The sequence below is a fragment of the Dipodomys merriami genome, unplaced genomic scaffold (genome assembly GCF_024711535.1).
Source record: "Dipodomys merriami isolate MVZ:Mamm:240054 unplaced genomic scaffold, mDipMer1.0.p SCAF_56, whole genome shotgun sequence".
Lineage (NCBI taxonomy): Eukaryota > Metazoa > Chordata > Mammalia > Rodentia > Heteromyidae > Dipodomys > Dipodomys merriami.
The window spans coordinates 7,561,036-7,633,124 of record NW_027206135.1 but is presented as its reverse complement, the minus strand read 5'-3'; the positions used below and the strand labels follow the sequence as shown (position 1 = coordinate 7,633,124).

The 72,089-nt window shown below is 37.5% G+C and overlaps 1 protein-coding gene and 1 long non-coding RNA gene across 3 annotated transcripts; one reads left to right on the top strand and one right to left on the bottom strand.

Moving 5' to 3' along the window:
- Nucleotides 1-34,324: 34,324 nt before the first annotated feature.
- Nucleotides 34,325-45,512, bottom strand: LOC138812127 (uncharacterized). The gene is made up of 3 exons (XR_011367553.1): nt 45,421-45,512; nt 35,328-35,395; nt 34,325-34,727 (listed from the first exon to the last, which is right to left on the bottom strand). It is a non-coding gene; the product is annotated as an uncharacterized lncRNA (long non-coding RNA).
- Nucleotides 45,513-58,120: 12,608 nt separating this feature from the next.
- On the top strand, nt 58,121-66,937 carry Apcs (amyloid P component, serum). Of its 2 annotated transcripts, none has more exons than XM_070000310.1 (2): nt 58,121-58,300; nt 66,157-66,937. In XM_070000310.1, the coding sequence occupies exons 1-2, from the start codon at nt 58,288-58,290 to the stop codon at nt 66,771-66,773; spliced, it is 630 nt and encodes a 209-aa protein (XP_069856411.1). In that variant the 5' UTR covers nt 58,121-58,287; the 3' UTR covers nt 66,774-66,937. The 2 variants fall into 2 exon arrangements, with proteins under 2 accessions (XP_069856411.1, XP_069856410.1); XM_070000309.1 differs by lacking the exon at nt 58,121-58,300 and adding an exon at nt 65,872-66,014.
- The last annotated feature ends 5,152 nt before the right edge of the window (nt 66,938-72,089 follow it).

The following is a 72,089-nucleotide window of genomic DNA, read 5'->3' as shown; positions in this document are numbered from 1 at the left end:
TTCTAATTAAATTCCATTGTGATGAAAGAACTATAATAATCATTTTTACCTTCTTAGGCTTGTTTTAAATTCTGGGAAATAGCATCTTGGTAAATGCCTCATGAACACACTTGGAAAAAATGTGAACTCAGCCATTGTAAAAAGAGATATCTTGTACATGACAATAAGATCAAGTTAGTTTGAATTGTAACTCATTTTTATTATTCGGTGTTTTCTTTTCCTTCTATATCTCTTTCATATTTTCTTCTGCTTCTATTTTTGTATACTTTATGACTATTTGTTATATCAATTTTTTTTTTTTTGTCAGTCGTGGGGCTTGAACTCTGGGCCTGAGCGCTGTCCCTCAGCTCTTCAGCTCAAGGCGAGCACTCTACCACTTGAGCTACAGCGCCACTTCCGGTTTTCTGGTGGTTTATTGGAGATAGGAGTCTCACAGTCTTTCCTGCCCGGGCTGGCTTTGAACCGCGATCCTCAGATCTCAGCCTCCTGCGTAGCTAGGATTACAGGCGTGAGCCACCAGCGCCCGGCTGTTATATCAATTTTTGAGAGAGAATTGAAATATCCAATCTATCACAATATAATTGTGGATTTCTCTTATACTCTTCTCTGTTTTGTCACTTTGTTTCCTTTACTTGAAAACCTAGTTTTAAATGCATAGATAATAGAAATGTGTTTTGAGTCTTTTATCACTTTGGTTTGTTTCAACTTAACACAATTTCTTTATATCTTTAAAAGAGTTTTAATAATCCAAAACAATCTTGAAAAAGAACAAAGTTAGAAAAATGATATTTCCCAGTTTCAAAAACTTTCTGGAAAACCATGGTAATAAATACTGTACTGCAGGCATAAATAGACATGTAGATCAAGGAAACAGAAATGGGAGTAGAGACAAACCCTTACACCTTGCAGACACTGATTTCTAACCACAGTGTCTTACCAGCCCAAGGAAGAAAGATTAGTCTGATTAGTCCTGGGACAACTGGATATCCACAGGCAAAAGAGTCACCTTGAGCCCCTCCCTTATGCCATAAACAAAAATTAAATCAAAATGGATCAAGATTTAAATATAGTAATGAAAGCAACAGAACTCTTAAAGAAAACCTATGGGTAACTCTCCGTGACCTTTGGATAGGCAATAATTTCCTAGAAATCACAGCTAATGCATAAGCAACCAAATAAATGAATGAATAAATAAATGACTTCCTGACAAAAAAGTTCATGCTTCGTGACACTATCAAGAAAGTGAAAGACACATACTCAGTGAGAAAAATATTGAAAATTGAAATATTTACGAATATATATGAGAAATATATCCACATCATGTCTAGAATTCAAAATACAGGGAGGTCTCTTAGAACTCAACAATAGATGGACAAATAATTAAATATAGAATGGAGTAAGGAAGGAAAAAACTGGGAGAAAATGTGTGACACTGTTCAAAAAGTAATGTATTCCATAACTGAGTTATGTAACAGTAACCCCTCTGTCCATCATCTTTACAATAAATTTTTTAAATCAAATATAATCATTCTAACTGGGGTGAGGCAGAATCTCAATGTTGTTTTAATTTGCATTTCTTTTATTGTTAGAGAAGTTGAGTATTTCTTCATGTGTCTATTGGTCATTTTGTTTCCTCTTCAGTGAAGTTTCTTTAAGTCTTTAGCCCACTTATTGATTGGGCAGTTGTTTCTTTGAGAATTTGTGGTTGGGTGATTTAATTTTTTGAGTTCCAAGTATATTTTAGACATGAGATCCCTGTCTGTTGTATGGCTAGTGAAGATCTTCTCCCAATCCATAGGCTTTCTATTGATCTTGCTAGCTACATCCTTTACCATGCAGAAGCTCTGCAGTTTCATGTAATCCCATTTGTCCATCCTTTCTTTAATTTGTTGTGTTTCTTGGAGCCTTAGAGTTTCTCCTATTTCTTCCTGTAATGTTTTCAGGGTTTCTGCTTTGACTTCGAGGTCTATGATCCATTTGGAGTTGATTCTGGTGCAAGATAATATATAAGGATCTAGCTTTAGTTTTCTACAGGTGTTTAACCAATTTTGTCAGCACCATTTACTAAGAGGCAAGGTCATACTAAAGCTACCAGCACAACTATGTTTATCACAGCATTATTCACCATAGCTAAGATATGGAACCAACCCAGATGCCCCTTAGTAGATGAATGGATCAAGAAAATGTGATACACACACACACACACACACACACACACACACACACACACACACACACACACACACACACACACACACACACAAACACACTGGAATTCTATGCCTCCATCAGAAAGAAAAACACTGCACCATTTGTTAGGAAATGGAAAGACTTGGAAAAATTATATTAAGTAAAGTAAGCCAGACCCAAGGAAACATAGTATTATTAGTAAAAATAGTATTATTATTAAATATAGTATAACATGATGGGGAGAAAACAGATAATACAGTATTCTAATAAAGGAGCTAAAATAATAGAATGGAAGAAAGACAGCCTCTTCAGTAAATGGTGCTGGCAAAATTGGTTAACCATCTGTAGAAAACTAATGCTAGATCCTTATATATCAACCTGCACCAGAATCAACTCCAAATGGATTGAAGACCTCAGAGTCAAAGCAGACACTCTGAAAACATTACAGGATGGAATAGAAGAAACCCTAGGTCTCCTTGGCACAGGCCCAAATTTTCTTAATAGAGATCCAGAAACGCAACAAATCAAAGAAAGGTTGGACAAATGGGATTGCATGAAATTGCAGAGCTTCTGCATGACAATGGACATAGCTAGCAAGATCAATAGAGAGCCCACGGATTGGGAGAAGATCTTCACTAGCCATACAACAGATAAGAGTCACATATCTAAAATATACTTGGAACTCAAAAAATTAAATCACCCAAGAAATTCTCAAAGAAACAACTGCCCAATAAATAAGTGGGCTAAAGACTTAAAGAGAAACTTCTCTGAAGAGGAAATAAAAATGGCCAAGAGACATATGAAGAAATGCTCAACCTCTTTAGCCATAAAGAAATGCAAATCAGAACAACATTGAGATTCCACTTCACCTCAGTTACAATGGCTATAATCAAGAACTCTAATAACAACAGATGCTGGAGAGAATGTGGTCAAAAGGGAACCCTACTGCATTGTTGGTGGGAGTGTAAACTTGTTCAAACACTTTGGGAAGCAGTATGGAGTTTCCTCAAAAGACTCCACATAGAGTTCCCCTATGACCCAGCAATCCCACTTTTGGGCATTTACCCAAATGATCACAAACAAGACCATACTAAAGCTACCAACCCAACTATGCTTATTGCAGCATTATGTACCATAGCTAAAATATGGAACCAACCCAGAAGCCCATCAGTAGATGAATGGATCAAGAAAATGTAGCCGGCTCTGGTGGCTCATGCCTGTAATCCTAATTACTCAGGAGACTGAGATCTGAGGGTCACGGTTCAAAGCTAGCCCAGGCAGATAAGTCTGTGATCTCCAATGAATCACTAGTAAACCGGAAGTGGCTCTGTGGCTCAAGAGGTAGCATGTTAGCCTTGAGCTGAAGAGCACAGGGACAATATCCAGGCCCAGAGTTCAAGCACCATGACCAACAAAAAAAAAAGTGGTACACACACACACACACACACACACACACACACACACACAATGGAATTCTATGCCTCCATCAGAAAGAATGACATCGCCCCATTTGTTAGGAAGTGGAAAGACTTGGAAAAAATTATATTAAGTGAAGTAAGCCAGGCCCAAAAAAACATAGGTCCCATGGTTTCCCTTATTTGCAATATCTAGTATATGTATGAGTCAAGCAGGAAAGGTCAGATAATGTGATGCTAGGAAAATGAACCCTTAGATATGTATTTTAATGTTTTTTTCTTTCATGCATTTGTTTCTAACTCATTTATAAGATTATCTCTTTGTTGCTTTGTATGTCCCTCCCCCACAGTATAACTCCTGCTTTCACTATATTTGATGTCGGTATAACTTGTGGAAGAGATGGGGAAAAACAAGTCGTTTAAGGATACAGGTGGACCTGTTGCAACAATGAGAAGTACAAAATGTCGTGTCCAAAACGAACTTTACAACGTTGGTGGGGCAGGGGAGGATTGGGGGGGGGAGGGGAGGCTGGGAAGGGATGTGAAGGGTAAACAAAGGAGGAGGCTGCAATGCTTGATAAGAAATGTATGCATTATCCTGCCCATGTAATTGTAACCCCTCTGTATAGTATGTTCACAAAATAAAATAAAATGAAAAAAATTATATTAAGTGAAGTAAGCTAGTCCCCAAGAAACAGGTCCCATGGCTTCCCTTATTTCAATAACTAGTATCTAGGACAAGCAGAAAAGGTCAAAAGCTATGTACATATGACCAGATAAGATGATAAGTGAAATGAACCCCAAGATAGGGATACAAGTGTTTTTTTCTTGCTTGCTATTGTTTCTAACGTATTCATAATGTAAAATGTGATCTTTTTGTTTCTCCCCCATGGTATAACCCCTGTTTTCACTGTATTTGATGTCAATGCCCTGCATCTTGTATATACACTTCTCTAATTTGGGGAGGGAAAGGGGGGGAAAATGCTTAAATAGGGATACAGGTTGACATATCGTAACAATGAGTTGTACAAGACACTATGTTGAAAAATGAATTTTACAATTTATGGGGGGAGGGGGATGGGGGGTTGGGGAGTAGTTGTAGAGGTGGGAGGGAAGGGATGGTAGGGGATAAACAAAGGAGGTGGTAATAATGCTTGATAGGAAATGTACTCATTACCTTGCTCATGTACTCTCTACAATATTTTTACAATAAAAACATATTTAAAAACAATGTTCTAAAATAATAGACTGTTATAAAATAATAACGTATAAATTTTTCAAGTATTTTTTTCACATTAAAATACTTTGGTCTTACTGCTGAAAAATAGTTTGCTATGTACCCTTGGATTTACTCCTGTATTCCCCATTCTATTATACTGATTTATATGTATTCTAAAATTCCATAACCTTACTCTCTAGATGAACATAGATTTATGGTCAGCCCTGATATCCTCTTGTTTTCTTTTAAATATTTTGGTTGTTCCAGGTATTTTGCATTTCAATGTATAGTCTAAATTAGCCTCATAATTTCTTTTTTTCAGGCCAACTGAATTTTAGGTTGAGATTGTATAATTTATATACTAAGTTAGGAAAAAGGCACATCTTTGCAATATTTAGTTTCTATCCATATGTATAATATATGTCTCTATTCATGTTTCCTTTCATTTCTTTCACCAATATTTTATAGTTTTCTGTGTAGAAAATTTCTGTATATTTGTAAAAGTTATCACTATCTCATTGTAATTATGTGAAATGAGATAGTAAATTGTTTTAATTATGGATAGTCACTCATATTTAGAATATAACTGCTTTGAGTTGTATTGCTCTTGTACACTGGAATCTTACTAAAGTTATTTACTAATTTCAGAACATTTTCTATCCACTTTTTAGGCTTTCTACATATACAGTAAGATATTATAAAATTATAGGCTACTTACACTTATTACTCTATAATCTACTATTTGAGGCTTTTTGAGACAGGGTCTCAGAGTGTCCTCACACTCAAGATGATTCTGCATCTGCCTCCTGCATGCTGGGATTACCAGTGAATACCACCATGTTTACCTTTGCTTTTACAATCATTTAATTTCTACCTCTTGCCTCGTGGCACTGGTTAAAAACAGCAGGACAGTGTTGAATATAGGTGACAAAGGAGCTATCTTTGTCGTACTCATGAGAACAGAAAAGACATTGTCTTTCACTATTAATTATAATGATACTGACAATTAAGAAAATTCCTTTCTATTGGTAGGTGGCCAAGTGTTTTTCATGAAAAAGAGCTGATTTTTCTCTGAAACAGTTTTGAGCTAATCAAATGTTAAGCCAACCTTTTATTACTTAGAAAGCCTTTCTTATTTATGGCATATGTTTCATATTATATATTGTTGGACTTTACGATCATCATTTCCTAAGAAACTTGGCATCAATGTTTCTGAGGGATATTTTTCCTTGGGCTTTCTTCTTTATGTCATGTATGAAGACTGATTGGAAAGAAAAATGCTCTCAATTTTCTTTCTAATTTGATAGTTTGTAACAGTGTAGCACAAATTTTCCATAAGTCATTGATACAGGATTTAGATTGTCTATTTGTTTTTAGTTAAATTTCATCATTTGTAATTTTAAAGAATGTATCCACTCCATAAAAGTGGTTACAATTATTGGCAGTTTTTTCATAATGTTCTTAATCTTTTTATGTGTACAAGATATAAATAGTAAAGTTCCCATTTGCTTCTTTCTGATCCATCTAGCTAGAAGATTAATAGTCTAGTTTCCCACCTAGTTAGAAATTTATTGATTCAAATAAAAACTTTTGATTTAGTCATACATGGTGGAACATGCTTGTAATCCTAGCTCTTTAGAGTCTGAAGCAGGAGACCCATGAGTTGGAAGCCAATCCAAGCTACATAGAAACTTCTAGGCAAGACCAGTTTTTGTTTGCTTCCTATTCAGTGACTTCAGCTCTAATATTTATTATTTATTCTATTCTACTTGGGTTTAATTCTTTTTTTACCTCTTTTCTTTATTTACCTCTTTTATTTATTGTGAAAATACTGTACAGAGGGGTTACAATTACATAGGCAAGATAATGAGTACATTTCTTATCAAGCATTGTAGCCTCTTCTTTGTTTCCCCTTCCCATCCCTTCCCACCCTCCCCCATCCCTCCACCCAATCCTCCCTGCCCTGCCCCCCTCACCTCGCACCAAAGTTGTAAAGTTCTTTTCGACATATCTACTTGTACATCTCATTGTTGCAATGAGTCCACCTGTATCCCTATTTAAACGATTTGTTTTTCCCCTTCCCCTCCACAAATTATACCGACATCAAATACAGTGAAAGCAGGGGTTATACTGTGGGGGAGGGACATACAAAGCAACAAAGAAATAATCTTATAAATGTGTTAGAAACAATCGCAGGAAGGAAAAAACACATTTAAATACATATCTTAGGGTTCATTTCCCTAACATCACCTTATCTGACCTTTTCTGCTTGACTCAGCCATATACTAGATATTGCAAATAAGGGAAACCATGGGACCTGTTTCTTTGGGCCTGGCTTACTTCACTTAATATAATTTTTTTCAAGCCTTTCCACTTCCTAACAAATAGGGCAATGTCATTCTTTCTGATGGAGGCATAGAATTCCATTGTGTATATATATCACATTTTCTTGATACATTCATCTACTGAGGGGCATCTAGGTTGGTTCCATATCTTAGCTATAGTAAATAATGTTGCAATAAATATAGTTGAGCTGGTAGCTTTAGTGTGGTCTTGTTTGTAAACATTTGGGTAAATGCCCAAAAGTGGGATTGCTGGGTCATAGGGCAGCTCTATGTGGAGTCTTTTGAGGAACCTCCATACTGCTTTCCAAAGTGGTTGAAGAAGTTTACACTCCCACCAACAATGTAGTAAGGTTCCCTTCTGTCCACATCCCCTCCAGCATCTGTTGTTATTAGAGTTCTTGATTTTTGCTGTTCTAACTGGAGTGAGGTGGTATCTCAATGTTGTGTTGATTTACATTTCTTTTATGTCTAGGGAGGTTGAGCATTTCTTCATGTGTCTATTGGCCATCCTTCTTTCCTCTTCAGAGAAGTTTCTCTTTAAGTCTTTAGCCCACTTATTTATTGGGCAGTTGTTTCTTTGAAGATTTGTTGTTGTGGGATTTAATTTTTTGAATTCAAGGTATGTTTTAGATATGAGACCCTTGTCTGTTGTATGGCTAGTGAAATCTTCTCCCAATGGGTGGGCTTTCTATTGATCTTGCTAGCTATGTCCTTTGCCATGCAGAAGCTCTGCAATTTCATGCAATCCCATTTGTCCAACCTTTCTTTGATTTGTTGTGTTTCTTGTCTCTATTAAGAAAATTTCAGCCTGTGCCAAGGAGACCTAGGGTTTCTCCTATTCCATCCTGTAATGTTTTCAGAGTGTTTGCTTTGACTCTGAGGTCTTTGATCCATTTGGAGTTGATTCTGGTGCAGGGTGATATATAAGGATCCAGCTTTAGTTTTCTACAAGTAGTTAACCAATTTTGCCAGCACCATTTACTGAAGAGGCTGTCTTTCTTCCATTCTATTGTTTTAGCTCCCTTATCGAAGATTGGATGGCTATAGGTCTGTGGGTTCATTTCTGGGTTTTCAATTCTATTCCATTGGTCCTGAGGTCTGTTCTTGTGCCAGTACCAAGCTGTTTTGATTACTATGGCTTTATAGTAGAGTTTGAAATTTGGTATTGAAATTCCTCCAGCAGTGTTCTTCCTTGAGGATCGTTTTTGCTATTCGGGGTCTTTTATTGTTCCATATGAATTTTTGGATTGTCTCTTCTATTTCCTTGAAGAATGAGGTTGGAATTGTGATAGGTATCACATTGAATTTGTAGATAGCCTTGGGAAGTATTGCCATTTTCACGATGTTAATCTTGCCAATCCAGGAGCAAGGGAGTTTTTGCCACTTTCTAAGTTCTATTTCGATTTCCTTTTTCAAGTTTTTAAAGTTTTCATCATAGAGATCCTTCATTTCTTTGATTAAGTTAATTCCTATGTGTTTTATTTTTTGTGGGCTATTATGAATGGAGTTGCTTTCCTAATTTCAGCCACACTTTTCTCATTGTTGGCATACAGAAAAGCCATTGATTTTTGAGGGTTAATTTTATCCTCTACTACTTTGCCAAAGTTTTGAATCAGCTTGAGTAATTTGGGAGTGGAGTCTATGGGATTCTTTAAATACCAGATCATGTCATCTTTAAAGAGGGAGAGTTTTACTTCTTTTTCCCTATTTGAATCCCCTTTATGTTTGCATCTTGTCTTATTGCTGTAGCTAGGCATTCTAATACTAGATTGAAGAGAAGTGGAGAGAGTGGACATCCTTGTCTTGTTCCTGAGTTAAGAGGAAATGGCTTTAGTTTTTCACCATTAAGTATAATGCTGGCTGTAGGTTTGTCATATACAGCCTTTATTGTATTGAGGAATGTTCCATGGATTCCTAGTTTTTCCAGAACCTTCATCATAAAGGGATGTTGGATCTTGTCGAATGCTTTTTCTGCATCTATTGAGATAACCATGTGGTTCTTATCCTTGTTCCTGTTGATGTGATGAATTATATTAATTGATTTGCATATATTGAACCAGCTTTGCATCCCTGAAATGAATCCTGTTTGATCGTGGTGTATGATTTTTGGATTAATTGTTGAAGTCAATTGGCCAAAATTTTGTTGAGAAGTTTTGCAACAATGTTCATCAAAGAAATGAGTCTATAGTTCTCTTTCTTTGATGAGTCTTTGCCGGGTTTTGGGATGAGGGTTATGATGGCTTCATAGAATGTGTTCAGTAGTCAACTTTCTCTTTCAATTTCATTGAAGAGTTGGATGAGTATTGGTGTGAGCTCTACTTTGACGGCCTTGTAGAATTCCGCTGTAAAACCATCTGGTCCTGGACTTTTCTGGGAGGTCTCTTATTGCTATTTCTATTTCTATGCTTGATATGGGCCTGCTAAGCTAGTTTAACTCATCTTGGTTTAGTTTTGGCATGTCTTTGCTATTTGCTAGGAAAAGGTCCATTTCTGCCAAGTTCTCAAACTTTTTTTCACCTCTTAAAGGAGAAACAGACAATTGAATATGAAGGCCTTTCCTTGCTGATAACATTGAAAGCTACAAAATTTATAGAAAAGAAGCATTTGGACTCCATCACACGTTTTTATATTTTGCATTTTATTTTCATGCAGTTCAAAATATACTCCAATAATGTCTATGGTTTCTCCTTTGGCTTTTCGGAATATTTACAAGTGCTCTTTAATTTGTAAATATTTATGTATTTTCCATATGTTTTTGCTATTGCTTTTTAATTTCATTTCATTCACAGTATTTGAATCATTTTAATCCTTTTAAATTATTGATACTTGTTTTGAAATCCAGAACAGTGGTCTCCCTTGGGGAATGCCTCAAGAATATTAGGAAAGAATGTGTGTCTTGCTGTTGTTAGTAAGTGCTCTTTAGTTGCAATTATATAAGCTGACTGAAATGTCCTATGATTGATTTTCATATCTTTTCTGCCTCCTGGTTACATAGATTAGAGAGAACCATTGAAATCGCCAACTGTAATTATGGATTTGTCTGTTCTCCTTTCAGTTTTGTCAGCTTTGGTGCTGTATGTTTGGAAGATCTGTTATTAGGTGTGTAGAGATTTAGAATTTTGTGTCTTCCTAGATTGTCCCCTACCATTGTGAAATACCTCTTTAAGTCTAATGATATTCCTTTAGTGAAATCTTTTTTTTTTGGGGGGGGGGTCATATCGTGGGGCCTGAACTCTGGGTCTGGGCACTGTCCCTCAGTTCTTCAGCTCAAGACTAATGCTCTACCACTTGAGCCACAGGGCCACTTCCTGTTTTTCTTTTGCTTATGTGGTGCTGAGGAATCCAACCCAGGGCCTCATGCATGCAAGGCAAGCGCTCTACCACTGAGCCACCTTCCCAGCCCTCCTTTAGTGATATCTTAAGAGCTGATATTAACATAGTCACTATAATATTCTTATACCCAGTGCTTACACAGTATAAAATGTTGTATCTTTTTTAAATGTATCTTTTTCTTTACATTTAAAATTCTCCGGGTAAGAAGGCATGTAATTTTCTTGCTTTTGTTCTGACAATCTCTCCATTTTAACTGGAGTGTTCAGGGCAATTAGATTTAATGTAATTATTAATAGAGTTGGGTTTAATCTATCATTTTACTACTTGTTCTATTTGATTTGCCTCTTCCTTGTTCCATTTTTCCCTTCTCCTGTCTTATTTGGGCTCAGTGAGTATGTTTTATGGGTCTATCTTATCCACAATAATGGCTTATTAGCAAAACTTCTTTGTTCTACTCTTAAGTGGTTGGTCATGGATTTATATTATTCATCTTTTTCTTGTCAGCATGCACCTTCAGAAATCATTACACCATTTCACACACAAGGTAAGATGACTACAATGTATTACCAATTTTCTTCTTCAATTTTTGGTGCTATCCTTATATTTTATCTCTATATGGTTTACAATCTACTATGGGTCTTTTTTTGAGTGGCAGATTCTTTATCATTTAAGCTTTGTCCCCCATCCCTTTAAGCTTTAGTTCTAGGGTCTCATATTTAAACCCAGTACAGTCTGGACTACTATAATACTGTTTACTCTTCTCACATAGCTGGGATGACAGATATGTACCTCCATGCCAAAGCTTTGTTGATTGAGATGGGATTTCACAAAGTTTTTCCCCCAGACTGGCTTAGGAACACTATCCTCCCAATCTCTGCCTCCCAAATAGCTAGATCTAAAATGATATTTATAATTTTATAAAATGTTAAAAATGGTATTGGAATTATTTACATAAATGCTATCACTCTAACTTGCCTTCTCCCCAAAGTTATTTTTACATTCCTGGCCTGTTTCATCTTTTTCTGCAAGTTTCTGTATCTCAGTTTATCTTTTGTTTTTGTTTTTGTTTTTTTTTTATCTTCTTGGTATAATTTTTATTGCTGTATTGCTCCATGGCCTTTTCTTCTGCAGTTCTTAGCCTTCTATTCATCTTATTCTTGAGTCCAGAGGAAGATGGTGGAGGAGAAGCTGGGAGCTAAACAAGCTCTCACATAGAAACCAGTTTTAGTGTTCCAGTGAAAAGTCTAAGGCTAGAGAGTCACAACAAGTGTGCCATCATAGTACAGAGAGTTTGGCCAGAGAGGAAAAATTCAGGCAGCTTGGTTAAGGGGACAGATTTGAACAGTCACTGGTGTCCACAGCAGCAGCAGTGGCTGCTGCCATGGCTACCATATCCATAGAGAGAGCTTGGGACAAAAGCAACAGAGGTGGTGTGTGAGCAGATTCTACTCACAGCCAGGAAGAACTGACAAGGAGCAGAAATCTTCATCCTGCTGACTGTGCCCTGGAACCCAAGGGCAAGGCATGAGTACCCCACAAGACATCCTGACTCCTTCTCATGGAGCAGCAGTGGGAAGGTAACCCCTCCCCCACCACTGGAGAAGAACTCCATCTTTGATACTGACAAAGACTGGGCCAGAACAGGTAGCATATAACTCAGGCCTTGGAAGAAGACAATAAGAGCCATTGAACTCCACCCAAGGGAAAGTTGCCCTTTCTGTGCAAAAGAAGCTCCAGCCATCGAGGTGTGACTTTCTCCACTGAGTAAACAGAGCCAGAGGCTGCCCCACCCCATTGAAGCACTGGCAGCAGTCCTAGCTGCAGGAGGGTAAAAAGAAAAACAATTAGAATCTCAATACACTTTAATCCTGAGAATGGCTCCATGTTGGGCTGTGTGAGTGTCTCAGGAGCTAACCCCTCAGGGAAAAGTTACTGACTGCTGACAGGCCTTAACCCTACCCACAACCTAGCCCCATCACAGCAACTCCAAGCTAGAAGAAACAGCCATCTCCCTCTTTTGTGATACTCAAAGCAATCTTCCTCCCGCTGAACTAGCCTGGGGAGAGGGTTATAAAGTCCCTGGTTAGGCACAGCTTCATTCTGCTTGCTCAAACAAGATGATTTAAGAAACCAGTCAAGCCACAGGAAAACCAAACACCACAAGCAAACCAGAGACTCCACCAAGAGACTGGTTATGGACATAGGGAAACACAAGATCTCCCCCCAAAAAAATCAAAGAACTCTTTTTTCTACCTAATTTTTTAATTTTTTAAAAATTGTTTTCTATTTTTTCATCATTTTTATTTTAGGGTTTATTTAATTCTCATTTTACTCTTTTACCTTTTGGTACTTTTTGTTGTTTTGGTATACTTTATTGCTGTTCTGTTTATCCCCCGATATATACCCATCTTCAATTATTAGAACTTATCCTTCATTGTCTGCGTACTTTATTCAGATATTGATTACTCAATAATATTATTATTTCTTTATACTTATATAATTTTAAGTGTTTCATTTTTAAATTTATTTTTTCATTTTTCTGTATTTCTTCTCCTTTCCTTCTATCCTTTTCCTCTCTCTGCATTTAGGTCCTGGTTATATTTCCTCTTTCCCTTTCCTTCCCCACATTCCTCTAATCTTATTTTTTCCTCACAATTCTCCCTAAACCTATTAATTTCTGGTCTGCTGACTCCTTCTTTGATTTTCTTAGTCCATTGTCCCTAGTTGTTTGTTCCTGAACTAGATTGTATCTGTTGAACTAGAGTGGATCTATACTCATTTTGACTGTGACAATCTATGCAACTACATGGCTTTGGTTGGTGCGTGCCTTAAAATAGTATTCTAACACAGAATTGGTTTTGGTTTCATACACAAGTGGGCAGTACAAGCCAGAGAAACACAAGAAAAATGGCAAGTCCAGGAATCTGAACTCCCACACCTGATAATCAGAAAACAGAGCAGTTACTGAATAATCCAGAGGAGAGTTCCCAAAATGCTTTACAAACACTACAGTTAAACACACTGAATGAAAACATTGAAAGCTCACAAAGGACTCTGTGAGTGTGATAGGGAAATGCATGAGCATGATGAGGCTAACCAAAGATTAATACAGGACTTTAATGAGCATGAGAAGGCTAATCAAAGATTAATTGAGGAATTGTGTGAACAGGATGAGAATAAATAAAGATTAATAGAGGCATTCATGGACTCCACAAACAGAAAACTGGAGGAATCCACGGGGGCAACAAAGGAAATGCTGAATAAAGCCCAATGGAAGGAAAGAGAGTCCAATGAAACTATAACCACTCAACTAAGGGATTTCAGAATGAACACTGAAAACCAAATTAAGGAGCTAAAGAAGTCTATGCAAGATCTAAAACAAACCTCCTCCAACAAAGAATATGAAGCAATCAAATCTGATCAATGAGAAGGAAAGGAAATATAAAAACAAAGTAGAGGGGCTGGGAAGGTGGTTCAGTGATAGAGCATTTGCCTTGCATGCCTGAGGCCCTGGGTTTGATTCCTCAGCACCACATAAGCAAAAAGAAAAAAGCTAGAAGTGGCGCTGTGGCTCAAGTGGTAGAGCACTAGCCTTGAGCTGAAGAGCTGAGGGACAGTGCCCAGGCCCAGAGTTCAGGCCTCACGACTGGACCAAAAAAAAAAAAAAAAAAACCAACAAAGTAGAAAACCTTGACAGTAGGATAGACCATGCAGAAGATCAAGTCTCTGGGACTGAAGACAGCCTAGACATTATAGAGAAAGAACAAATCCAAGAAATATGATAGATCTATTCAGCATTTAGAAGACACCATCAGAAGGCCTAATTTAAGGCTAATGGGTGTAGAGAAGGGCCTAGAGACAGAAGTTAAAGGTCTAGGAAATTTGTTTAATGGGATCTTAGCAGAGAACTTCTCAAACATGCAAAAAGATAGGCTCATTCAGATACAAGAAGCCTTTAGAACCCCAAATAGACCAGACCAGAACAGGACATCCGACCATCACATTTTAATCCACACAGGATTAATTGAGACCAAAGAAAGGATCCTTAAAGCTGTCAGGAAAAAGAGATCAATCACCTATAAAGGGAAACAAATCAGAATATCTTCAGATTTCTCAGCACAGACCATGAAAGCATGAAGAGCCTGGAATGATATATGCCATACCCTAAATACAAACAACTATCAACCAAGAATACTGTACCCAGCTAAACTCTCCTTTATAAAGGAGGGACAAATAAAAACCTTCCATAGCAAAGAAAAATTGAAGAAATATATCTCCACCAAACCAGCCCTACAAAAAATACTTAAAGATGTCCTACACATGGAAAACCATCAAGAGCACAATAAGACCCTAAGAATCATAGGAAGAACCTAGTTGTCACAACCCATAAGAAGTTGGATAACATGGCAGGAACTACCAAACACCTCTCAGTCCTAACTCTCAATGTTAATGGACTTAACTCTCCAATTAAGTGGCATAGATTGTCCAGTTGGATCAAAACGCAAGGTTCATCTATCTTCTGCCTTCAAGAGACACACCTTGCCCACAAAAACAAACGTATTCTGAAAGTGAAAGGCTGGAATAAAATCTACCAAGCAAATGGATCCCATAAGCAGGTGGGAGTTGCAATCCTAATACCAGGTAAAATAGACTTCAAATTAACATTATCCAGAAGAGACACAGAAGGTTGTTACACACTAATTTAGGGATCTCTCCTTCAAAAGGATATTACAATTCTAAATATCTATCCACCAAATAATGGAGCACCAAATTTATCCAAGAAACACTTCTTTTCCACAAAATTACACATAGATCTAAGGATATTAATTGTTGGGGACTTTAACACACCACTATCCCCACTGGATAGGTCAATCCAACAAAAATTTAACAGAGAAAACTCAGCTCTAAACAACTATATAGATCAACTAGACTTAACAGATATCTACCGAATATTTCACCCAGCAGCATCAGAATACATGTTCTCCTCAACAGTACACAAAACCTTCTCCAAAATAGACCACATTTAGGTCACAAAGAAAATTTGTCCAAATTCAGAAACATTGATATGCCTTGCATTCTATCAGATCATAAGGGAATAAAATTAGAATTTGACGCCAAAAGCCACCAAAGAAAATCATGTCACACATGGAAGCTGAACAACACACTGTTGAACTACCAGTGGGTCATGGAAGAGATTAGAAATGAAATTCAAATGTTTGTGAAATTTAGCAAAAAATGAACACACAAATTACCAGCCTCTCTGGTAATACAGCAAAGGCAGTATTCAGAGGCAAGTTTATAGCTCTGAGTTCCTACATCAACAAATTGGATAGATCTGAAACCAACAATTTAATGAGACATCTGAATCTCCTTGAAAAAGAGCAGCAAGCTAAACCCCTATCCAGTAGATAAAAACAAATAATTAAAATTTAGTCAGAATTAAATGAATTAGAGTCCAAAAAAATAGAAAGAATAAACAAAACAAAGAGTTGGTTCTTCAAAAAAATTAATAAAATTGACAGACCCTTAGCAAATCTTATCAGAAAGAGAAAACACATCCAAATAAACAAACTCAGAGATGAGAAGGTAAATATCACCATAATAACAACAAAGATTCAGAACATTATAAGGAAATACTTCTCAAACTTTTATGCTAATAAGTTTGAGAATCTGGAAGAAATGACGATTTTCTAGCAAACATCAACATGCTGAAACTAAACATAGATGATTTAAACCAACTTAATAGACCCGTATCAAGTATCGAAATAGAAACAGCAATAAGAGACCTCCCACCCAAGAAAAGCTCAGGACCAGATGGACTTACCGCTGAATTCTACAAGGCCTTCAAAGCAGAACTCACACCAGTACTACTCCAACTCTTCGATGAAATTGAAAATGAAAGTTCACTACCAAATTCTTTCTATAATATCAAAACCTTCATCCCCAAATCGGGCAGGGACTCATCAAAGAAAGAGAACTGTAGACTCATTTCTTTGATGAACATCAATGCAAAATTTCTCAATAAAATTTTGGCCAATCAACTTCAACAATTCATCCAAAAAAATCATACACTATGATCAAACAGGATTCATTTCAAGGATACAAAGCTGGTTCAATATTTACAAATCAATTAATATAATTCATCACATCAACAAGAGCAAGGATAAGAATGACATGATCATGTAAATAGATAAAGAAAAAGCATTTGACAAGATCCAAAACTCCTTTATGATGAAAACTCTGGAAAAACTAGGAATCCATGGAACATTCCTCAATATAATAAGGACTATGTATGACAAACCTACAGCCAGCATTATACTTAATGGAGAAAAGTTAAAGCCATTTCCTCTAAATTCAGGAATGAGATAAGGATGTCCACTCTCTCCACTTCTCTTCAATTTAGTATTAGAATGCCTAGCTACAGCAAAAAGACAAGATGCAAACATAAAGGAGATCAAAAAAGGTTAAGACAAAGTAAGACTCTCCCTCTTTGTAGATGACATGATCTTGTATTTGAAGAATACCATGAACTCTACTCCCAAGTTACTCCAGCTGATATGAAAGTAGCAGGGTATAAAATTCACCCTCAAAAATCAATGGTTTGGCCGGGCACTAGTGGCTCATGCCTGTAATCTTAGCTACTCAGGAGACTGAGATCTGAGGATCGCAGTTCAAAGCCAGCCTGGGCAGACTCTTATATCCAATAAACCACTAGAAAACTGGAAGTGGCACTGTGTATCAAGCGGTAGAGTGCTCACCTTGAGCTGGGGAGCACAAGGACAGTGCCCAAGCCCAAAGTTCAAGCCCCACAACCAACAACAAAAAAATGTCTTTCCTGTCTGCCAATAAGGAGAAGAGTGCGGCTCAAATCAGGAAAGCAACTCCCTTCTAATAGCCCCACAAAAAATAAAATACCTAGGAGTTAACTTAACTAAAGAAGGGAAGGACCTCTATGATGAAAACCTTAAAAACCTATAAAAGGAAATTAAAGCAGAACTAAAGAAGTGGTAAAACCTCCCATGTTCCTGGATTCGGAGGATTAACATCATGAAAATTGCAATACTGCCAAAGACTATCTACAAATTCAATGTGATATCCATCAATATTCCAACCTCATTCTTCAATGAAATAGAAACACTCCAAAAATTCATATGGAACAATAAAAAACCCTAAATAGAAAAAACAATCCTTAGCAGAAAGAACAGTGCTGGAGGAATATCAATACTAAATTTCAAACTCTACTACAAAGCCATATTAATCAAAACAGCTTGGTACTGGCACAAGAATAGACCTGAAGACCAGTGGAATAGACCTGAAGACCAAGAAATTAACCCACAGACTTTTAGCTACCTAATCTTCAATAAAGGAGCTAAAAAATATAATGGAAGAAAAACACACTCTTCAGTAAATGTTGCTGACAAAAAAAAAGAATCTTACTATTGCTTTTAACATATTTATAAGGTACCATGTGATTTTTTTTGTTGCTTTGTATGTTCCTCCCCCATGGTATAACCTCTGTTTTTACTGTATTTGATGTTGGTATAATTTGGGGAGGGGAAAGGAAAAAACAAATTGTTTAAACAGGGATACAGGTTGACCCATTGCAAAAATGAGATGTACAAGACGCTATGTTGAAAAACGAACTTTACAATTTAGGCAGGGGGTGAGGGTGTGGAAGAGACAACAATGTTTGATAAGAAATGTACTCAACCTCACTCATGTAACTATAGCCCCTCCTCTATAGCATTTTCTCAATTAAAAAAACTTATTTAATTTAAAAAAATTGGTCAAACACCTGTAGAAAACTAAAGCTAGATTCTTATATATCACCTTGCACCAGAATCAACTCCAAATGTATCAAAGACCTCGGAGTCAAAGAAGACACTCTAAAAATATTACAGGAAGGAATAAGAGAAACCTAGGGCTCCTTGGAACAGAACAAAATTTTCTTCATAAAGACCCAGAAACACAACAAATCAAAGAAAGGTTGGACAAATGCATGAAGCTACAGAGCTTCTGCATGGCAAACAACCTAGCTAGCAAGATCAATAGAAAGCCCACCGATTGGGAGAAGATCTTCACTAGCCATACAACAGACAAAGGCCTCATATCTAAAATATACCTGGAACTCAAAAAACTAAATCCCCTAACAACAAAGCCTCAAAGAAACAATTGCCCAATCAATAAGTGGGCTAAAGACTTAAAGAGAAACTTCTCTGAAGAGGAAATAAGAATGGCCAATAGACACATGAGGAAATGCTCAACTTCTCTAGCCAAAAAAGAAATGCAAATCAAAACAACATTGATATTCTACCTCACCCCAGTTAGAACAGCTAAAATCAAGAAATCTAATAACAACAGATGCTGGAAGGGATGTGGACAGAAGGAAACCCTACCACATTGTTGGTGGGAGAGTAAACTTGTTCAACTACTTTGGAAGGCAGTATGGAGGTTCCTCAAAAGACTCCACATAGAGCTCCCCTATGACTCAGCAATCCCACTTTTGGGCATTTACCCAAATGATCACAAATAAAGCCATACAATAGCTACCAGACCAACTATGTTAATCGCAGCATTATTTACCATAGCTAAGATATGGAACCAACCCAGATGCTCCTCAGTAGATGAATGGATCAAGAAAATGTGATATACATGAATTCTGTGCCTCCATCAGAAAAAATGACATCGCCCCATTTGTCAGGAAACGGAAAGACTTGGGGGAAAAAATCATATCAAGTGAAGTAAGTCAGACCCAAAGAACCACAGGTCCCATGGTTTCCCTTATTTGCAATAATTAGTATATGTCTAGGAGAAGCAGAAAAGGTCAAAAGCTATGTACATATGACCATATAAGTTGATGCTAAGCAAAAGGAACCCCAAGATAGGAACACAGTGGTTTTATCTTTCTTGCTGTTGTTTTTAATGTATTTATAATGTGATTTTTTTTTGTTTCTTGTGTATGTTCTTCCCCCATGATATAATCCATTTTGACTATATTTGATTCTGGTGCCCTGCATCTTGTATACATATTTTTCTAATTTGGGGAGGGGAAGGGAAATCACAAAATGCTGAAATAAGAATGCAGGTTGACCCATTGTCGCCATGAGATGTACACGACACTATGTTGAAAACGAACTTTATAACTTCGAGGGTCAGAGAAGAGAGCCGTTCAGGAGGTGAGGAGGGAAGGGATGGTAGGGGAAAAACAGAGGGGATAACAATGCTCTATAGGAAATGTATTCATTACATTACTCATGTAACTGTAACCCCTCTGTACAATATATATTTTCAATAAAAAAATATATATTTAATTATTGTTATTCTTGTGAGATTTTCTGCTCAGGCTGGCTTCAATTCACAATCCTCTGGATCTCAGCCTCCTGAGTATATAAGATTACAGATATGAGCTACCAGTGCCAGCCACCCAGGGAAATTTTCACTGCAAATATTTTTTATCTTTTATTCTAGGAAACACATTTGGTTATATCTTTCATTCATTTCCTAGTTGTAGCTGTGTATTATTTTAAATTTTGAACTTATGTTAATATTTTCAATTTTTTATTGTCAAAGTGATGTAATTTTTTATTGTCAAAGTAAGGTAATAAATACATTTCTTGTCTAACTTGTTACTCCTTCCCTCATTTTTCTCCTACTTTCCCTCCCCATCTCCTGCAATTGTTTTTAACATCCTCTCCTGCTAACTCCATCATCTCTTTAATTTCTGTTGTCTTTTGGCTGATCTTTCTTCTACTTAAAGATGGAATTTTTCTGCTTCTTGACATCTGGATGGTTTTTAGCCAAAGCAGGGTCTTTTAAATATGTGTGAAGAGTTTTAAATTTTTATTATGCGTCTTTTAAAGAGTATTGAATTTCATCCTGCTATATATTGGGTTAGTTTTGTAGCAGTTTGACATGAGTAAGGTTTATTTCTGAGTTGTATATGCCACATTTCATTAGTATTTAGGGTTGGTGTAGCCCTTCTCTGAAAGTATTGAGATGTCAGTTAAGAGCTCTAGGTGTTCAGCTAACTTCCTCTGCTCTAGTTGATCAGGTATCATTCTCTCCCAGGTGTCCTGTTGTATCTAGTCTCATGAAAACATAGTTGAGTATTCTGTTGAAAACTGAAGGGATGTTTTGGCATACTTTTGGAGTTCTTATGCTATGAATCTTCCTCTTGTCCCATACTCTTCCTCATAATTCCAATTACATTGCCAAATCTAAACTTTAATTTTCTTCCATTTAGCTTAGGAAAATTTTATGTTCTGCTTAACTCCTTTGCCTGTGCCATGTTTTGTAAAGCCACGTTGAGGCCAAAAATCAAACGTGCAATTCAAATTTTGTATTTTGAATTTTTTCCCTAAGAATCATAGTTTCCAAATGATTATTGTCTAAAATTTGAAAACAGGTGATTCACTTATTTTCTCTTTAAAAGATCTATTTTGAAAGGATTAATTGAAGCAATGTTATTCCCTCCTAACTGCAAACAGCATATATAATTAATCTTATACCTTTCTTTGTATTCAATCAATTTATTGCTCTTCATTTCAATTTTCTTTTCATTACTTGCTCTGAGAAAAAAATGGAGTTTGGCCCTGACAGCTGGTAAAATGTTAAACATTTACAGTTCTGAGCACTGCAGATACTCCGTAAGAGGGAGAGACTTCCCTCTCTATTTCCAAAGTTATCTCCTTGTTAGTCTTCTTTAGCATGGATTGGCTTTGCCAACAGCAAATTCCTGTAAATGGGTAGCTCCACCAGCCTCCACTGCCTGCCCAGCCTAGCAATCAGCAGCACAGGCTTTCCTCTCTTCTTCTTATAGTACCCACAGAAGATGCTGTCCTCTAAATAGCATTTTCTAGCATGCTAGAAGGAAGATTTCTGGGAAAAAAAATTTAAAAATGTGGATAGAATTTGGATAGCAAGTTCTCTTAGAACAACCAATTGCTACGTCTCTGCCATTCTGTGTACTTATGGTGTACCTCCTCTAATAAGGTGTAGAGAGCCACCAAACAAAAAGAATTGCTCTTCCTTGGTGCTTCTTAGGTTTTAATATCCATGTTTCTTAAGTTTCATTGAATGCACACATATAGCTTCTGGATCACACTTCTTGTGAAGCTCACTGTGCAAACAACAACTAGAATAGCAGCATCTCACTCCCAGAATTCTGGAGAGTGACATAAATACCAGAAGGAAGAGTATCCTATACAAGAGTATCCTATCATCACTCTATAGGCAAGGATTGGAGGAACACAAATATCTTCATTTTATAAAGGGAAAGAGACCATTTCTTGCCCTTCCCTTTTAATAGAATCTATTGAGCCAGGATGGAAAAAGATCCTAACATTTATCCTTTCATATGTAAATAAATTTTTCCAAGAGGAAAATAAATGCAATGTTTGTGGCTTTTACAACTTAGGAATGTCTTCATGGCCCCAGGATTCTCCCTTGTGAAATATAAACACATGAGACTGAGGAAGAAATGACTGTCAAAGACCTGCCACAATCCTCTTGGAATTGGGTCTTGACTGGCACAGAATTTGAATTTGCTCTCTCATTTATGCATTTATTACTAAAGTATCTAAAGTACTTGTTTCCAGCTTTCAGTTCTCTCAATATGTGAATGAGTGATAATTTCTGAAATATTACGACAAGTAAGATTTTTATTATCTATATTGTGACAAAAGCAGCAGAAATATTGCAGCCCTAAAGCAAGACTGCAACTGTACTATTGGCCTTGCCAGGTAAAAATTATTGGTTATCCTTAAAATTAGTATAGAAGAAAAGTCATTGTCCAAGCAATAGGAATTATATATCAAGTACCAAGTACTAACTTCATTTGCTTCAGTGCAAACTCTGTATCTCCAAGAGCAACAATAGTTACCATCCCGAGCCAATTAAGTTTACATTATCTCACAGCCTTCTTCTCACTTACATAACTTTTTCAAAGACCAAAGTATAGGCATGAAAGAAGTTGTGATGAATATAAACCTCTCTCCTCTTTCATGTTTTTTAAAATAATGCAATGAATATCTGCAGTTTTAGTGGTAAAGCAATATTGTGCCCTACCACATCAGCCATGTACCCAAAACCTTTCCTACATTAGCTATTTGTCAAGAAGGGCCTCATAGTTTTGCCCAAGGATATCCTTAGACAACTATGCTTTACTTCTCCTCCTGCATAGTTGGATGACAGGCCTGAACCACCATGCTTGGTTTATTAAAATGGAACCTTGCTTTTTTTTTTCAAACTGAGCTAGCCTTGAACTGCAGTTTTGCTGATATTCAATCTCCTCCATAGCTGGGATTTCAAGGGTGAGCCACTAGGCAACCAGTGTGTCTTCTTGTTTAAAATCTTGAGTAGCTTCACTCAATACTCCTTACCAAAATAACCCTTCTCCTGTGGCTAAGAATGAGATATTCTGAACATTCTGCCAATTACTCTGTAACTAATTACACATTCAGGAACTGGGGAAATAACCCTAGGAACTAAATTACAGAACAGTATGTCAGACCTGAGAACATTTACCTGTTGTAAGTCAACACAGTAGAATTACTCAAAAGGATTTTCAGGCCTGTAATAATTCATAAGCTTGGAGGCCCTAGATTGGAAGGAAGGTCAACTCTCCTTGAGGAAGTACCTAGAATCATTGATCAAAACATGCGTTGGTAGGAGAAGGTCAAAGAGAATGAGTTTTTCCATCCAAACAACATGTTCTAGAGAGGTTTTCTGACCCAAACCTACTTGTAGATACAACTACATCAAAGTTAATGAATCCAGAGCCTTTATCATTTACCCTGTTTGGGATATAATTAGAAAATTCTAGGGGGAGGGGGAGAGGAAAAGAAAACAATAAAGAGTGACTAATATTGAAGTATATTATGTCTAAGTATATGGATAGTATAAGGAAATTCACTGAAAGCCATTGAGTAATAGATGGGTGGGTAGAGAGAAAGAGAAAGATAAATAGAGGGGTTTAATCTGATTAAAGTATGAAAGGAAAATACATACTATACATACTATGGATAAAACACTTAAAATGAATGACAGGAATGTAAAATAGGTCCTGATTTGGATGTAGGCTCTAATGGATAGACAAATGGAGAGGGTGAAGGAATGTGAAAATGGGGGAACCAATTTATATACATGTATGAAGATGAAAGTCATTAAAAATTATTTATAAAAGTGAGGAGGATTGATAAGAAAGAGTAAAAGAAGTACATTAGCACTTTAAAAAGGAAGTTTGCTTAGTCATCATAATTTGGTCCCTTATAGGAATTAATAAATCACATGTGTATTTGAATAAAGTAATATAAAATGTAGAATTAAGGATGGACAAATTTGTTACTTAGGATGACTTCACTTTAGTCCTATTTCCCTCTCTAATGAGCTCCATGACCTTAGGGAAATCATTGAAACTATGCACTTGTCATGCATTTCTAGGACAATGTATGAGTACTTACTTCAGTTTACAGGAGTAAGTCATGAAAGTGAAGGACATTTGTGAGTTACAAAGAGCAACAGAAATATTAGGGACAATATTGCATGAAACACCGTGAATAAAGTGCTTCTTACCACACTGAGTACCACCTCCCAAACTCCCAAATATTAACACTCTCTCCACAGAAGCTCTTGTGTATCACATAAATATCTGTACACACACCTCAGCATCAGCAGCAAACCTGACATCGTTTATTGACACCCATCAAATATGTCTTCTGTAAAGTTTGCTTTGTGTCCAACTACCTATATGCCTTTAGCTTAGTTTTACCTCCTGCCCATTTCATTCCTCTTTCTTCTCCCAAGAATATTTGTACCATTAATACAATGTTTTACTCTAGTAATTGTTGGGAATGCTGATGCTTTTGTTCTCCTCTGATCAATAATAGCTTGCAATCAGGGAAATGGAAAAAAAAGTCAAATAAAATTTTCTACCTAGACAAGCTACAAAGTCAACACTGAAGACCATTCTACAAAAGTTTTTAAACCCATAATAGCCTTTTTATATTTTTTTCTTAAAGATAGATTTTGAAATATCTTAACTCTTGGTTTTATATGTCAAGCTTTGAAGCAATCATTTTTAAGTTTGTCAGAGTTATTGTCTTGTTTGTAGCTAAAACATATTAATCCAGCTTATTTCCAAAAGAAGGGCTTTTCCTAGTGTACTTGTAAGTGACTAATTATCATAAATATATGATAAATAAGCAACCAAGTTTATGGAGCAAGTAATAAATGCTAGTAGGCAATTTGTAATAGGGAAAATAATTTCAAGTATGCAACCAAGATGTTCACCTCTACTGTTATTTTCTTTTTCTGTTAGTTGACTTTCATTGAGGGAAGTCTATAAAAAAAAGAGAGGAAATATTGTAGGTTGTAGCTATCAAAAATTAATAGCTTTGGGGCTAGGAAGTTGGCTCAGTGGTAGAATGCTTGTCTCGCATGCATGAGACCCTGGGTTCCATTCCTCAGCACCACATAAGCAAAAATTTTTTAAAGCCGGAAGTGGTGCTGTGGCTCAAGAGGTAGGGTGCTAGCCATGGTGAAGAGCTGAGGGACAGCGCCCAGGCCCTACGACCGACAAAAAAAAAAAAAAGAAATAGCCTAAAAAATCATTTGAAAAAACCTTATTCTGAATTGGTGTTCGCACATTCACTCATCCAAAGATACATTATGTGCCTACTTTTGCCCAGCTAATACTCAGTGTGGTAATGGGCAAACAGAGCTAAATAAAGTACCTGGCTTCCTTCCTAGCACTTTTGGCATTACCAGGTTTATGTGCCTCTGCTCGGGTCCCTCCATTCCCTTGATTACCCTTCTGCATCTTCCCCAACATCAATTAACCCAATACTGCACAGAGGTTAAATATAACCTCTCTATAAATTCTCTTTTGACTTTCTTAGTAGATTTCACTAGTGTTCTCTCTGTTTTTGCCTCTCTCTCCCTCTCTCAACTTTTGAACAATAATCCTGGACATGTTCCTATAGCAATTTTTGTACATCTTGTTATCTTTGTCTGCCTTCTCCTTTGAACTGTGAATAACAAGAAACAGAGTCTCTGCATTAGTTATTATTGTAACTCTAGAGCTAGTTAATTGCTTGACACATGGGGCTTGAGAAATGTACCTAGACTGAATAAGCAAATGATGTTATAGGTATTTTCCTGATGAATAAAAGGGGTGATCAAAAAGGTACTAAATGAATATAGGTATTTGTAATGTGCAAGTGAAGAAAAACATAGGAGCATAGATAGAATGAGATAGTGGGGGAATGACAATGATAATAATGATATTTTTAATATGAAGATAGAGAAAATTTTCCCAAGTTGGCTAGCAATACAGGTATTGTGAATAGATTACAGGAGGCAGCAATCAAATGACTCACCATTTCTGACTCATCCCACTGAGAATCTGCAGCTGACTCACCAGATTGAGGGGGTTGGTGAGCACTTAGGCCTGCCTACTCACAAGTCACATGGCTGCACTTCAGTGGCCTCTCCTGTACATCTACAGCCACATAAAGTGTGTAACAACTGACACTAGAGGGGTATTCACTCATCCCTGAGGTGGTGTCGGAGGGAATGGTGCTTAAACATGGGGGATGAAGAGATGAGAACTGCTTAGTAAAGATCATCTTTACCCTCTGATCCCTCACCTTTCCAATGGACAACCATCTACACATCCATGTTTCCCACATTAGTGAGAAAACAATAGGGTCCATAGGCCAAAACAGGGTCAGTTCATGCTTTTCTAAAAGTCTAAGGATATGTGGTAGCAGATATATAACAGAGGAGATTATATATATATATGTGTATATATGTATGTATAGGTGCGTGTATGTATGTATATATATCAGATCTAACATATATATCAGATATAAAAGATATGTATATATATATCTGTATCAGATATAGCAGAGGAGAATTGAGTCTTGTTTCATATTTCTGATTAGGTTGGAGGGAAGAAATATGCAGGTCAGAGAAAAGTCTTTAAGACTATAATGGAAAAGATACTTTCATATCTTTAGTGAATTATTTCAAAAATGCTGTAGTACTCACCAAAGTAATTATAAACCTCAAGGTGAGACATCTCTGCTAGAAGAGTATCAGAAGCTAGGATTGAGAAACACATGGGCGTCAGTTGTGAGGTTACTCAGCACACACTGCAAGGAGACTGTTGCGGATGAGCCTCCATTTCTATCTCTGGATCTTCTCACAGAGGGATCTGTATTACAGAGAGAAAAATCACAGATCACCTGGAGGATACTCAGCCCTGTATTTCTGTGATGCAAAACAGAAAGAGTGAAGAGTAGGGTGCAGGAGCTGAGCTACTGATAGAATAACAAGGGGTGCCAGGAGTGTGTGAAAGCTGCTGTGTGCCTGTGATCCCAGAAAGTGTCTTCCAGCTCTGTGACAGAATAGAAATAAGCTCTGTTGGGAATGGCCACTGGACAAAATATTCCTATACTTGCCTCAAGATTATATAGCCTGTTGGATGGGAAGGGGAAACAAAGGAGGAGGCAACAATGCCTGATAAGAAATATACTCATTATCTTGCCCATGTAATTGTAACCCCTCTGTACAGTATTTTCGCACACAAAAAGGATTATATAGCCTGCAAAATCATATAGCCTGGTTTTGCTTCTTTTAGGGTAAGTCTGTATCTGGAGAAGTACAGTGTTTGCACTGTGCACCGTAAGAATGGTTGTTTAATTGCATTTAGCTTGGACTCCAAAATTAGCACAACCAATACTTACAAAAAAACTCCTCAATGCCACTGCAGCTACTGTATGAAAATTAAAAATCTTCAAAGCTTTCATGGTTGAAAAGAAAAGAGTCTTGATGAAAAGTGTATCTGAGTAAAAATGTAGTTACCAAGAAAATAATATACCAATATGTTCTATGGCCTGCTTAACCTCGAGAGAACTTCAGAGATTGTTGCCTTGATTGCAAAAGAGAAAGAAATATAGGTAGAAATTGATATGATTTAAGGAACTAACATGGCTAAATAATATAAAAGAGACCACTTTATTTCATAGTTCTGTATTTTTCAATCAGTGAGGATTGAGGAAATCATTTCTAAAGTGAATTTTATATGCAGCATAGTTTAACACCTGAGAAAGTAGTCTCTTTTTCTCCTTCTTCCCATCCTGGGGTTTGAACTAGAGGCCTGGGCCCAGTGCCTGAGCTATTGTGCTCAAGGCTAGCACTCTACCACCAGAGTCAACACTCCACTTTCAGTTTGTTGGTGGCTAATTAGAATCTCACAGACTTTCCTGCCTGGGCTGGCTTTGAACTGTGATCCTCAGATCTCAGCCTCCTGAGTAGTTAGGGTTACAGGTGTGCCACCGACACCCAGCTAATGTCTCTTCTTTTACGAGTGAAGAAGGAAATGGACATTGTTGTCACTGAAGTTTATTTTTCTATGACTTGTGCCAGCTGTTTTCCAATTTCCTCTTCTCTACATCCCTTTACCAGACTAGATCACAGATTCAGGAGACAGGGAAGGCCAAAAGAAAAGAAAAAGAAAAAAACTTTAAAGGCCAAAATCTTCATGCACAAAAACAAGTAGACTTAATCCAGTTTGGATAATTCTTATAGCTGGGAAAAATTATCAGAATAGAAACTCTGCTTTCTTCCTTCCATAGACTATGAAAAAGAAAAACAGTTTTACTCTCTGACATTATTTTCAACAGACATTGTGCTTCATGAATGTATATGCTGTGCCTTGTTTATGGCTCTTTTTTATAGTAGATACATATTTCTTTGGGTTTAAGGTGTCCTCACAAAATGGTTCAATCTGTTAAGAAGTGTTTGTACCCACTATTCTGTGTAGGACATCCTTGATCTTCTTGTTCTTAGACTATAAACAATGGAGTTCAACAGAGGAATGATGACAGACACAGAAAGCTGTTTCCCACAGTATTTTCTGACTTGGACTTACACCACAAAGGCATAATTATAATGGAGAATAACCACAGTGTGGTGAGAGGCACAGGGAAAGGTCTCTGGCCCTCAGTTAAGGCAATTTTAAGAAAGTATATGCTAAGAATATAAGAAACAAGCACAAGATCACAAATGAACTTACACTACGTTGATTAGCTCATTCATCATGATATCATAAGAAAATGACAAAACAGGGTAAATTTTAGAGAAGAAATGGCCTACCACCCATGCCACAGAAGGAAAAATTGAATATAGTGGCACATGAATAATTGTCATAACCAGAGCAGCACCAAAGGACTGATAAACCAGTGAGGTACATATTCCTATAGCAGCCATAGCCCATTGCTGTGACCAGGAGACGGTTGTTAGTGGCCAAGGTGACAAATATGTGACTGTACAGCCTGACAAAGAGATGGGCTTGTTATGAAAAAATCAGACCTGAAAGCATTCATGAAAGAATGACCAATGTATATCTTATTTCCTAGCTCTCTCTCTCTCTCCCTCTCTCTCTCTCCCTCCCTCTCTCTCTCTCTCTCTCTCTCTCTCTCTCTCTCTCTCTCTCTCTCTCTCTCTCTCTCTCTCTCTCTCTCTCTCTCTCTCTTTCTCTCTCTCTCTGCCTGTCTCAGACTCCGTCTCAGTCACTCTCTCTCTCTCTCTCTCTCTCCCTCCCCACCCTCTCTCCATGTTACTGAGATTAAACTCAGGGTTTCACACTTTTAGCTAATGGCTGGCACTCTACCACTTGACTGTTTCTCCAGTTCTGGCTTTTTACTGGCTAACTGAAGATATGAGCATCATAGATTTGTCATCCTAAACTGGTTCCAAACAATCCTCACATCTCAGCCTCCTGAATAGCTAGGATTCCAAGCATGAGCCACCAGCACATGGTATGTATCTCTTAACTAGTTGGCATGCTCAAGGAAAAGTACATAAGAGTATGAAAGACTGGTTGATCATCACAATGATGGTGCTGCCAACCAGATTTTTTTTAAATTTTTTATTGTGAAAATACCATACAGAGGGGTTACAATTACATGGCAAGGTAATGAGTACATTTATTATCAAGTATTGCTGCCTCCTCCTTTGTTTCCCCTTCCCATCCCTTCCCATCTCCCACCCCCCACCCCCCAGCCAAAGTTGTAAAGTTCATTTTTCGACAAAATGACTTATACATCTCATTGTTGCAATGGGTCCACCTGTATCCCTATTTAAACAATTTGTTTTTTTCTCTTTCCCTCCACAAATTATAACAACATCAAATACAATGAAAGCAGAGGTTATACTGTGGGGGAGGGACGTACAAAGCAACAAAGAAATATAAATATGTTAGAAACAATTGCAAGAAAGAAAAACATTTGAATACTTATTTTGGTTCATTTCACCTAACATCAACTCATCTGACCTTTTCTGCTTGTCTCAGACATATACTAGTTATTGCAAATAAGGGAAACCATGGAACCTATGTTTCTTTTAGCCTGGCTTACTTCACTTAATATAATTTTTCCAAGTCTTTGCATTTTCTAACAAATGGGGCAATGTCATTCTTTCTGATAGAGGCATAGAATTCCTTTTTTTTTTTTTGCTCCATTCATCTACTAAGGGGCATCTGGGTTGGTTCCATAACTCAGCTATGGTAAACAATGCTGCAATAAACATAATCGTGCTGGTAGCTTTAGTATGGTCTTGTTTGTGATCATTTGGGTAAATGCCCAAAAGTGGGATTGCTGTGCCAACCAGATTTATAATGCAGATGGTTAGAAACACTACACAGAGGGTTACTGGATGCTTTCTGAAGGTTGAGAATGGTACATGGAGGAAGTCTGCCACTCCTGTGAAGCCCTTTCTCTGCATCCTACCTTATCAGGGTCTGAAATCAATCAAGAATCATCAAGGGGAAATTTCTCATTAGCGACTGGACTTTAAAACAACAGACAATGATAGCTGAACCATGTAAGTTAAATTCCCTCCTTTGTGGCTGTCGAGTTTACATACAGAATCTGTATATGAAGAACACTCTTTATGCTTCTTTGGATTTATACAGGGGGACATGACCCTGGGTAAGGAGAAGACTTCAGAGTCCAGGCTCTTAAAGCAAACAAGGGTGGCAAGTAAGGAGAAAGGAAAGCTGTGTCTTAATAAGTAATGATAACCACCACTTCAACCCTCTTTACAAGAAGGAACACTAATAAGTACATGTCAGGAAGCCCGTCGTAATGAATGTTCGGGAACACTTTTGCAGTATGAAGTGCTCAAGGAAGGCAGATTATTTTATTTTAATCATTGTTAAATTCTATGGCAACACCACCAAAGACATCTTTAAACAGATCCCATAGAGTTCTGAATGCAAAAGCCTTGATTGCAGAGAGGTAAGACGGGCCAGGCAAATCTTCATCACCCTCCACGCATAACAACCACCAAACAACTGCTGCCATGGTCCAGACACCAAAACTGCTCGCTGGAATGATACTGAAGATCTCTCTCTTTTTTGACTGATTCCAGTAGTCCTTTTGAGTGAACTCAGGGATAAAGCGTTATGATTCAGAAAGTATTGTCATAGAACAGTGTGAAGATGACTTGAACTATACAAATAGAGCCCCACAGTGGAGAGGGAAAAGGAGGATTCTGCTAGCTGTTTGGAGCCCAACTGACATCTATTTTTAAAATCTGGTGAACAGACAATTTGATCTAATTATGGAAAGCTTAGTGCACTAGCCTCCTTTGTTACAAAGACAGCAGAGATGACCTGTGTGGAGAACCTAGCTGATCCTGTGGCTCTCGACAGTTACCATTTCATCATTCTCCCTTCATTTGCAAGACTATGGAAATAAGCTTCCTCTCTCACTCTCCATAATTCCTTGCAAGTCAGCTTCACCATATTAATTCCTAAGAAACCGCTTGCTCCACTGTCATGGAAGTCTTCAGTGCTAAAGCTGTCAGACTTCTCTTTCCTCCTCTTTCCCTCACCCTTCTCTGCCTCACTTGATACTTCTGAACTCTACCTCCTGAAAACACTTTCTGACCTTGGTTTCCATGGCTCCCCACTGCTTCTCTAGCTTCTCAGCACTCACATAGAGTTACTGCCCATTAATCTGCTCATTTCCCCATGCCATGATTACACATGCAGCACTCTGGTCTCCCCATCCTTACTTTTTTCTCTCCATATTCTCTCTCACTTTTATTTTCCTGTTCTTTCTATGTTAATTGCTATAAAACTTCTGTGACTATCACTAATCTCATCCCACATCTTCAGTTACCTCTCTTTTAACATCTCTGTTTGTGTGTCTTGCAGCCATAATATTGCTTGCAATTTTATAAATTAGCTAAACATCAACCATTTCCAATTATTTTTGTCTTCCTCCATGACCTCCAGACATCACTCGAGTCCATTCGTGTGGACATTCTGGAGCCAGATCTAAGATTACAACATACACTGTGGACTTCATCCTTAAAGCATACCTTTTATGTCCTACTTTTGGTATTTACAATGATTCACCTAAGATTATACTACTCAGCCAGGCACGGTTGAAACTTGCCATGCTTCTAGCACTCAGGATGTTGAAACAGAAGGATCTTGAGTTCAAGGTCAGCCTGGGCACACCGTAAGACACTGTCTCAGAACAAACAATTTTTTTAAAGTTTAAGGAATTTAAAGCTCTAGTCATAATAAATTTTATATTGATATGAAACAGTCAAAGAATGGCAAAACAAACTGAAAGAAGTACAAAGTTAAAAGACTTACCTTATTCCATTTGAAGACTCTAGTAACCATGGTAGTGTAAGATCAGTTCAAGGATAGATAATGGAACAAAACTAAAACCACATTTATATGGTCAACTGGATTTTATGAAGCGCTAAGGTAACTCAATAACATTTTCCTCAGTTGTTGCTATAAGTTAATATCCACATGGGAAAAAAGTCAACTTCAAATTTTACCCTATGGTATGCATTTACAAAATCAAAATGAATCACAGACATGTATTTCTAGCCTCAAAATAAGCAAAGAATTCTTAGATAAATAAAATAAAACATAAATCATAGAAGTATAACAAGGCATAAATTGTAGAACCAAAATCACAAATTGAACCTTACCTAAATTAAAAACCCCTACCCTTCAAAAGACAGTGTTAAAGAGAATCCACAGTCTAGGTGAAAATTTTTACAATACATAAATCTCAATTTCTACTCAGACTAAAGAGAATTCTTGCAACTCAATTAAAACACATTTTTAATTGGCAAAATATTTAAACAAAAGTTTTACCAAAGAACATATAGAAATATCACATGAAAAGAGGCTCAATATTATTAGCCATCAAAGTGGTGTAAAATAAAAACCACAATGAGACACCACTGCACACCCACTCTCATGGCTAAAATTAAAAAGCATAACAACACCGAACGTCGATAACGCAGGAAAGCAATTGGAAGTCTCAAATATTGCTGGTGGGAACATAAAGTGGTGAAATCAATTTGAAGAACAATGTCACAGTTTTTTAGAAAGTTAAGTCTCTATACTTAACTTGATGACTCAGTAATTCTCCCCAAGTATTTACAGAAGTAAAACAAAATGTGTCCACTAGAGACATCCATAGATCGATGTTTCTAGTAGTTGTCTTTCTAAATCCAAAAACTGCAAACAACCCTCAAGTTCAAATAAAGTGTCCATACAATGAAATACTGCTCTGCAGTAGAAAAAAACAAATACATGAACATTTTGTTGCACTAAATACATTAGACATAAAAGAGAACACCGTATGATTTCATCTGTATACAACTCCAGAAAAATTCATGTGGACAGCTAGAAACAGGTTTGTGTTTGATAGAATTGCTAGAAGAAGAAAAGGAGGAGGAGGAGGAAGAGGAGGAGCAGGAGCAGGAGGAGGAAGAGCAGGAACAGGAGTAGGAGCAGGATCAAGAGCAAGAGCAGGACGACGACAATGACAATGACTAGAAAACTTCTGGAGAGGAATAAGAAGTACTTGAATTATGGTGATGATAATATAGGTCTATACATTTATAAGAAGTATATGATTTTATCCCTGGAAAACTGTCAGTTCTAGACTTGACTCTTTGGGTGGCTTCTTTATGATGTAAGAGTCATTGGAATTGGCTAGGACTTAGGAAATTTGGAATTTGATCTGGTGGCTGACAATGACAAACATGAGGGCTGGTGCAACTGTTTGTTTGTGTTTCCATGGTCTCAAATGCAATATGAGAGTTTAACTAGAATGTCCCAAAACTCTGATAAACTAGGAAATCTCCTGGACTGAATAAAGCCCTGTGCTGTCAGACCAACTCTCACAGAAGCAATCTGCTATCTGCACCTTGTTCTACCCTGTAGGCAAATACCCTCCCCAGAGTCTAGGAATATCTAATACCCAGTGCCAAATCTAGGCCTGTATTTTTCTTGCCATGAATGCCCTTCACTTTCATTGCGCACCCAGATGTGAAGTGCTGCAGCTGGAAGTCCATCCTTCACCCCTCCCAATATAGTCTTGCCATCTAGTTTCCAAATAAAATCCTACATAGTCTCAGCCTTGGCTCCAGTGAAGAGTTTTAAGTTGACCAGAGTAGAATATCTACTTTTAATGTTTGTAATTGCATCTTATAAGAGACACAGCTCATTGCTTATCATGGTCATGAATGCCTTTCCTGAAACCTAGTGGTGTGCAGGAGTTTGTGAGCACCACCTCACCAGAGAAGCTCACATGCATCACTTTTCTTTCATGTTGGTTGGCTAAGACTTACTAATTTCGTAAGCAATAAAAATCATAATCTCCTCTTACCCCAGAGAGCTGTTATTATACATTTATGTGCACACCATTGTGGGTATCCCCACACCACACCATATTGACAGGTTAACCCATCCTGTTTTGTGCTGCTGTTCATTATCTCCTTCCTGTTAGTTTTATTTCCAAAATTCAATTATAAACTCCGGGGAAATATGCCAAGATTTCTACATCTTTTCAGTCCTTCACACAAGGTACTCAAAGAAACATTCAGTGTCTACTAATTGGTTGAAGAATATGAAGAATCTTCCCATTAACATGTAACTATACTAATATAAAAATAATATTCTTTTCTAATTGGCAAGTTACCAGTTCCAATTCCAGCTTTCCAATTCCAACTTTGCAAGGGAACACAGCAGGTTATCCATAAAAATACCTGGGACCCCAACAATGCGAAATGCATCTGGGCAGCAACCTGAGTAAATTACAATGGTTTTTTTTCTCAGTTCTTCTTTATATTCTTCTCCAGAGAATCAGATGACAGTAAGAATTTGGAGCAAACCTAAGAAGAAAAAAAACTGCTATAAGGAGAGACCCAAAGAGAGAGATAGAGCCAGATACAGAGTAACAGAGTCAGAAAGGTCAGTTCAGCTAATTTTCTTTCAAATTAATCCAAAGTGTGATACCCAAAAGTGAAGCTATGGCTCAAATCATTGAACACTAGCCTTGAATGAAAAAGCTCAGAGTTCATGTCCAGGCCCTGAATTTGAGCTCTAGGACTAACACACATGCACACACACAAAATGAGTTTTCCAAAAATTCTTGAAGCTTTCAGTTAATCTTCTCTGTGTGTAGCAGCTATTTATGTGAATCATGAAGATTTTTATTACTTCCACATTTATTTACATTTTTCTTTCAACAAAATTTCAAACTTCTAGAATTGTTCCAAGTTTAACACAGGGACCCTGTATAACTTTTTCTTCCGTTCTACCGTGGAACAGTTTGCCTCATTTGCCTCACTATCTCTAAGTCATATTAGACTAAGTTGGAGAAATGGTTTTGCCCCTTTATTTCTAAATAGATCAATGAATATCTCCTAAGAAAAAGAAAAGTACAATACAATCAAATTTTATAGATACTAAGGAAAGAACTCCCATCTTACCTCAAACACTATCTGGCAAAAATGCAAGAGGAAAGGGGAGACCACAGTCATAATCTTCAATGCATAGCCTATGAAACTCGGAAAAATTGAAGGGAAAGGTTGAGTTAGGAAGAATAGGAGAGAATGAGGAAAGGGTAACATCAATCAAGATGTGTTTTACTTTAAACTGGTTTTTTGAATGATAACCCTTTTGTTATGACTATTTAAAGATAGTAAAGGAGTAAGGAGAAGGATCTGATCCCCACCACACATACACATACACACACACACACACACACACACACACACACACACACACACACACACACACACACACACACACACCTTCCTTTTCCTTACCTGTAATTTCTTCCTTTCCTTCCATCGAATCAAGAATACAGTTTCTAAAGAAGCCAGTCTCCTCATAGTGACCAATTGCCATTACCAATATCCATTTACAAACTCTGCAAGTGCTCATCTCCAGTTTTCTCCATGACCCAAACAATTTCTCTTATTCTTCCTGTGGCCATGGCTCTCTATCTTCTTGGTCAAAATTTTGTGCTACTTTTCTTTTCCTTTTTTCTTTTTCCCAAACTTTTAGGAAGGTTAAAGGTGTAATGAGTTTTCCTGAACCATCACAAAAACTTATCTCTCTCAAATATTTCAGCATCTCCTACAGACAAAGACTTTCTCATTGGCAACCACAAAACACTTAACAAAACTGGAGAATTAACATTTTAATGCTTTACTATCATCAAAACATCAGATTGGTTGATTTTTTTTCTGAAGGGTGTCAATATCATTCATAATAACAAGGGAATCGAATTGAGAATCCAGCTCTGCATTTATTGTTTTTTCTTATTAATCTCATCCATCTGAAATTTTTGCTCAGTTGTTTCCTTGCTCTCTTTACCTTGACACTTCCAAACACTACAGGACAGTTACTGTGTTAGTGCCTTGAGAGTTAAATTGTTTCTCAAGACTTATTTCATGCTAACGTTTGTTGGCAGGACAAAAGTGGTGTGTGTTTTTATTGCATGCTATCAACCGGTGTATAACTCTGAATTAACCTATTTCTAGTATTGTTTACTCACTTTACAGATATAGTATAAACCAAGAAATTCTCCTTTGAAGTCAGTCATTGTTCATGTTAATAAATATTTTGCAACAAGGTAGTTTAAACTCATGTGAATAACTCTTTGTTTATCACACTTCTTATGAATTTCTCATGTATCATTATATATTTATGGTTTGCTCTTTTAGGCAGTGAATCATAAGTAGTCATGTTACTTATATTAATACTTAGATTATTCCTGTGTTGGCCATTGAGCTCTGCATTAAAAAGGATTTGTGCTTTTGACAAGGGTCTTTCATAACCAATCATAAGAGAAATGCAAATAAAAACCATAATTGGGTATCACTTCACCCATGCTAGAATGGTCATTTTTAAAAAAACAAAATTATAACAAGTGTTGTCTTAGACATGGAGAAATTAGAGGCCCAGTTTAGTGTTGACTAATATATAAAATCACTTTTTTAAAAAGCTAAAATTAGCATATGATCTGACAAGTTCACTTCTGGGAGTAGGTTTGAAATCATAATCTTGAAGAGATGGCAATATTCTTGTGTTCATAGTAACAATATTCATAATATCCAAGACATAAAAGTGATCTGAATGTCCCTTAAAGGATGAGTAAAGAAAATGTGATAATAAATGGGATAATATTCTGCCTTAAAAAAGAAAATTCTCCCATATATGAAACATGGATAAATGAAATTAGTCTGTTATGGCTCCAAATATAAGATGTATCTAAAAGAGTCAAACTTGCAGAAATAGAGGAAGAAGAAAATGGTGATGGCGAGGGGGTAGAGATGGAAAAAGAAGGGGGTTGATGGTTCACAACAAGTACAATGGTTTAGTTATCCAGATGAATATACTTTAGACATCTTTTGCACATCATTCTGCCTATGGTAAACAATACTTTATTGAGCACTTAAAATTTGCCAAGCAGGTAGATCTCATGTTAAATGTACATAGCACAATAAAAAAATAATTTTTTAATACATTAGAATGAACATGGCAAACTGCTTGCTCTGAGTGAATATTTTCCTTTGTCTCTTTACTTTGTAATGATCTCTTTACTTAAAAAAGTTCATATAGATTTGCGTACTGCCTATTTAATTCAACAAAATATTTGCCTACTTTTTATTTATGAGGCAAAGGGCTAGGCAATGGATGGATAAAGAAGAGAAAGATAAAGTACTTTATGAGTTTTTCCATTTCAAAAGGTACTTAAGTGACACTTCTATATAAAGTATATAAATGAAATGGTCTATATACAAATAATAACTATAATTTGAAACACTGCACAAAGCACTGGACTAAAAGTACTCAGAGTACATTTACTAGCCCCCCAAATCTTACAAATACAAGTGATTGTACTTCTGTTTTGCACAAATATTCAGAAAGTTTGAATACTTTATTGTGTTAATATGCAAATAATGAAATCCCATTGTATAATTGATTTATGCTTATCTTTTTTTTAATTTAATTTAATTTTATTTGTGAACATACTGTACCAAGGAGTTACAATTACGTGGGCAGGATAATGCGTACATTTCTTACCAAGCATTGCAGCCTCCTCCTTTGTTTACCCTTCACATCCCTTCCCAGCCTCCCCCCTCCCCCCAATCCCAATACTTCTCCTTCCCCCCCCCATGCTTATCTTTTTTTAAAAGGAGGATTGAATGCTTGTAAAAATTGACACGTGGAGAAAATGAAAGAGCTAGCTTTGGAATCCAAGTTGTCAAAATCTAAGGTCTTCGCCACTGATCACAATATCATTGAGATGATGAAAGCAACAACCCATCTTAGGAAACCAGGAGAGAGACTTCATGAAACAGTTGGGATGTAAGACTGACTTTAAGATGCAGATATGTCTGAAAGCTACTTCAATTATAAAGAAGAGAAAAGATCAAAGTTAGTCTTGAAGGAGCATGTATGAGGATCCACTAATGGGTGAGTTGGACTGCAGAATGGGATTTCTGGTAACAACAGACCAATAGACAGCTGAAAAAAAATCATCAATGACTGACTCTAGATCCCAGGATAGTGGGACTATATTTTATTTAAGGTACAAAAAATATCCTAAGTGCAATTCTAACTCTCAACCTCATTCAAACTTTCAGCAGACTGGCAATATGAAGAACTACTTTAAGAAAATGATGATTAGTGTCTGACCAGCTCTGAAGATTAAAATAGTGGGAGAAAAAATTTATAGCTGTCAGTTACTGATTCAGGATAATCCATTCCAGCAGGCTGAGAAGTAGAATTAAGAACTAGTAAAGTCATGGAAAGAAAAGAAGAAGAAACAAAAAAAAGAGTAGTCAGAAGCAATCACATTGTCTTATTAGAATAGGGAATTTCAGTTGGATATCAGGGGGAAAATAAATATGTTATGACTATATTAACAATAATAATAGTAGTAGTAATAGTAACATAAACAATGGGACGTGAATGTAGAGAATTACCTGGAAGAGGAAGAGGGAAAGAAAAGATACTGAGGGATGAAGAGGATCAAAATCCATTACATGTGAAGCCTCATGATGGCGACTTATGCCTGAACTTCCACAAGTGTGGCTACGGCTCAAGTGCTGGAGCATTAGGCTTGAGCAAAACAGCTCAAAGATAATACCCAGACCCTGAGTTCAAGGCCCAGGACTGGGATAACAAGGAAAAAATGTGTTACATGTATGTATATGAAGACAGAATAATGAAACCTATCAAACTCTGAGAAGGGAGGGGAGTAGGGAAGGAAATATGGGAATATAATAGGGGGGATGAACTTGTTCAAAGTATGCTGTGCACATTTGTGGAATTATCATAATAAAACACCCTAGTACTAGTAATGTATGCTAATTAAAATTAAAAAATAAGTCATATACCATTTCATATAGCTCTAGCCCCATATTCAGGCCCAAGGTAAGAAGAAAGAGAAAGGCAGCACCAGAAATATCTGTCCTTTTGTTTCTTTTTTTAAAGAAAAGCAAAGCCTGAAAACCCTCCATCCACCCTGTTGCATGAAGAAATCTGCTATATCCCATCAACCAGAAATATGTCACATGAATGCCTCCCTGAAAAACATGTTAGGGAGAAGGTTCTTCATGTTAGCAAAGTTGTGGCGATGTTGAGTGTCGGGGAAGCACATTCCAGTGACCAGATTCATGGTTTTCATGTTCTGTTGGTGCTAATAACACAAACTCTGCTCCAGAGTCTGGCCACTTGCTATGCTGCTACTGAGAGGACTTTGGCTTCCCAAATACCACATTGCCATCAGAGTAGGGTGTTTATGAATGCTGCAGTGTTGCCCAGGTCCTTTACCTTCATGACATAAACAGACACAGAAATTAGTGAGTTAGTTGAACACTTTTTGTGCATTGTTCTTAAAGATGCAGCCCAGAGCCTGCTCCCCCAGGCCTCAGTGGTTTTATAAACTCTCAATTACATCTTTTAAATGTCTTTCTGCCTGTAAAAGCAAGCATGGTTTACGCTTCCTGCCTCAGGGCTCTAACTGTTGCACAAACCTACTGTTTTCCCACAGGTAGTGGGGGGAAAGCCAGCTCTGTGAAACCCCTTCCACTGCACAGGCTTGTCTAGAAAAAAACTAACAAGAACTAATTTCCTCAGCTGCCCCAATCCTCCACCAAAGAACACATATTTACTTTCCAGGCACAGTTTTAATCACAGAGATCTGAATCTGTATAAGTGTTCATAGTTCTGACATTATTTCTTTCCTGAACAAATGATAACTCCTGTGCATCCTAAGGTTTCAGTTTCCTGTTTTCTTTTTATTTTTTTCTTTCCATTCTATTGGGTGAAATTATTTCAGGACTCACACTCTGATTCATGAATACATCCCAGGATATTCAACCTCCAGAATTTATAATCATTTTTGGAAGCGCTTTCTCCATAAAACATAATTTGTTTGGGATTTACGAATTTCTCCTCTCACAAAGTCACCTTTAATGAATAGAGATTGTTGGGTAAGAAAGATGAGCAAAGACTCTAAAAATGTGTGTTGCCTAGAGCCAATTGTGGCCGGACCATGATCTAACCTGAATCTCAAAACCACCAGAACAGCCGCCTAGAAATGAGTGGGTATGTATACTTACCAAAATGTAGTAGGTATTCAGTTAAAGTCTGTGAGTTACTCACAGACTAACTACTAACATCTCAGAGCTCAGGCCTTACCTAGCACTGCACATCTGGTTATCAAGGCAAAGACTGAAAACAGTGTTCTTCACTCATCTCTGTCCATATGTGGCCCTTCTATTTAGATAACTTTTCCACTCAACTGTCTTCACTGATATTCTTCCTGCTAAATCTATTAGTTACTTATGGGAGGGGTGAAGACTATGACTATGTTACTAGAATTGTACATTTTCATAGTTGCTAACCACAGAATATACCAGGTTTGTTCTACTTTCCCACTGGAAAATAACAAAGAAAGCAAGCATTGTGGCCTCTCCAAGACCCACGAGGTCTCATTTTCTGGCTCTAAGATTTACCACTTCTCACAGTCACCTTCGAACCTGGTTAAATAAAAATTTTTAATCCTGCAACTAGGAAAACATTGTAAAACTTTAAAATAAAAACACACAGGCAGATAAGGAATGGATTATCTAAGCAATTATCCAGACTGATAACTCTAGAAGTTACTTGAATAGTTCTAACATGCAAGAAATTAGATTTGAATAAATGTCTTGAAAGTCAACAGGGGGATAGACCTCTGCATTTGTGTGTATGCATGTGTGATATTGAGAAGAGTAAGGCTGCCAAGGAATATGCTTAAATCATAATATGTTTAAATCACAATAAAAGTATCTACACAACTGTATGGTGTAGCAGTCTAATATATAAATATTTGTTATCTCACATATCTGAGAGTTAGGAACCAAGAACAACTTAGCTGGCCAGTTCTGGGTCAGAATATCTTATGAGTTTGCAAACATGGTGTTGGTCTGCAGTGTAGTCATCTCAAAGCCTGGCTGGTATGTGCAGATCCACTTCCCAGAGGGCACAGTCACACACTTGTTGGCAGATACTTAAGTTTCTTGCTGATTCTTAGTAAACTTTAGTTCCTCACTAATTCCTGATTGTCCTTACAACAAAAATGACCCAGAGCCTGTGAGAGTGCAAGAAGTGACAGTGTTCCTCATAACCTATTTCCAAAGTTATTCCATAATACTTCCACTTTGTCCTCTTCATTAAATGCGATTCATGAAGTTCACTGCACACTGAAGGGAAGGGGAAGTATGTTTCTTCACTTCTTGAAGGAACAATTATTTATTTATAAACATTTAAGAAGCACCCAGAGCTTCCTCTTTCTGGATAGGGAAAACACCAAGACTCCTAGGCACAGGTTGAAACTTCCTAAGTCAAGATCCAGAACTACAACAGATAAAAGAAAAACTGGATAAATGGGATTACATCAAACTGAAGAGTTTTTGCATGGCAAAGAGTATAGCTAGCAAGATAAATGGAAAGCCCGCAGATTGGGAGATCTTTACGAGGCATGCATCAGACAAGGGCCTCATAGCTAAAATATACTTAGACTTCAATTTAAAAAAACCTAAAATAAACCCTCAAAGAATGGGGCTGGGGAGGTGGCTCAGTGGTAGAGTGCTTGCCTTGCATGCATGAGGCCCTGGGTTCAATTTCCCAGCACCACATAAGCAAAAAGAAAAAAGCTGGAAGTGGTGCTGTGGCTCAAGTGGTAGAGCGCTAGCCTTGAGCTAAAAGAGCTGAGGGACAGTGCCAGGCCCAAAGTTCAGGCCCCATGACTGGACCCCCCCCCAAAAAAAACCCTCAAAGAAACAACAACCCAATTAACAACTTGGCTGAAAACATAAAGAGAGACTTCTCAAAAGAAGAAATAAGAATGGCCAGTAGACAATATTGAAGATATTGTTCAATATTATTCAATAGACAATAGTTCAATATCTCTGGTCATAAAAGAAATGAAAATCAAAACAACATTGATATTCTACCTTACTCCAGTTGGAATGGCCATTATCAAGAAAATTAACAATAACAGATGCTGGATGGGATGTGACCAAAAGGGAATGGGACTACATCGTTGGTGGGAATGTAAACTTGTTCAACACTCTGGAAAGCAGTATAGAGGTTCCTCAAAATACTAAACATATACCTTCCCTATAATCCAGCAAACCCACTCCTGGACATTTAACTAATAGACCACAGAGAAGGCCACACTAAAGCTACCAGGACAACCATGTCCATTGCAGTATTAGTTACCATAGCCATGATAAGGAATCAACCCAGATGCCCCTCCATGGATGAATGATCAAGAAAATGTGGTGTATATACACAATGGAATTCCATGCTTCTATCAGAAAGAATGACATTACACCATTCATAAGGAAATGGAAAGACTTGGAAACAATTATATTAAGGGAAGTAACACAAGTTGCATGGCTTCCCTCATTGGTAATAATTAGAATGTACTTATAAATCTACAAGTAAACCCAGTGGATGACAAAACATTACACTTGAACATGAAAAATTAAACAGGACTCTAAACATTCACACAGTGAGATCAAAGGAGGATATTCTTAGGAGAGGATCACAAAGGCTCAATAGCTATGTGCATGTCATCATATAAAATGATGTTCATAGAAATGAACTACAAGAAATAGAAACAAAAGGGTTATTTTGTTATTTTGCTTTCTGCTTTGCTTTTATTTGTTTACTTCTTTGCCACTGTTTTTGATTTTTGTACCTTTTGTCTTGTATGTAAGTTTATCTGTTTGGGGGAGAGAATAGAGGGAGCATAGAAATGGTGGGACAAAAGGTGAACAAAGGAAGTGGTGCTGTGGCTCAAGCGGTAGAGCACTTGCCTTGAGCTGAAGAGCACAAGGACAGCGCCCAAGCCCAGAGTTCAAGCCCCACGACCAACAAAAAAAAAAAAAAAAAAAGGTGAACAAATTCAGCAGTAATAGTCACTAGACATTATTTTGAAAATGAACTATACAACTTGTGGTAAGGGGGTTTCAGTAGGGAAAAACTGGGAGAAAACAAGGGAAGAAGTGACATTATTCAAAAAGAAATGTACTTGTTCCCTGACGTATGTGTCTCTAACCCCTCTGTCCATCACCTTTACAATAACAATAAATAATATAAAACATTTTAAACCTTCCTCTTCCTTCCTCAACAGTGTCTAAGTTATCCTCTGAATAAATATATAATAACTAAAGAAAAACATGCAAAGATTAATCAATGATACAGTCTTTTAAAAAAAAAGCACCAGTCACAGATCCGTTTGTTGGTGAACTTAAAAAGTAAACTTTTAAGCATGCACTGGGTGCTCATGCCTATAATCCTAACTACTCAGGAGACTGAGATCTGAGGACTGTCACGCAAAGCTAGCCTGGGCAAGAAAGCAAGAGTCTGTGAGACTCTTATCTTCAATAAACAACAACAACAAAAAGCCAAAAGTGGAGCTGTGGCTCATGTGGTAGAGCACTAGCCTTGAGCACAAAAGCTCAGGAACAGCACCTAGGCCCTGTGTTCAAGATCCTAGAACCAGCAAAAATAAATAAATAAATAGGAAAGAACATTTAAGAAAAAATATCAACTATACATAATCTCTTCTGAATAATGGAATAATAAAAAATAATACCTTTTCATTATCTGAATCCAGACTACACTAGTGGCAAACCCATGTAAACATATTACTAGAGAGAAAAATGAGAGAACATCTTTAACGCATAAATTCAGAAGGAAAAATGAATGGGTAAAAAGGCATTTGTTTTTGTTGGTTGTGGGGCTTGAACTCAGGGCCTGGGCGCTGTCCTTGAGCTTCTTTGTGCTCAAGGCTAGTGCTATACCACTTGAGCCACAGCACCACTTCCAGTTTGTTAGTGGTTAGTTGGAGATAACAGTTTCATGGGGACTTTTCTGCCCAAGCTGGTTTGAATTGTGATCCTCAGATCTCAGTCTCCTGAATAGCTAGGATTACAGGCATGAGCCATTGGTGCCCAACGAAAGGGAATTTTTAGGGAGATGAAATTGTTATTTGATACCATAAGAATATCATATTGTATTTTTGTCAAAACCCATAGAAATATATAACAAAGAAAGACTCCTACTATGACTATATATTTTGGTTTAGTTAGTAATCATTTGCCAATATCAATTCTCCAATGGTAACAAATACATCACACTGAGGGAAGGAGCTATTAAAAGACGAACATAAGCTGGGGAATTCTGTATTGTCAATTTATCTGTGAACTTTAAGCTATTCCCCAAACTACAAACTATTAATTGTAAGAATACGATCATCTAATAGATTTTAAAGGCATTTAATAATGTTTAAAATCTAGGTGAGTGTGTATGTGTGTGTGTGTGTGAGAGAGAGAGACAGAAACAAAGACAGAGAAGCTGGTAACTAGGTACTCCAGAAGTAGAAGTAGATGATAGTGTGTTTGAGACCAGTAAAGTTAGTGAGTTCTTGTCTCAAAAATAAAATATATAATGAAAGAGATGGAGACTTGGCTGAAATGGTAGACCACTTGGAAGACACACACAAGACCCTGGCTTCAACTCCCAGTGCCACACCAAATGCAACAACAAGAACAAGAATATTAACTTTGATTTGTATTTAAAAATTCTTAGGTTAAGAGAAGAACTCTTCCTTTTATTGATTATTTGTTTGCTGTTTATACTGTTTTTTTGGAGCCACCATATTTTTTCATAACTAGAACTGGTAGGTACAGAAGGAAATAGAAATAACAATAACACTTTAAAAGTATTTACTATGTTTCGGGTACTATTTGGATTCTACATGCAGAATTAATTTAATTAAATGCCACTGCAGGGCAGGGATTGTAGCTGGGTGGTAAAGCCCTATACAAGATGTGTGAGGCCCTAGGTCTGATTGCAGCAATTCAAATAAACAGATATGGACACCAATTAAATGCCACAGTCACCCAGTTAAACAAGCACTATAGTAATCCATGCCTGTAGGAAAGACTTAAGGCATGGGGGCGGGGGAGGGGGAGGGTGGTTAAATAGCTGATGGTGGTTACTTACTAGGAAAGCTGCAGACAGGACTGGAAGGTAATCCTATATGGGAATCTCGATCTTCATCTCCATCATATACTTAGATAGATTAGAAAGATGGAATATACTCCTAGAGATTAGAAATGCAGAACATTCTCTTATACCCAGAAGCCATCAATTTCTCTTTACTATGAAACAACCCCCTCTCTTCACTTTTATGGCATGTCCTACTTTTCTCCCTTTCCCACCCACCTTTGTTGTCATAGATAATCAGCTGGGCTGCCATTTTCTTCAATTAAACATCTGTTTTGTGTACTCACTGAAGAAAAGACACAAAGCACAGCAGATCCCAAAGCCACAAATGTGGAGCCATGTTTGCCAATGTTCAAACTGAAGAATGTGTAGGCTGGTGGGCTTCCTGAATGCTGTGTCTTAGCTGATTCCTAAATGTAGCTGTTGTTCTTTATCTCTTGTATGCCATATTCCATCTAAACCCCCATCATCAGTCCTACATGGTGCTGTCTACAGATTTGTTTCAGTCTTCTATTTTTTTTATTTTTTTAGCCCACATCTCACCCAGCACTGTTGGCTATTGTTTTCATTTTGAGATTCTAGAAAGTTAACCCATCTTAATTTGACTTCCAATTCCTGTTCTCTCCTTCTATTTAAGAATCTCTCCCAGTGTCTCTTTCAGTGTTCCTCAGTGTCTCTCTCAGTCTCTCTCTCACCCCCCCTCTTAATCTTTTCTCACACAGAGGTGTCTCTCTTCTTGACCAAGATACTAATCTATCCCAGGACCAAGAGAATATCTAGGAATAAGGTACTATCTAGCCACCATGAGTTGCTTTGAGATGAGAAATTGAAAACAAGAAGAAGTTTAAAACAACCAACCAAAAAACACCTTAAACCAAGGAAGAAATGTCCACTTCATAAAGCAGACAATGTACTTCACAAAATTTTCCTAAACATTATTTTTAAGAATAAGCTTACTGCATTTTAAGAATAAACTTATTTCATAGCAGGAGTGGCTGTCTAGTCCTCTACAAATTATTCACTACACAACGCTCCTCACGGAATGATGAAGTCCTGGAAATAGCCCAGCCATATGATGCAAGGTCCTTGAATCGTGACTTGGAGGAGAGCCTCTAGCCAATCAGGAACATGCAGTTATATTTTACATGAACTAGAAATAAATTCCCACACTGTGAAGTCATGAATTGTGGTAGTAAGTAGATTACTGCAGAAACTATTTTTCTTAACGAATACTGGGGCTTTCTGTTTTCCTTTTTTTAAAAGTTCTTGCTTCTTTTTTTTTCTTCTTGCAAAGATGCCTACAGCAGAGACTTATACACAAGGTTGATGGGCAATAAATGTGTTGAACAAATATGAATTTCTTAGAGATCTAAAACATATGACTTCATACTGGCATGCCAATTGGAATATATGGCAACCCTATGAAGATTTCTTTCTCCAAAAAAACCCTTAAATACTTTAAAAAGCACTACTCTTCTTCCTTCCAGTTCCCACACCATGTGATCACCTTCTGATGCTGCCACGAGACTCTGCTTTTAGAAACATCATGGTGTTTGGCCCCTAGAGAAATTTCTATATGCTAAATGATTTGAAGTACTGCACTTATTCCTAATAACAAACACCTTGATTTAAACGAGGCTTTCTCAGAGAGGTGTCCTTACCATCCATTGGCCATTTGGTTGCACAAAACAGAAACCAGAGACCACCTTCCCTTTTCCTTCACCTACAAATTTTGACTAGATATATATACCAGTGTTCATGATACATTCTTGGAACAAATGGCTAAGCTAAAATATACTCTTGAATGTATTAAAAGATATGGGATGTTAAAAGCTTAATTAAAAGATGTGAGATAATTTGAGGGGATGAAAACTTGTAAGTTGAAATACACTCTATTTAGTGATCTTGACTTGTTTTATTCTGGCCAAAATTATTTATTGTATGGATGCCTCTCATCACTTCTTTTGTCTGTTTAAACCCCTTCAAAAATATTTCCATATACAAACAAGGATAAAGCCCAAGAGCATCACCTGGCTTGAAATGTCATATAATTTTGCATCATCTGCATATTATTAAGCATACTTGGCTTGTACACTGAGAAGGTAAAATGGAGTACTCTTCAACTGTCTATCATGCTCTTTGTTCCTCTGGCAAAAAGAAAAGTTTATATGTATTTCCATATTAAGTCAAATGCTGTTCCCCATACACAGCCCATCTCCAGCCAACTCTGTATGTCTGCAGTAATGATTAAGCATCCTCTGATTATGTATCTTCTACTATCCTTTTATACTGACATGTAAGGGAGAATAAATGGATAACTCTGTCCTCAAGAAAGACTGAGGATGGATGATCTCTGAATCCTTAATCCTAGAGCCAGTGCTTCACACCTGAGAGGAAGCAAAATGTATTTGTGGAAACAACTAATTATGTCAAAGGGAACACTAACAGAATCACAAAACAGAAACCCCACATTCAAGGAATGGCAATGTGAGGAGTTCTGCAAAAATCTTCTCTTGAATATCGATTAAGAGATCCAAAACCATTGAATACACCATCTAACCATTCTGGAGATTGACCAAACGGGTTACAACAGTTTGAGAATCATTTTTTCTCCATAAAATCTTTGCAATTTTGGTAAGAACAAACTTAGAAAAAGACAGTAGGACCCTGAGGCATTTGCAATAGGTCTTCACCCATCTTCCTTCCACCACTGTGTTGTAGAAAAGCTATTCTAGGTGGATTTGACAACTGAGTAAACCACAGCAAATGTCTCCTCCACCTGCTCACTTCTACATAATGCCTTTCTGGGAGAACAGCTTCAGGTTCTGTCCCCATCCCAGCCCTGCTCCACAAAGAATTTCTGGTAGGTTACTTCATGACAAGCAAAGCACCCCATGACATCTCCATCTCTTCTATGCACAAAAGTTCTACCTAAGTATAAACATGAATTCTTTTCAATCTGTAGCTAATGAATTACCACAGAGTAATTTCATGAAGGATCAAAAAGGCAGGCATAAAGAAAACAAGTTTCAATCAGAGCAGGAATCCCTGAGGTTTACACTATTGGGAAAAAAACTTAACATTTATTAGTCTACCCATATCATTAAGTTAAAGAACACACAGACAAACAAATAACAAGAATATAAAGCCCTGGCCAGGCACTGGTGACTCATGCCTGTTATCCTAACTAATCAGGAGGCTGAGATCTGAGGATCATGGTTCAAAGCCAGGAAAATCCATGAGACTCTTATCTTCAATTAACCACCAGAAAACTGGACGTGGTGCTATGGCTCAAGTGGTAGAGCGCTAGCCTTGAGCTGAAGAGCTCAGGGACAGAGCCCAGACCCAGAGTTCAAGCCCCACAACTGACAAAAATAAAAGAATATAGAGCCCTGATAAGAAGGATAAATGTCCAGTTTATCCAATGTGTTACCAAAATATTTTACAAAAATTATAAGACACATAAAGAATATGCAAAGTGTGATATACAGTTAGAGAAAAAAATCAAGCATAGTAACTGCTGATAAAGGACCCAGATGTTGGACTTAATAGACAAATACTTCCAAGGAGTTTTTATAAATGTGTTCAAAAAGCTAAAGAACTCCCTAAGCATAGTTATTCATTCCTGCCAGCTACACAGGAGGCAGAGATCAGGAGGATCCCAGCTCAAGACTAGCCTGGTCAAAGAGTTAACCATATCTCATTTTAACAATAAAGACAAGCATGGTACACATGTCTGTAACCCAGTTATGCAGGAAGTCATAAATAAGAAGGTCACATTCTAAAGCCAACACTGGAAAAACCCATAAGACCCTACCTGAAAAATAATAAAGCAAGAAAGAGTCTGGGGCATGGATAAAGCAATAGAACATCTGCCAATAGGTACAAAGTCCTGAATTCAAAGATTCCAATACTACTAGAAAAAATACTGAAGAAATTGTATTTTAATTAAAGGAAAATATGTCAAGGATTCAGCAAATTAAAATCAATTTAGATAGGTTTTAAAAAATTGCATTAGTTTTATATATGTGTGAGCAAATACTGAGAAAAACGACATGATGAATGAAAATTTTATTTTGACTTATATTTTCAGAGGTTTCAGTCCATGGTAAGCTGGCTCCATTATTTGTGGAACTATAATGAGATGAAAATAAGATGAAGAGAGTGTCAGAGGAAAGCTGCTCAACCTCCTGGCAGCCAGGAAGCAGAAAGAATGAGAGAAATGGTCCAGAGGAAAGATATACCCTTCAAGCCATGGCACCAAGAGACCTATCGCCTTCAATTAGACCTCACCTACTAATAACCCATTTCCCTATGAACTCGTCAGTTAATGAATTTACAAATTACCCTGTGATCAATTACTTCTTATGGTGCCACCAACTGGGCACAAAAAAGCTTTCAATTACCTGAGTCTTTTGAGAGATACTTCATATCCAAACATAAAGCAATAAAAATGTATTTAAAGTACTGAAAAACAGATTTGAGGTGACATAACAAGAAATTAGAAAAATTGAAGATAGATCAGGGTAAATTATGAAATCTGAAAATGAGAAAGAAAATATGAACAAGTAAAAGCACAGCTTCTGAGAGATGCAGGAAAATCTTGTTTTTCTTTTCTAAAAGTAAAAGAGGGAAAACAACTCTCGTATGTACACATAGAAGAGAATGACAATGAAACTGATAACTGACTTCTCATCAGGGACAGTAAAGATCAGAGGCCAATAGAAAAATTGAAGAAAAAAGTCCTGAAGGAAGAAATTATCAACCAAGAATGCATATTCATTAACATTACCTTTCAAAACTGAATGCAAAATGAAGATATTCCCAGGTAAACAAAAACAAAATTTGTGGAACACAGATGTGCTTTACAAGAAATGCTAAAGGAAGTTTTTCAAGCTAAAAAGATGTATTGCCAGATATAATTTGCATCCATGGTTGGGGGGCATAACAAAGAATTATATAAAAGTAATTATATATGTAACTATAAAAGGTAGTTAAATTATATATCTCTTCTTCTTTCATTATATTTATTAAAAGAAAAATTGCACAAAATAAGAGCTAAGATTTCTGTACCTACCTTGATGAAGTAGAAATACTTCTTATTTTTTAAATACAGCTACAAACCCTGGACAATACACATGAAGCAGATATTCAAGGATAACAAGACAGAAGTAAAACATCGATGGACCATAAAACATGAGAAATAGCACCATGGTACGTCCACTCGGGTCCTCATTAGTCCCTGATTGGGAAGTGAAGAAGACTGCATGTAGAAATATTAATAAGTAGCCAGACACCAGTGGCTCATTCCTGTAATCCTAGCTACACAGGAGGCTGAGATCTGAGGATCACTATTGGAAGCTAGCCCAAACAGAAAAGTCCGTGAGACTTTTATCTCCAATTAACCACAAAAATTTGAAGTGGATCTGTGTCTCAAGTCACAGAGTACTGCCCTTGTACACAAAAGTTCGGGGACTGCACCCAGGCCCAGAGTTCAAGTCCTAGGAGTACAAAAACCACAAAACTCTTTAGAGAAAGTCTGTTCTCTTTAAATCAGGGAAGGGCAGCCTAATAAAAAAAAATCAGTATTCTTTTCCAATAAAGCACAAAAAATTTTGCATCCCTCACATCCATGTTTCTTACAAAGTTCTGTATCTCCCCCTGACGTTCTATGCTTCTGAGCCTTCACCATAATAGCTCTAATGCATTATGAGAGATTTTTGTCACCAGCAGAACTATCTTAAAAGATTAAGGGGCTGGGAAGGTGGCTCAGTGGTAGAACGCTTGCCTTGCATGCATGAGGCCCTGGTTTTGATTCCTCAGCACCACCTAAGCAAAAAGAAAAAAGCCGGAAGTGGCCCTGTGGCTCAAGTGGTAGAGCACTAGCCTTGAGCTAAAGAGCTGAGGGACAGAGCCCAGGCCCAGAGTTCAGGCTCCATGACCAGACCCCCCAAAAAAAGATTAACTACAGAAAATTCCTGAAATTGAAAGAAATTTTTAAAAGCATTAGAATATCAGGAAGAAAGAATATAGCAATGAGAAAACACATAATAGATTTTATTCTTGAGTTTTCCAAGTTATATGCTTTACAGTTGAAGCAAAAAACTACACATCATTTCCTAATATGGTTTTCAATAAAAAGCTATTTACAAGCAAATATCTGATGAATGTGGAAGATAAAGGGATTTCATTCATAATTTCATGAATCCACATATATGAAAAATGACTTAGAACTAAATGTATTTGCAACACACACACACACACTACCTACATGTCCTGGTTTTGATATTGTGTTGCAATTATCTTAGGTATAACCATTGGTTAAACTAGATACAAGATACATAAGACCTGTCCTGCCATTGCAACAGTAAACCTGAAGCCAGTATTTATGCCATAACCAACAATTAAAAAAAAGAAAAAGAACTCAGAACATTGTCTTTCCTGAATACAGATGCAAAAATACTCAACAAAATACTAACAAACTGAATACAATCCCCATATAGAAAGTATTGCACACAAGAACTAATTAGGAATTATTCCAGAGGTTAAAAAATAATTTAACAACCAAATACCAATTAATTGATTACAATCATATAATGGAAAGTTTTTCAGCTAGATAAAAGAATAAAGATCTGATACACTGTAGCACTGAAGGAACTGTGGGAATATTAGAGGATGTCACATAAAAGTGACATTGTATGACTCCAAATATAGGAGTGCCCTAAAAAGACAAATCCAGGGCTAGGAAGGTGGCTCAGTGGTAGAGCGCTTGCCTTGCATGCATGAGGCCCTGGGTTCGATTCCTCAGCACCACATAAGCAAAAAGAAAAAAGCCAAAAGTGGCACTGTGGCTCAAGTGGTAGAGCGCTAGCCTTGAGCTGAAGAGCTGAGGGACAGCGCCCTGGCCCAGAGTTCAGGCCCCATGACCGGACCCCAAAAAATAAAAAAATAAGACAAATCCACAGAAACTATAAGCAGAATACTAGCTGCTTATGTCTCCACCTCAGGGGAAGAGAGGAATAAGAATTGACAGTACAGAGCTTCATTTAAGAGTGAGAAAACTGTTTAAAAATTCTAACAAATGATAGCATAACTCTGTAGATATTGTGATCATGTGAATTTCTTAGCATGAACTCCTGTATCAATGAAGTTGTACATTTTTTTAAATTACACAAATTCTTTTTATGTTAAGGATAATACTTTTACTATTTTATTAGTAGACATATATTGTACAAGAGAAGTTTGTTGTGATGATTCCATAAATGCATACAACATACTTTGCACACTTTCAATCACTCTATTGTATTCCCTTAACTCCCACTCTTTTTTAGCCCTCGTTCCCCTAGTTTTCCCAACAGTGGGGGTTGTTATGTTATCATCACATACAGGGATGGAGATATGTATATAAAGATTTACTGTGAGTCTCTTCATTCCAAAATTCTCTCCTCCAGGTGATCCTTCTATACAGTCACGTCCCATTATAATTATTATCATCACTACTTTAAGGCTAGATTCCACATATAAGTACAAATATGATATCTGGCATTTTGAACTTAGTTATCTAACTCAACATGATCTCCAGTTCCATCTGCTTTCTTACAAATAATAGTATTTCATTCTTTTTCCTGGCTGAATAATATTCCCACTGTATATGATTCAATAATACCTCTAATGAACCTCAGACATTTCTTTAGATATGAATGTATCACTAAGGCATCATAACTATGCAAAGAGAGGTTTAGTATGTGTGCATTGATTATATTGGCAAAGAAAATTATATACTTGAGACATTTACATTAATAATGTCTAGACCAAGCCATATTTTGTCTCAGGAAGAATGTAATTGGTTATCTGAAAATTGACTTACACATTATTCATTTTTGTATGAGAATGGATAAAGTGTGTGTGTGTGTGTGTGTGTGTGTGTGTGTGAAATTTAGAATTAATCTATATGTCACAGGCTCAGTTCTGCCTACAACCCTTCCATCAGTCATTATAAAAAACTTTATTTTAAAATCTTTTTGTGGGGTCAGAGTACCTTAGTTCCAATCACGAGACTCCATTATCTAATTTCTGGGCTTAGGTCAGGTGGTTAAACTATCTATGCCTAAAATTGTAACAGTACCTGCTTCCACAGGGTTACTGTGACTGTTAAAAAGAGAATACATCAACACGTGTCTCACACACACACACACACACACACACACACACACACACACACACACACACACACACACACACACACACACACACACAGCAGTAATGAACTAATTTAAGGCCTGGTTCTTTTTTATTTTTCTGTTCAAAACACTTGAGTCTGTGCACTAGAATCACTCTGTGCTGCTTCAGCTCAGCTTCTCTCCTCAATGACCTTCTTTTTCTTGTCTTGCAAAGGCACTTGTGCCCTATTCTAAGATTTCACTCGGCTTATTGTTTGGTTTGTTGAAGCTACTTTCTCCTATAATCAGTTCAGTTATGGTTAAGAAATGGAACTAGGAAGCAAACTTGGCTAAACTATAGATGAGTCTGATGAAGGAAAAAGAGAGCCCAGAGGATTGTTCGTTTCTGGTATATTTTTCTTTCCTTTATTTCTTTTACCTAGACACAAAGAGACTGCAGGGAGTTTGGGGGAATGTGTGTCTGTTGGCTCTGGCGTGCCAGGAAATACAAGCATGAGTTCTTGGACTTTTCACTTGTTCACCTGTTGTTCATCCACCTATAGTTGTATTGAGAGTCATATGAGTCAGATTCTGTCCTGGGTACCAGGCAGGTGAGGAAAGCGCTCATGTGCATCCTTCCAACAGCTGTGGCTTTCTAGTTTCTGTGCTAGCCATGCTGTTCCCTTTGCCTTCCAAACTCTTTCTCAATTCACCAAGTTGAATATATGTCTGAACTCTACTCCCTACTCCCTACTCTCTGTCCATCTACAACCCAGTGTTAACTCCTCCATGACCCAGCTCTCTCCATGACCCAGCTCTCTCCCAATGCCAACACCATTCCCATCTGAAAGTCCCTCTCTTGAGACCCTGCGCTCCTTAAGACAGTGGTTAATACATCATAAATACCCCCTCCAATTTACATTGGAAAATTGTTACAAAATTTTCCACTGAAAGGAATGTAGACATTTTAGATCGAAAAAGTACCATGATTTTTAAAAACTCAATTTTGTGTACTGACAGCTGAGCTTAGGTTCTCACATGACAACTCTAGCACTTGAGCCACTCACCCCAGTCCTTCTGCCTTTAGCTTGTTTTTGAAATAAAGTCTCACTAACTCTGCCTAGCCTGGTCTACAATCATAATCCTCCTGTTTTGCCTCCTGAGTAGTTAAGAGTATTGGCATGTTCCACTATGGCTCACTAATGACGAAATACCAAGATGCTTCTAGCCGTGTACTGGTAGTTCATCCCTATCTGTGACCCTAAGTACTTGAGAGGCTGAGTTCGGGATTGAGGTTTGAAGCCAGTTCAAGCATAGAGAACTCTTGTTAACCAACTGATTGACATGGCAGTGTGCACCTGTCGGTTTAGTTATGTGGGAGATGGGGATTGAGAGGATCACAGCTCAAGGACATCATGGGCAGAAAAGTCTATGAGACTCTTGATGGAAAGAAGCTTGGTATGGTGGTGCATAGGTCATCCGAGCCACAAAGGGAAGCAAAAAGCAGGATTGTGGTTCAAGTGCACACCCAGGTAGGAAGTGAGACCCTGAACTGACTAGTTGTCAGCACAAAAAAGTTCTGGAAGTATAGCTCAGCAATAGAACACCTGCCCTGTCAACATGAGGCTGTGAGTTCAAACCCTAGTACTGCCTAAACAATATCACTGAGACATGGGTATCACCTGCTAATCTTCCCAGTGTTAATGTGTCCAGAAGACATATGGTTCTCCTGGCTTCCATCAGTCTGTTGGAAGGCAAGAAAATCACAAGTGACTAGAAATATGCCTCGGGCCTATTTGGATGGTTAAAATCTATGACGAAAGTATAAGACATAAATTCAAAGAGCTGACCTAGGAGCTGAAATAACAAGTCACTTATTCCCAAAATATACAAGTGTGTGAAAATAGATGCTACTCTACTGCGTCTTTTGCAATATGTCTTCTAGCTCTGACTCGTGGCTGATATACATGAATGTTTTCTTCATTACTCACATAACTCCCCACTCCAAAAAAAGTGTCGATAAGAGCAAAGCATTGCTCTTCAGAAAGAAAAAAAATCTGCCAGGAAAAGACACATGACAAAACTGAACTTTCACACATCTACTTCTCTCCTCTCCTCCCAGCCACCCATCTAGCAGAAGATGGGAAGCCATGTGTAAGGTGCTTGCTTCATCAAAAATTCCAGCTCACACTAAAGAGTAATCAAAACCCAAGCAGACTCCATACAGCCATTGTGGGAGAAGCAATTTCCAAAAGCTTTCAAGGGATAGAAAAACAAATATATAAGAAGAGGAGATCTAGGATGAAGGTACCACTCATTGTAAAGAGACTTACTTACTCTCTTTTGGTTCAACTTCTAGAGCTGGGTCCTTTTAACTGATATGTATTAATTGTATATTTCATTGTGACATTTCTACGCATGCATGCAAAGTACTTTGTTCATGTTAACTTCTCACTTGCCTCTCTTTTCCTCCTCCCTACTTCCTCTTTTCCCTTTCCCTCCCTCTTTTCTAGCCATCCACTCTTTAATTTCATGCCTTCAGTGTCTTATTATCTTTAAATAGCTACACTAGGTGTTTCAGTTTAACCTGTCCATTTATGTGTACAATGTATCTGATCATAGTCACAACTTCCATCATTCTCATCCCCTCCCACCTGTCTTATCCCCAGCCTTCTTGTCAAGATTCACTATATTGTGTGATATGACTGTATTTACCCACCTTTTTTCTTTCCATTTACCCATCTACCTCTTTGGGGGCCTCATCTCCCTTCCCCCAAATATTTTAAATGTTCAAAGGGGTTGCATCATAGAATCTTACTCCTGTGTATACTATATTTAGTCAGTTTGATCATATATAGAGATATATAAATCTAGATATATAATTGATTATTCAGAGATAGATACATAGATATGTATAGAAGAGAGAGACCTAAAAATTAAAAGACACGCTACATATTCTTTACCCCTTTATCTAATGGTGAACACCTAAGCTTATTCCATACTAGAGTGCCATAATAAACATGTAAATACAGGTATCTCTATAGTAATCTGCTTTTGATTCTTTTGGGGGTATATATCTATAAGTGGTATGCATGGATCATATGACAGTTCTACTGTTTTAAGGGACACTTCATACAAATTACTATCATATGTGGACTAGTTTACATTCACATTAACATTGAAAAATGATTCCTCCTCCCATCCTACTTGAAACATTTGTTGTTATTTGTTTTCTTGATGATAGTCATTCTGACAGGTTAGGTAGTAGTTTTGATTTCAATTTCCCTCATGACTATGTGTTTCAACATTTTGATAAGTATCTGCTCAGTTCAATTGACTATTGATTAGATTCTTTGTTATTTTCGTGATAAATTTTTTAGTTCTTTATATATCCAGGATATTAATCACCTGCTAAATAAACATCTAGCAAAGATTTTTGTCCTAGTAGTTAAGCTGTCTTTTCACTCCGTTGATTTGTTTCTTATGGGATTGTATTAAATAATGTGGTTTTAAAAAAAAAGATCCTTGTTTTCTCCTACACGGATAAAAGGTAGTCCACCTAAATGCAGACTACTTAACTGGCAAGTGGAGATGGATTCATGGAAAGAACTTTTCATCACTGAAACTACTTACTTTTCAATCCGCAAATGATAAGGGAAGCCTTTATGAAATGCCTGTTAAAGGTCATATAACTGAAATCATGATACTAGGTAAAGTCTCAGGTGGTCTCTGAGATTCCTTAACTGAAGTTATTGCTAACCAGCATCATCACCAGGTCTGTTCCACTCAAAGACAAAAGTCAAGGACCAAACAGGCAAGTGAAATAGCACCTGACTATGATGTCACTTCTTAATGAAGACATGCATGGTAACCCTCACAAAAGCGGGAAACACCCAGCAAAGTGAACTCTGCCAACTTCTACCAGGTCTTGTGCTATTAAGTCTTAGGGATGTCAATGAATAGTTGAGTGTAAGGAAACTTTTGTTCTCATATAAACTGTAGGTCGTGGGCACATATGTGGCATAAGAAAGACAAGGTGGCAAGAATTGAGCAATACAGCTCTATCTAAAAGCTCTTCCAGCTGGATATATGAGAAAGCCATTTCTGTATCTTTAATGCATATATTCACAGTCAATGCCCACCGAAAAATAAATTCCTATATACAGATAAAGCACTTTTCTCCTTTTGACCTACCTAAGATCCAGGATTACACCAAGACTCTCTCATTATAATCCTCTTTTTTCTAATCTCCTCCACATGCTAGTGTCAAGCAGGAACCATAAATAACAAGGAGAGAGTTGGTGGAAAGAAAAATACAAAAGAAAAAGGAAATCCACCTCATCAACATTAGCTAAATTTTGCAAAAACTACAAAGATGATTGGTTCAAAAGGAAATGTGAGGGTGATGGAACGCACTGACAGTAACTGAAAAACAGACCTGATAACAAGTAACTGAAAAAACAGACCTGATAACATTCTAGAGAGTAGTTGAAAGTTGAATTCTGAACTTCAAAGTGCGACCTCAGTGACATAACAGTCTAGATGTCTCACCAAACCCAAAAAAGCAGAAGAGAATTAACTTAGCAAGAGTTTTTTTTTTCATAAATGAAGCATAAAATTAGAAACAGAGGACTGAGATCAAGCAAAGAGGCCCACATATCAACAGGGCCTGGAAAGACATAGGCCAACTTTTGAAGATGTAAGGATGGGAGAGAGAGGTAGGAGTCTGCCCATACCTGGAGACTGCATTTAGCATCTACAAGAGCTTCTTTTGTGGGAAAATCAGTCATAACCTCAAGTATAGTCTTACTGTACTTTGTGCTGCTTTAACAGAATGCTATAGACTAGGGAATTTATGAACAATAGTTTGTGCTTTTGAAGTCTAAGCTTGATGGTTTGCAGCTACTGAGGACCTTCATATTATGCCATAACATGACAGAAAGAACCATATGGGAGAAATACGGAGACTGGGAGGGAGGGACGGAGGGAGGGAGGGAGGGAGGGAGGGAGGGAGAGAGAGAGAGAGAGAGAGAGAGAGAGAGAGAGAGAGAGAGAGAGAATTAGGGGCCAAAAATGATTATAACAAGCCACTCAAAAGGACAGAATCCTCAGGGCCTAATCATATCTTATATTTCTTTTTTTTTTTTTGGTCGGTCGTGGGGCTTGAACTCTGGGCCTGGGCGCTGTCCCTCAGCTCTTCAGCTCAAGGCGAGCACTCTACCACTTGAGCTACAGCGCCACTTCCCCTAATCATATCTTAAAAGTCCCACCTCAATAACAATACTCGATAGGAAATGTATTCATTACCTTACTCATGTAACTGTAACCCCTCTGTACGCTATTTTTACAATAAAAAATATAAAAAAGTCCCACCTCTAGATATTAATTCACTAGAAATTAAAATTTCAACACATAAAAATCATGTCCTTCTCACACAATACATGTGCTCATTTTATTCGAAGCATCCAAAAAGTCTTCACTCATTCCAGTGCCAATTTAAGAATCCCAAGTCCAAAATCTAAGGAGGTACACTTTATCCTGAGGCAAATTTTCCTCTAAGCTGTAAGTCCACAACATCAAAACAAGTGTTGGGTGTTATTTCTGGTTATAGATTCCATCCTTCAATCATTTTCCCCTTGTCTTGTTTTAATGTATGCAACAGATAAAGGGCCCATATCTGAGCTCTCCAGCTTAGATATTTTGTCTTCCAGGTGCTCTGCTCTTTGCACTTAAGTTCTACCTTCCAGCAAGCTCTAAAACAGACATTTATGCCAAATATTTGCAATTGTGTAACAGGAATGGCATTTACTCCAGTTATTTTTGTTCCTATTTCCTCAGTTCCATCTGAAACTCCTTCAAATGTCACCCACTGTCCATGTTTCTTTCAGCATTGTAATCACATTCATTTCCATAATTTCTACAAAATTCTATACTTCCCCTAATGCTCTTTATTTCTGAGCATCACTAACATCGTTCTTAATGCTCTTTTTTTAGTATCTTTAAGTAATTGCACAAAGGGGCTTCAATTCAACATGTCAAATGGTGAGAAAAATATGTCATGACCAGTGTCATGCTTTTCAGCATTCTTCCCCATTCCCTCAATTTACCGAGTTCCATTTTCCCATATGTACATTGAATATTAGGACAGCATTAGCCCATACTTCCTCTCTCCATTCACCTGTCCCCTCCCATTGACCTCACTTTCCTCTGCCACATATGTTCTAGCTTCCTGGTTTTCACTTTGTTAACCTGTAAATTAGTTGTTCAGTGGAATTACACCATTGGAATCCTCCTTTGCATTTATCACACTTTAGTTAACATGTTTGTACACCCTATATGTTTACTTATATATTTATAATTTAGATATAATTTCCCTATGTCCTTTGTCTCTCTGAACCTGATGTGAATTCCTTTCAGTGTATATATAAGTGATATATTGTTTTTCCTTGATGCATTTGTCCATTGAAAGGCATCTGGGCTGTTTCCATAACTTGGTTATGGTGAGTAGTGCAGCAATGAACATGGATGTGTTATATCTAGACTTTTCCTACGAGAGTACTCTAAATTTCCCAAATATCCTCTGGCATCCAGTTACAAAGATGCTTCTGAGTTTTCTGGTATATATTACAACAACAGTCCCACTTTCCAGTACTTTCTCTGGTTTGAGGGCACTTTGTGCTGCTTCAACAGAATACCAAAGGCTGGGCAATTTACAAATACCAGCAGGTTCCTTGTCACACAGTTCTGTAGACTAGAAAGTTCCAGAAATGGTAGCATCTGGAGAGGGCCTTCTTGATGTAGTATAATATGGCTGAAGGCATCACCTGGCAAGATGGTACTCAAGAGAGTTAAGAAGGGACTAGATTCACTTTTATAACAAACCCGCCCTTGCAATAATGATATTCATCTATTCCTAAGGGCAGAGGCCTGGTGATGTACTCACCTCTTTCAAGTGTGCCCATAGAGCCTGGGATGTGAGAAGCCAATTTGTGAAGATGCCAGAACTAGAAAGAAATCCAAGGCTGACAGCCTGGAGCCCAGCGGCCGGAAGCCTGCCATTTAGAGACTGAAACAGCTACTATGGTAGAAAGGTCAGTCATAATCTCAGGTAGATACTGATTTTTCTCCACTGTTAGACAGAACTGTGTGATAAATAGAGACAAAATAACCACTCTGTCAAAAAGAGACAATGTATAATCTGTGTGAGAAATACCAATTGGACTCTCAGTCTCCTAAAAAGAATCTAGCTTCTTTGCTATGCTTCCTGGTCAGAGTTACTGAACCTGATGAACAAACACTCCCCTTCTTTCTCCTTCCATCATCCCCTCAAACTTGAATTCTGCTTATGAAAATTTCTCCTCCAAAGGTCACCAATGAAAATTTTATTGCCAAATACAGCATCCTTTCTATTTAGATCTCTCTAGTGCATTTAATACCCCTGGACACAGCTTCCTGGAAAACTGCAGCTGATTTGGTTTCCATGACACTCCCAACTCTTCTCCTGCAACCAGCCCCATGAATGCAAATGGCCCCCCAAGTCAGTATCTGGTTCTCTGACCTTTTCCCCCTTCTCTCTTCCACTGAAATTAATAATCCATTGTTTCATCACCACAATAGGTCCACCTCTCTCAACTCTATCTTTCCAATCCCAAGGGGCAGTCAAATATTTCAAAATCTCTATTGGCCTTTTCTATGTGTATGTTATTGATCGTTTCAAATTTAGTGCTTTGGGACCTGAACTTAACCACCTACCCTTCATCCCCTCCACATGAGCTTGCTTTTTATCATCTTATCCACAGAAGTAATAACATATTTTCCCAACTCATTTCATCTACAATTTGAATGTGTCCCCCTAAACATCATGTTTTAGAAACTTAATCCCCAAGGTCATATGTCAGTGGTATTTCAGAGGTGGGACCTCTTTGGGGAAATGGTAGTCATTCATGAATTACTAGCTTACCTTAAGAATGGCTTTGTTGTAAAGGCAGGTTCTCATTCTCTGGCATACTTTCTCTGTCTCTACTGTGTTGTCCTTTTGATGTAGCAGGTCCTTAGCATGTAAATTATGAATACTTCATGCTAGCATTATGCTTCTGGTATCCTTCAAGTACGATAATCTAAATAAACCTTAATTCTTTATAAATTACCCAGTCTGTATCATTTGGCTATAGCAAAATAAAATGTACTACAATTTTGGAATAAAATTTAATGTGGTTTCACATTCTATATACTTCTATTTTATTTTAATTCTCAACCTCTTCCCTCCTTTTCCTTTTCTATACAACACTCTCAATATGAGATTGTATACCTATGATTTTATGCATCCACATATCAGAGTGATAATTATAATGTTCTTATATATCCTTATAAATGAGAAAATACAAAGTAATTTATTCTTAGTATTAAAATCTTTACTACTATCCCATATTCTACTCTAGATTCTTCTCTTTTTGAAATAGTTACTGTGATATTTTCTCTTTCACAAACACTTAGGATATTGGAAGTAACTTTAAAGTGTTATTTAGTCCTTTGGGTAAACTTCACTTACATCTTATGCTGCTGCCCTTTTGCTAGTGTGAGTCAGACCCCATTTTGTCTCTACCAATGCTTTCTTGCCCTTCTGCTCAGGGAGAAAATTCTATTACATGCCAACTGATTAAACCAGAACACCTCTTTTTAGGGACACGGGTGGCCCTGCTTCCTCCTCAACACACTGTCATCTTTTTCTCCCTTACATTCAACTCCTCAGAAGCCACGCAGACAGGAAGAGCCACTGATAGCCTCCAGGCAATAGCAGAGACTGGTTCACCTAGAGAGCTCCATTCAGTTAGAAGACCCATGATGCATTTTTCTGTATCCTAACATGGGAGTTGTCCTTTGGATGGCAGAAAGAAACCTTGATTTCTACTTTGACAACACAGAATTGCAAGCTGTTGTCTTAGAATGAAAGCCTGAGAAACATATTCTAGAAAAGAAAACAAACCAACAAAATCAGGATTCACTCGTATTTCCTTTTGCCCAGTCTTCTAGGAAATGTACTTTTCAGCCAAAACTGTTTTCTCACACAGATTAAACACAACATTATCAAGCCTAACTCTATATACCCAGGCACTTGTGTCCAACAGCAGTATTAAGCCCCTTACCTCCAGCTTCTCCCATGTCCTGTATCCCCCCAGAATTTAGCTGTACTCACCCATTCCCATTACAGAAAAAGAGATCTTCCACATTCATCTCTAAATAAAGCACTTTTTGTTGACAGAATGATAATTTGTTAATTTATGATGAAAACTAGAGGCAGCTGGTGAACCCTATTTTCTGAATTTTATGGCACTCATTAATTAACATCTGGGACTGGGAATTGCATATTCCCTGGGTTCTCAATAAAGGTAACCTCCAAGCTTCTCTGAACAGCATTGCCTGCTCATCTACTCTGTTACTATACCATGTTTCTTTACCAAACTATTAAATCCTTTGAATGCACTTAAATCCTTTGATTCCATAAATATAGCTCCTTTCATATGCAAAAGTGTGGTATATAAAATGAGTGGCCCAAATATAAACAATACCCCACAACCATCTCTGATCTAGAGGGAATGAGAGATAAATATGCTAATATCTTTAGTATGAGGCAAACAATGGTAAAAGCCATAAAATTCTTTGAAATGACAACAATAATAAATGCAATCCAGACAACATTCTACCTTATGCATTTTATACTACCTCATTTATCATCCTTGAAACACTATGAGGCAAATAGTTTTGTTCTGAGGGAAGGAATTTAAAGTTTAGAAGGCTTTAGTGTCTTGTGTGATAGTTAATCACTAAATCACTAGCAAATACAAACATTGGAAATCTACTCCAAAGTCGCTGATCTTAACTCTATGAGGAGTCCAGTCCATAGAAGACAAAAATAATGTTCAGTTAGTGATGCTGTGCAGAGTCACAGGTCTATTTTTCCTCCAACTACAGAATTAAAAGGAAAATGTTTAAACCATACAGAACAAACTTATTTGAAAGAAAAAGGAAGACAGTGAAACAGACTCTCCATAGAGAGGAGCATCAGACCTGAAGTCCAATGGATTCTTCTTGGAGGGTAGTTATTATAGCATGAGGGCTCCTCCCATATTTCCTCACCCAGGCTTTGTGCTGGTTGATTGTTAGCTTGTGTACTTCCCTGGCTCTTTTTATTTGTTGAATGGGAACCCAGGGAATATTGGGAAGGGGAAAAACAAAGGAGGGGTAACAATGCTCCATAGGAAATGTACTCATTACTTTACTCCTGTTGTAATCCTTCTGTACATTATCTTCACAATAAAAAATATATTTTAAAAAGAAGTATTTTGAGCAGGAACCTAGGGGATTATGGGAAGAAGTAGGGTCATGATGGGTCATATGTTATCTGTCACATGTTATTTCTGCCATTTTTATCCCCATCTACCTAAGGGAGGGGGGCTCTAATTCTCTCTCATTTTAAGGCATCAGAAAAGTCTTATGAAGTACTTCTGAGATTAGTTTTGAAGAACAGGGTAATGATATGAAAATCAAATGTCCCCATAGAGTCGTGGTTAATCCTCAGCTGGTGGCATTAGTTTGGGTGGATTTAGAAACTTTAGGAGGGAAGTGGGACCTAGCTGAAAAGGCCACTGGTGACAGGTGCTTATAGATATTCTGCCCCAGGTTCTTCCTGGCTCCTCCCTGCTTCCTGTTCACCATGAAGTAGACTAACTCCTTCTTCACACACTGTTGTCATGATGTTCTGCCCAAGCACTCCAGGCCAGGCAACCAAAAGCTATAAACCATCTGTAGCTATGAGCAAAACAAACTTTACCCACTTTAAGTGGTTCTCTCAGATATTTTGGTCACCACTATGCTAAAGGTAGCTAATACAAACAAGAGTTCAACAAACAGAGATGGGTAAGAGGGAAAAAAATCAATATCATAGGGGGTAAATGAGTAGAAATAACAAACTCAGGAAAATCTGACATCTATGCCCAACAACTATTTTATGTGTTTGACTGAAAATAGGATTTGATTAAGAGATAAAAGCCAACTTGAGCAAGATTAGAGATGGCATTGGCTTCCACGCAGAAGGATCTATAATTACTTCATGGAACCATATGTATATAAATGTAACTATACCACTCACCATTTTGGGCAAAAGGTCTGGCATATATTTTAGTTTTTAAAAGAAATAGAGAATAGAGACTATTCAGGGACCAAGATCTGAAAGATCATTTGAGCAATAATAGAGAAAGTTAATTATTGATGGTAGTTAGTATGTCATTGAAAAGGCTGATCAGAAGGTCAGAGTGAATTGAGAGAGGAGAAAATTAGTCAGAGGCTAGGCAAAATGACCATGAAGATTCCATAGGATTTAGAGGTGAGAGACAAGGAAAATAATATTGACAGAAAGGAAAACTTCAGTTCAATATCTTAGATGCATAAAAGTTTGAGGTGGTGGTTAAACAAGGGTGGGTTTATTTTTTAAGTAGTAGTAAAGAGAACAGAAATGAAGGTCACTGGGACTATGGGAAGGTCAATCACCACTGAATTCCCAACACCAAATGTAATGTCTTTTTAGTTAATATATTTATTAATGTATTAATAGGGTCATTGGCAAAAGAAGAAGAGAGAAAATTGAGAATGAGGAGTATGTCACCAGAAAAAAAAAAGTAGTCATGATGAGGAATGGGAAAATAAGCAGGCACAGCGATACATAAAAGAATATGAGTAAAAAAAGCAGATGAATAGTAAGATTCTGGAAAACTGAAACTTTTACATTCCAGCTATGATTTTCCCCTTAGCAAACACCTGGACCTGTTACTTAATATTGAGTCAATCAAAGGTAAAAGAACTTTTCAGTCTTCAACAGGATGTAGAATGTCAGAAAAGCCTACAGACTGAAATGTTTATCATAAAACTATAAAAGGAAGAAAAAGCCTTATTCTCAGAGTCCACAGAGACTTAAGCTCAGGGAGACCCTCCGTGTAGCTCAAAAGCTCCTGGCAGAACATAGATTCCTCAGGTAGAGGGATTGCTCAAGCCCATCCAAAGTCCTGAAATTCTGCAACCAGCCTTTTCCCAGCAACAGGAGTGGAGTTCTGGCAGTCACTTGTACCTAATGAATAACTGTCATTGATTTCCCAGTCCAAGGCCTGGCCATTCATTTTCCACCAGCAGCTGTGATTGCTGGAACCAGAAGGAGGACCTGGAAAATCATTCACACTTTCTTGGTATCCTCATCCCCCATCCTCACCCAACATGCATATAAAGCCTGAGTTTGCCTGGGCTTTTACAGGATGCATTTTAGTTCCTGTCAGCCACCCTAGTCACTGTCTTGGTTGTCACAGTCCCAGCCCAAGAAGATGGATATGCAGATGCTTTTGATCTTTGTCTTCACCAGCCTTCTTTCTGAAGCCTTTACTCAGACAGGTAGGGAGATCAAGGGATGGTCAAGGAGCTATGAAATGAGGAACAAAAATGAATCAAATATTTTACCTGATTTATGGTGAAAGTCACATTTTTACTAATTTATTTACTTACTTATTGTATTTATTTATTTTTATTCCTACAGACCTCAGTGGGAAGGTGTTTGTGTTCCCTATAGAGTCTTCAAGTGATCATGTGAAGATAACCTCACAGCAGGAGAAACCTTTGCAGAACTTTACCTTGTGTTTGCGAGCCTATAGTGACCTTTCCCGAGCCTACAGCCTCTTCTCCTACAATGTCGAGGGCAAGGATAACGAACTACTAATCTATAAAGAAAGAACTGGAGATTATAGTCTACACATTGGAGGAAGGAAAGTCACATTTAAAGTGATGGAAGCATTCCCTTCACCTGTGCATCTCTGTGCCAGCTGGGAGTCCTCCACTGGCATTGTTGAATTTTGGATCAATGGAAAGCCATTGGTAAAGAAGGGTCTGAGGCAGGGGTACACTATAGAACCTCATGGTAGCATTGTCCTGGGACAGGAACAGGATTCTTTTGGAGGGGAATTTGATAAGAGCCAGTCTTTTGTGGGAGAGATTGGGGATTTGGACATGTGGGACTCTGTGCTATCTCTAAAGGAGATCCTGTTTGAATATCAGGACAGTACTACCAAACATACCTATCCTAATATTCTAAACTGGAAGGCTCTACACTATGAAGTGAATGGATATGTCATCATCAAGCCCCTAGTGTGGAACTGAGGTCTTGCATCAACAAAACGTCTTGACAATGAAGTAACCAACATCTCAGAGACTTTTTTCTCAGAGCCACCGAATACTAAATCCTATACTGACAATTCTTTCCTGGTTGAGTCTCTTAGCTATATATCTGCCTAATAAAAAACATACTGTGTTTTTCCATCTCATTTATTTGGTGCAATCATAATCCCAAACACTTTATCTTAGATTGACTTTTCTAGTAGTTGATATTTCAATTTATATGGGAAGGAAACATTTTCAGTAACTAAGTAAAGATTATCACAAAGCCAGAGTATTCAGTGAGTGGAGCATTGACAGCACTGATATGCTACTAATAATAGATGTAGAATTGCAATAGAAATGCTTCTATTTGTTTTTTCAGAAACCCATCAATCAAAAAGAATTCTGGGGTTGCTCCAGGGAGACAAACTAGAATGAGATAAGTAAGCAATAGCTAAGAACTTGGCAGCAAATAGTGAGGTGAGGGAAGAAAGCTAGAAGAATAGGAATCTTCTGCATGGCAAAGGACATAGCTAGCAAGATCAATAGAAAGCCCACAGATTGGGAGAAGATCTTCACTAGCCATACAATGGACAAGGGTCTCATATCTAAAATATACTTGGAACTCAAAAAATTAAACCACCCAACAACAAATCCTCAAAGAAACAACTGCCCAGTAAATAAGCAGGCTACAGACTTAATGAGAAACTTCTCTGAAGAAGAAAGAAGGATGGCCAATAGACACATGAAGAAATGCTCAACCTCCCTAGCCATAAAAGAAATGCAAATCAAAACAACCGCCTCACCCCAGTTAGAATGGTTATAATCAAGAACTCTAAGAACAACAGATGCTGGAGGGGATGTGGCCAAAAGGGAACCCTACTTGTTCCTACTGGTGGGAGCGTAAACTTGTTCAACCACTTTGGAAAGTAGTATGGAGGTTCCTCAAAAGACTCCACATAGAGCTCCCCTCTGACCCAGCAATCCCACTTTTGGGCATTCACCCAAATGATCACAAACAAGACCATACTAAAGCTACCAGCACGACTATGTTTATTGCAGCATTATTTACCATAGCTAAGATATGGAACCAACCCAGATGCCTCTCAGTACATGAATGGATCAAGAAAATGTGGTATATATACACAATGGAATTCTATGCCTCCATCAGAAAGAATGGCATTGCCCCATTTGTTAGGAAATGGAAAGACTTGGAAAAAAATTATATTAAGTGAAGTATGCCAGGCCCAAAGAAACATAGGTCACATGTTTTCCCTTATTTGCAATAATTAGTATATGTTTGAAGCAAGTAGAAATGGTCAGGTGAGTTGATGTTAGGCGAAAGGAACCCCAAGATAAGGACTCAAATGTTTTTTCTTTCTTGCTATTGTTTCTAACACAGTTATAAGATGATTTCTTTGTTGCTTTGTATGTCCCTTCCCCATGGTATAACCCCTGTTTTCATTGTATTTGATGTTGGTATAATTTGTGGAGGGGAAGGGAAAAAACAAATTGTTTAAATAGGGATACAGGTGGACCCACTGCAACAATGAGATGTACAAGACATTATGTGGAAAAATGAACTTTACAACTTTGGTGCTGAGGAGGGGGGGGATGGGAAGGGATGGGAAGGAGGAGGCAATGATGCTTGATAAGAAATGTACTCATTATCTTGCTCATGTAATTGTAAACCCCCTGCACGGTATTTTCACAATAAAAAAATCTTAAAATAAAAAAATATTAAAAAATAAAAAAACTTAAAATGTATAAGAAACTGAGATCATTTTACATGAGGAAAAACATACTTTATGCTTCAGAATACCTGTGATACTGTACAATGTTTGGTTTTTATGATGCTGGCCAGACATCATCAAGAATGTATTACACCATGAAATCCTGTGTTTAAACTACTTCCATGGGTTCTGGCTTCTCAGAAGATATCATGTAAATCTCTTAAGGTCACTTTGCCCTCTGTAACCTGGTCTCTCACCTCTCCATGTGCATTTTTCAGATACAACTCAGAACAGCAAGTTGCATGCTAATTGTAACACTGCAAAATCTTGCTACATGTTGCTATTGGCTGTAGTTATTTTGATTATTATAAGAAGTACAGAACAGAGCTCCTGGCATAGTCTCAAAATGAGTTACCTTCTCAAAGAAGCAAGTTCTTCAGAGGTCATCTGGGCTCCATGTGAGCAAAAGGTCACACACCTTGCCTCCAGATAACAGTATGAAGCCCAGGAAAATCCTAAAAGATGGCAGCCAGAACAGGCTCAAACCAATGTCTAAGGGGTTTACTTCAAACTCTTGGAACTGTTCATCTAAAATGGGAAGGCCCTAAACCAAGAAAGTAAGACAGAAGATTGGAATTCTATAAGGAGGTGATAGAACTGAGACAGAGGGGATTCAGTAGTATGTGGGAAATTTTTCTACTCAGAATATCAAGGTTATTCAACAGGAATTTTAGCCATCTGGAATATTACTAGTTACCAGTCACCATCTCATGAGTTAAAGTTTGCTTTGTAATTTCTTCATATCAATCACCTTTTCATGCATTTGTACTGTAAACATTACAAAAATCTGTCTCTTCTTGTATAACAGTTGTCTTTACCAAGAATATGTGAACACCTACTTTTTGTTTTGGGGGTTTGTTTTTGTTTTTGTTTGTTGTTTGTGCATTTGGGGGACTTTTGCTGGTCCTGGGATTTGAACTCTGGGCCTGAGCACTATCCCTGAGATTCTTTTGCTCAAAGCTAGTGCTCTGTCACTTGAGCCACAGTGCCACTTCCAACTTTTTCCAAGCAGTGTATTGGAGATAAGAGTCTTACAGACTTTCCTGCCTGGGCTAGCTTTGAACTGCAATCTTCAGATCTCAGCCTCCTGAGACACTTGGCTGAGAACACCTAATACTAAGTACCCAGTAGGAGGATGTTCTAGTTTAACCATCTTCTCTCCCAAGGAACCTAAAACTAATTTCAGAAATGAAATCAATCCACTGGAACATTGCTATCTATTTGCTGACTACTTATGGAGTCACTATCCCACTCCAGGCTCCATGCCAGGCACTGAAAATATTATATCAGGTGAAATAATTGTGCTGTTTGCCTTTGGGGAGTTTATATTCTAATAACTCTCTGTCATCTAACCATGGATTTCTCCTAACAATGATCAGCCTGTGTTGTAATCTACCTCTCACACCATTAGGTATTTTTTTTTCTATCTCAGGTTGATATCTTCAATGGCTGTAGCTTTCTCAAGTTCTCTGAGTCTCCCAATAGCAAGAAACCTATTACAAGCTTTCTAACTATTTCCATAGGAATCTCCTCCTTAATCTTGAAGAGAAAGAAGTTGAAAGACCAACCTTTCATGTCATGCATATTCTGCCACATCTTATTCTGATCAAGGGTTACAAGGACCATTGAGTTGGTTCTTAACCCACCCTCTCTTCTTATGTGCTGATCTGTATATGCTATTTACATTATCTAATATATAATATCAATGGCTTGTTACTAAATTGAAGAAAGGAAATTTGCTATTCACTTCCTTCAGAATAATGATGGAATTTGTATCAACTAGCTTCGAATATTTTTTTTCAGGTACAGTGGCTCACGCACACACAAAGAAGGAAGAAAGAAAGAAAAAGCAGCAGTCAGAAAGGAAACTACTTGAGTGACTCAGATTTCATAAGGAAAATGGAAGGACTTGGAAGTCACAACCACTTCAGAAAACGATGCCCTGATGCCATAATTGCCTTGATAATTGTCACCTTCTCCACACGTGCCACTGGGGCTGTAAAACTCAGGGAACACAAAAAAGTGCAGTGAACACACAACAATCATCTCTTATAATAAGCAATTTTTGAGCTGCTGTCTTGAACAAAAAAGGATCTGATTCTTGTTTGTGTAGCTACAGGTTAAAAAAAAAAGTAGGTAAAAGTATTTTGCCATTTGGTTTCAGGGCTAGATTACCATCCATAAGGATAAAGATTTAGTCATCCTAAGAGATTTTTCTGGAGGAGCAGCCTCACCTCCCCATTAGTATCTGAGGTTTCATCTAGGAGACTCTGGGGTAAAGGGGAGCCTGAGGTTAAAATGATAAAGTTAATAATGTCTTTTTGACTTGGAATATGCCCTGGCTCAGACTTGAGCTGGAATTAAAAAAAATTTAAGCTTTTTCATCTCAATATATTTTCATATTGAAAAGCAAGGTGAAGACATTTTAGGTATTCATGGGTCATTTTGTTGTCTAGAAGAGCCATCTCCAAGACCATTCAAAGAGAAGAAAAAAGGAACTGTGACCTTAGTCAACTTTAATTATTACCTTGACAGGACTTAATAGTTGATTAGCTTACAAACAAACCTCCATTTATATTCCAGAATTTTCTATTATATTTTTTTTCTGTCTATAGCCATTCTTCTCTAAATTCAAAATAGGGGATGCCAAGAGGTACCACCATATAGTCAGAGAACTGGTTCAGGCTTAAGGATCAGTATATGCATCCGCATGATCCTAAAGCCAAGTAAATCTAATGTTACTGTCATACTGCACTGAGGCCACAGTCATGCAGCTGTGTCTAGAGAAAAACAACAGCTAAGGAACTTAGCAGGGCACTTAGCTGTGCACTTAACAGAGCTCCAGTGACTACAGAATTTCTCAAGGTAACTGCATGAGATTCTTGTGAAGGTTAGATGTGAGGATGAAAAGAGACCTTGTGTGTTATGGTCAGTAATTGTTAACTATAATGATAATGAGGATCATTCTTCAAAATGTTAAGTCACTTGCCTTGATTTCTTGATAGACTTCCACCAAATAAAAGAAACTTCCATGCACCATTTTCAGTGCCTGTCCCCAAACTTAATCTTAACCTAAACAAATACATGAATATTCCAACCTAGTAGGAGAAATAAGGTCAGCTCTCTCTAATCTTATAGAGGAACATCATATGTGTTCTTCACACAGGTCCATAGGACAAAATACTAACAAGCTTCAAAGAAATATGAAAAAAAATGTCAAGTGACATTCAACATGTCTTCAGCTGAGTTGAGTTAATTTTTTCTCTGAAAGCAAATGTACCAGAGACTAGGTAAAACTAACATTTGGTCATGACCCCTTGTGTGATCCACTCGTAAAAAGATCCATGGCTCATGTCTGGACTTTGGCTCCATGTAGACCCACAGGATACACAGTAAGTTTCTTGTAAAATTAACCCAAGAGCCAAGAGCAAGGCAATAGAACTGTTCATTTGTAAAGTAGGCAACTCCTCTAAAAGCAAAGCCAGGAGAGAAAATGGCTCAATGTTATGTGCACCTTCTACCTCAG

What these genes read in the sequence shown, in the direction of transcription:
- Apcs (XM_070000309.1), top strand. Translation starts at nt 65,948, where the DNA reads ATGGATATGCAGATGCTTTTGATCTTTGTCTTCACCAGCCTTCTTTCT. An exon ending in TGAAGCCTTTACTCAGACAG is followed by an intron (nt 66,015 to 66,156) that starts GTAGGGAGATCA and finishes TTATTCCTACAG; the next exon opens with ACCTCAGTGGGAAGGTGTTT.